Source organism: Balaenoptera physalus (genome assembly GCF_965194825.1).
Source record: "Balaenoptera physalus genome assembly, chromosome: 20".
Lineage (NCBI taxonomy): Eukaryota > Metazoa > Chordata > Mammalia > Artiodactyla > Balaenopteridae > Balaenoptera > Balaenoptera physalus.
Window position 1 is genome coordinate 37,848 of NC_138901.1, and position 72,089 is coordinate 109,936.

Here is a 72,089-nt window from a genome sequence, read left to right on the forward strand (position 1 = left end):
CGCTTTCTTTTCTCTTCCCCGTCCTAGGCCGGGTTCCTCCGCTTAGCATAGGCTTCATGCCCAGGTCCCTTGCGTTCAGGGGGCTAGAGCGGTCAGGGCCTTGGTGGCTCCCGGAGAGCACGCGGAGGGACTCCAGCCGTGGGAAGGGAGAGAACATGGGGGTGGGGGGGGCGGGGTCCGCCCGATTCCCAGCTGCTGTGCTCGGGGGCGGGGCTGCCTTCCAACGCGCTCGCGCTGGGCCAGAGGCCCTCGTCCGGGAACTGGGGAAGGGGGTCCTGGGTGTGCTTCTCCGGGACAGTCGGCCTTCCATCGGCCTCGGAGCCCCATTCTTTGTTTCATGCAGATCCGCTCTCACTTAATTCTCCTTCGTTCCCCGCCCCTCCCCTCCCCCAGGAATGAGGACGCAGCGGGATTTCTACGTTCGCCTCATTTACTCCCTGACAAAACAAGTAAGTTTCTTAAATTCGCGCCGCGGGGAAGTTGGGAGAGTCAAGAAGCCGGCTACTCCTTAGCGGGAGGGCTGGGGCTCGAACTCTCAACGCCAGGGCGGCCCGCGCGCTCAGCGCAGCCTTGCAAGCGCCCCGAAGCACGTGGACGCGCCGCGCGGGGGAGGCGGCTCGGCGGCTCCTTCTTTACAAGGGAACTTCAGACCTTGCGATTTGAGACTACGGGGTGCTGCGCGGGCAGAGTACGGGCTGAACTTCCTTTGACCCGGCCGGGGGGCCCCAGGGGGCGCAAAGGTGCCCAGAGACCCTGGTGCAGACCGGGCTGAACTGTGAAACCCAAACCTTCAGGGCCTCGCCCTGGGGGCAAAGGTAGAGGAAGCGGGTGAGGGGCAAACGCAGCTTCCCCAGGAACGGTGCGGTGGTCTGAGAGCGCTCTTGCCCCACTCTACACATTTTTTAAAGAAGAGATGGTGGTGGTGGTAGTGCTGGAAGACGGAGCGACAATTGTTAGAAGCTATCTTGCAAAAATCCCCCTGCTTTTGCCTCCAAGTTTGGCAAGAAGCCAGGCAGCGTGAGCGAGCTTGTGGTCTTAAAGGTACATAGACGGCATTTTCTTAAGCTCCCAGCACGCGGGTGCCGAGCAGTATACATTAAGGTTGAATTATGGTTTAAAAGACACAATTATGAGGCGAGTCAGAAAAGAGGTCTGACATTGTTACGAGGCGCAGGAACATTTTTTAATTTTAAGAAAAAGTTTAGGAATTAAATATCTGGTTAGGTAGTTGGAGGATTTAGTTACAAAAAAGAAGACAGTTTTATTGAGTGGGGGACAGAAATCAGAACAAAGAGAAAAGTTACCCATTGTGTACTAACCACCAATTCAGTGAGAGGGTTAAGACTGGTTCGCTTGGTGGCGGTTCTAAAACATTCCCTTTAAAATAAGGGAGGTAGTTTTCATAGATACTGGCTTGGAAGGTTTCAAATTAGAGTACACATGCATATTTAAAAATTGTTTTTAGTTACCCATGGCTTAAATATGTTGTACAAAATGCACGTTAATAACCTGTTGGGAGTTTTAAAATCTACTCAGCAAGAACCAATTTAATAACAGCTAATTGTAATTATTACCTTCATATTTCATTGTGAACCAAGTGAAAAACATGAGGGTATGACATGTATTTTTTAAAATAATAAATACATATCTCTTGAAATCTATTTCAAGTTGTTAGCCTAAAATATTTGACTTTCTTGAAGATCTGTTTTATTCCTTAGTTGATTGTTCAGAGTAAACGTACATTTATACTTTTACTCTTGGTATTATTATTGTTTTTTATTATTATTACTATACTGGTTTTGATCATCACATAGGATAATTCCTTTTGATTTGGACGCTCTGTATTTTGTTAAATTTTTTTCCTGCCAAGCAAAAAAATGCAAAAGCCTGATTTCAGTAACTTTTAAAACAAATGATAGCAAAACAAAAATGTCTTAAGTGGAGTTTTGTTTTTAAAAAGTTGTCTTTGATACCCTGGATATCTTTTCCTGCCATTCCCATCAGAGGAAAGAAAAGATGGGAGGGGGAGAGGGAAAGTATGATTTCTAATACATATTCCTTATGTGCTTATTAGAGTTTATTTTTTAAAGAATAAAAACTCCCCACAAACCAGTATGTAAGACCTGTCTGCTTGTGAAACATTGGCCACTTAAATATTAAATTATCGGCAACTCTATGAAGTGAACAGTTGTAAGGTGCACAAAATTAGGACACGTTTGAAGTGATAACTTCTCTCAAAACTTTATTTTAGGCCCCGTAAACAAAAAGCGCCGCAAGAATTGATCTTCCCATTATGAAATGAACTGACTTTACACACCCTTCTAAGGAGGAAGAATAATCTTGATTTTTATAAAGCAATACATCTAATATCATTTTACTAACAAGGTCATAGAGCTTAAGAAAAACTATAGCTTAAGGCATTCTTTGACTGCTTGGTTTCATAAATTCTATCGTGGTGGGGATGGGACCAGAATAAGATACAGTGTAGTAATAGCAGGTATAAGAGAGTTACTTGCCATACTGTGACATCTCACTGAAAGTTAAAATTATAAATGTAGGCAATTATATATTTTGGTGGGGAGTGACCTGAACAAAAGGCTTAGTAATTATCTGAATTTAGTCTAAAAATATCAAGAAAAAAGATTTTTCCAGGCATACCTGTTTGCTTTCATAATAGTTGTCTAATGCCTTCTCTGTAGCTTTTACTTTGAAAGGCAATCCCTGCCTGTTATCCGGTTGCTTGTTCCTTGATTATGTGCTGTAAGAGTTTGGGAAGTAGGTTAGCTTCTTGTGTACACAGCTAATACAATAGTCTTCAAAAAGCAGGTCAGCGTGAAGAGCGTGACTTTCCTTAGCTGTGACATAATTATTATGTTTTAGCTTTGATGAGTAAAACAGTGGATTCTCATCTAGCTTGAAATTATTCTGTGATAATTAAATGCCAAGTCTGATTTTTAAATTTCTTAAATTTTTTATTTTAGTTAAGTGTGCAGTGACCCCTTCAATCAGAAGTCTTGACATAAGGTGACCGATTAAATGGTTACTTTTTTTTTTTTCCCTGTGAAATTCTTCCAGGTAGATTGACTCAGGACTTTGAATTTAGAGTGCAGAATGGAATAATTTCAGTGATGTGATGAGTTCTAATAACATCATAAATTTCAGTGGGAATATCTAAGCATAGTTCAAGTGTCTTCTCTTAGCTGCTTATTTATCATAACATTTTTCACATCAGAGATGCAGCTTTATGTATGTGATGTCATATCTTTGACTCACAAGTTGGGGTTAAAACTTGAAGGGAATCTTTGGCAAGCAAAATTCAAAACTAACTGTGCACTTTATATTTTCATAGAATGTTTGTGATCTTGGGTGGAGTTAGCAGCATTGAGATCAAACAGAAATGTACTCAATCAACCAAGATGTATTGGTAGGGCACAGTATTTCCCACCTTTTCAAAGTGTCTCTTTACACTATTTGGGGTAATGACTCTTAATTTTGGACTCTACCAGGAAAGGGAAAGCTTTATTAGAAGTGAATGTGTAAGGATCTGAGCCCTCTTATCCCTATGCTTTTCTTATAAAACACTAAGGATATAATTATATTTAAAATATTTGTCCACCAACTAGAAAATAAGAAGCTTGCTTTTGGGAAGGGTTTTTCAAAACCAAGTTTAGCTGGACTGAAAACAGGGGTTTTTTGGTGTTTGTCATTGCTGTTTTTGGTCTTCCATTAGTGAGCATGCAGAACGGCCTGTAGGGTCCAGAAGTTTATGGCTGTTGCATCCGGAAACAGTATCTGCTGCAGAAACTCAAATGAACTCAGTGGGAGAGCTCTGAGTTTTAATGTGCCTCAGTTCAGATTTTCCTGAATATAATTACATTCTGTGATTGCTTCAGTGAGTTATCTTTAAATAGTTTTTTTTTTTTTAAAAAACCTTTAACTTATCTGCCCTCTTACCATCTTGCTTTGAAAAAAGGGACATTTTTACAATTCAACGAGAGTACCAAATTCCATAAAGTTATCAAAAACAAAACATTCCCTGCCCCCAAACCAAAGCTCTTTTTTGGAAAGGGAAAAATTGTAAGTCACATAATCCTTGTGTGTATGGATTTGAAGGTAGGTGATATTGTGAGGGGACCCCTAAAAAGTCCCAGCACAGTGGGAGGTCTAAGGTACAATAATCAGAACTGCTGTCATAGTTCTCTTTCCAGCTAATCTTTATATATTTGTTTTGATGTTCCTGGTACTTTAAGTTATTGATGCAAGTGCATTTTTTCCTATTGATTGTTTCATCATATCCTGCCACAGCTACATAGATTTGATTAACAGCCCTTTCTGTTCATGGTTCTTCATTGGTAGATAAGCACATTTTTAGTTTATCAATAAGTTCCTAAGGAATTCAACTAGGCCAGCAGAGAGGTTCTTTCATATATTTGGAGAAACAAACAAACAAAAAATGACACGGCAAGTTTATAGTTAGGAGCCATATTTTAGCAGCTGTCTCTCTTCTTTGGTAACATGTCAAAAATGCAGGTGATTTGAATTTCCTTGCACATAGAGGAATGAAGAAGTTTGGAATTTTTATGCATGATCAGGACCTGTGTTTGGGAAAATGTAAACTCATAACAGTGGAAAATGTGTTGTTTGGAGTCTGGGGGTGAAAACAAAGCTGATGGTTTTGGAGAGATTGCTGGAGCCAGATGGCCTAGTACTTTCCCAGTCTGGCGGTCCAACTGCTGCCTCCTGGATAATATACAGCCATTTGTTTGGGGATATTTACACTAGAGTTGCTTCCATGTGAATGTTTGAACAGCATTTAAAACGAACGTATTAGTAGTGATGCATTTATCGAATTTGTATGACTACACGGATAGTCTGTTCTTGTGTCTTATATTGCTGAGAGGAATGAAGGAGTATCTGGATGTTGGTGAATTGTTTATATAGTTGTTGAGCAAGAATGATTTGGTCTTAGTTATTAAAATATGTAAGCATTTGGAAACTAACTGAAGTAATGGCAGCACCTACCTGGAAGCTCAGTTGTGAAAATTAAATGAATTCATACATGGAAAATGCTTAGAACAGTGACTAGCATACATTAAGTGCTTAATAAATTAGCTGCTTTTATTATTTTATTATTATTACTATTATTACCCCATTGAGTTGAGAAAGCCAGTTGTATCTACTAATATAAATGTAAATGTAGTTATCATATGAGTGAAATATCTTTTATTACTGCTAGAAAGAGAAATATTGCATGATATTGTTAGAATGATTCAGTTTTTATCTTGGTGTTTGAATAATATGAGAGATTTTATTTCTTTGAGACACAAAAGATGCATTCTGAAGCTAACTGCTTTCGGTACACATTCTCTTTTTATTCAGGGCTGTGATGTAACTGAACAGCATACTGAATATGATGTCATTCCTTTGCAACTTTCCTAATTCAGTTCTGCAAACAGGCCTGCTTAGCTGCTGAGCTTAAATTACATCTTTGTAATTTGTTCACCAGTAGCCAAGCTGCTAATTGAAGCAAAATAATTTTTTATTTTATTTCACTATTAATTTTGGATCGCTGTTTGACACAGTTGTTTATGAAACGTCAAATTTGTAGTGTTTTCTTTGGCACAGGTTAATTTTTAACTAAGGCTCCCTCACCTACTGGAAATTTCTCGAACTGCATTAGCTAACACTTTTTTTTTTTTTTAATGACGAGCAGTGGAACTTGGTGGTTGAAAGTAATGATTAATATTACAGCATGTTGATAATGTAGGTGTTCATATTTTTTTTATTAGTTTTGATTCTTGGTAATTTGCTGCCAAAGTCGTGTTGACAGTCTGTATTTAGAGGACACTTTACTTCTGGTTGAAGGAGATACTTTGTACATTCATGAATGTATTCTTTAAGGTGACAAATTGGGTTTGGCGTTTTATTTTGTATTTGGAAAAAAGAGTGATGTATTTTCAAGGTTACTGTTTTGATTTAAATGGAAAATTAGGAGTTTTTGTTAATTATAGGTAACCTATCTACCCGTTCCTTCCTCCCTTCCTTCCTTCCGTCCTTCTTCCCTCCCTCCCTTTCTTCCTTCCTTTCTTTCTTTCCTTTCATTCTCTCTTTCTGTCTTTCTAAATTAATGAGGACAAGTCTCCGATTGTTGGTTTGTAAACCAAGAAAGACTCCTAATGAAAACATTTTGTTCCTAAAAACCTTTCAGATTTTAATGAACCAAAGTCAAAAGTATTCTCTTTGCCCACTTTATTTTTGCATGGAACACGAAGAGTTAAAATTATTTGAAAAGTAAACAAAGAAAACTGTGCTCAATTCTCTGTATTTCTTTTGGCATGCCATTGAAGTGTGATCCCTGTGTAAGTTCACCCTGTATTTTTTGTTTTACTGTGTGGTCTTTATCCATAGTAAGTTTCAATTAACTTTTAAGACCCAGTGATATTTTAGAAAGGTGGAGATGAACCACAATTCACAAGATGCCTTCTAAAACAGTGGTAACAGAGGCAGATTTTTTCTTTTGATTTCTTTTCAAAGATGGTATAGGTTAATGTGTAATTGGGCATTTGAAACTGATGGCATTTCATCCTCTCACAGCAAACCTTCTGGCACTATTGTTGTGTAAGAATGTGAAAGTTTAACAATTCCTATTTTTGCTTCATTTTTGTTAATTATAAAAAATTATTCTTGAAAAAACCCTCAATCAGAAAGTCAACAGAGTATTAAAAATAATTGTGATATTTTCATTATGCTCATTAGAGAAGAACATTAAGGGAGGCTGGTATATCAGAAGAATAAATCTGCTCCAAATATGTCAAGTTTTGACAACTTGTTTATCAATTTCACTAGGTTTTTAAAGTTGACATGAAGTTCGTGCTGTTTATTCTTTTACTTTTTTCCTGTACAAGCATTCCTGCCACCTTAAGGGATTTATTTGCATTGGCAGGATTAATGTAAACATCGTTTTCTATTTGATATTGTATTTTGTTGTTGTTGTTGTTTCTTAGGTTAAAACCTCAACTTGCTTCACCATCAATTCATTTATTTAAATAATATATTTGATATGCTTTCTCTCCCCCTCCCGCCCATCTCTGTAACAGGCCTCCCATCCTTACTCCTGATGAACACACTGATTTCGTTAAACCACTGTTGTCTTTGTCGCTCTCACAGCAGACCTACCTTCCTCCCAGTGAGCAGACGCGTGGCTTACTATGGAGGACGAAGATAAGCCTTCTTCTTGGTGTTCCATTGTCTGGGTCCTGAACCAGCTGTCTGTTAAAATGGTTTCACTTAAAGTAGTCAATGCTGTTTATATGCTTCTGTGATCTCCCAACTGACCCCGCCTCAACAAGCTTCACTCACACCCCACAGAGGCACATATTAAATTGGGAAAACAAGCAGAAACTTCTCCCTAAGCTGGTGTTAGAGGACCCCTTTCCTTTTAGGCTCGAAGTCTGTGTTTGCTGAACTGTGAACCAGTCTTGACGTGTATACTAAATGTACATGGTAGAGATTTGATGTGTGTGAAAGCTGGAGGGAGAACTTGTTGACATTTTTTTTTTTTAATTTTATTTATTTATTTTTGGCTGTGTTGGGTCTTCGTTTCTGTGCGAGGGCTTTCTCCAGTTGCGGCGAGCGGGGGCCACTCTTCATCGCGGTGCACGGGCCTCTCACTATCACGGCCTTTCTTGTTGCGGAGCACAGGCTCCAGATGCGCAGGCTCAGTAGTTGTGGCTCACGGGCCCAGTTGCTCCGCTGCATGTGGGATCTTCCCAGACCAGGGCTTGAACCCGTGTCCCCTGCATTGGCAGGCAGATTCTCAACCACTGCGCCACCAGGGAAGCCCTTGTTGACATTTTTTAAAAGTCTGTTTTATTGTTGACACTCTACATCGGAGACATTCATCAAAATAGATTTATCCTGTTTTCATATGTTGGATCTCATCAGAATGTCGATTTTTTGGACCATACTTTTATATGATAGTGTGGTATGTGTGTGTGGGGGTGTGTGTGTTTTTATAAATTTATTTATTTATTTATTTATTTTTGGCCGTGTTGGGTCTTCGTTTCTGTGCGAGGGCTTTCTCTAGATGCGGCGAGCGGGGGCCACTCTTCATCGCGGTGCGCGTTCCTCTCGCTATCGCGGCCTCTTTTGTTGCGGAGCACAGGCTCCAGACGCGCAGACTCAGTAGTTGTGGCTCACGGGCCCAGCTATCGCGGCCTCTTTTGTTGCGGAGCACAGGCTCCAGACGCGCAGACTCAGTAGTTGTGGCTCACGGGCCCAGTTGCTCCGCGGCATGTGGGATCCTCCCAGACCAGGGCTCGAACCCGTGTCCCCTGCATTGGCAAGCAGATTCTCAACCACTGCGCCACCAGGGAAGCCCGGGTGTGTGTGTTTTAACAAGCGTTTTCAGTAACAAAAACTCCTTAGGCGAGGTTGGAGGTGGAGCTGCCTTTGACAGAGTTTCACTGTATAGCTAACTCTATTACACTGAGGTTCTAGATTATTACTCTATTTTCCAGGATTTTAGTTCTACTCCTTCGGAGAGAGGAAAGACTCTCTGTTTCACTTGTTTTTATTTCAGAAGTCACAGAAGCAGCAAGCACTTCTTTGTCTGTGTTTATGTGCTGAAAAGTATTGTTCTGCTGAGGCCCCAAGGAAAGGGACAGAAGAAACTTCATGCTTCCTCCATCCCCAGAGTTTAACTATTTCTGAGCAAATCCAAACTCATGCTTTCACTTTTCTATGATTGATGTAGAGAAAGATTCTCCATTTTGACTCCGCTGCCAGAAGCGAAGTGGCAGGTTGACATTTGGTAGAGATGTATTACGGAGGCCCTGGGCCTTCAACGAATGATGTTCAGTCACCAAAGACAAAAACATGGAATACCGGGGAGACCATGGATCTACTGTCTGGGGGGGTCGTCAACATATTTTCACTGCAGCGTATCTTTAACTGAGTATCATCACAGGCCCACTGATATCAGTGGAACCAGCAGCCTCAGTAAAAAATAATATTGGTATTATCTAGAAAGACTCAAAATGAGGTCTGATGTAATTGATACTCCTTTCTCCTCCCAAAACCAATTTTTTTTTAAACAGGAAGGAAAACCCCATTAATACCTGTGAATTTTATTTACCAAGTTACTTGTATTAGTTTAGCACAACAGAAAACTAAAGTTGAACTAGAGGTTTTCAGGGGTATTAAGAGAACATAGAAAACATGTAGTGATAATAGGATTTCGCAGAAATGCATGATAGAATTTTTTAGCACCATGTATGAGATCTAATCAGTTATTTACAGTGTTTCTTTGATTTTTTAAAGCAGTGATTGCAGTAAATAAAGCAGGCAGATGTAAGTTTTGGTTTTTAAAACATTTTCAGTTTATTTAATGCATTTTCTTGAGTAAAGCAAATTCTTGGGTATTTAAAAGGTCTTTTAAGATTGCAGGAATGCATCATCAGTGCATACTAAAACTAATGGGTGAAAATTTAACTCATAACATGATGTTAACATAATCTAGATGATTTCCCCAGAAGATAGTTATGAATTACTTAAAGTGAAGTAGTAACTTTACAGTACACAAATCTGGCTGTGCTCTCTGATGGGTGGCAGGCACCCCCTTAACCAAATGGTCAGAGTTTACTGGCATTAGTGGAACGAGTTGACAGTGTGATGTGATACAGGGAGAAGAACTCAGCAGCATGTCTGTGGTATTCCGGCCCTGAATTACAGAACTTTAGTCTAAGCCTGAGGAAACATTAGACAAACCCAAATTGAGGATGTTCTACAAAATGGCCTGTGTTCTTCAAAAATGTCAGTGTCATGAAATACAAAGACTCAGGAATATTCCTTTTTAAAGGAGATATGACAACTGAATGCTGTGATTGGTATTGGTTTTGTTGTTTGCTATAAAGGACATTATTGGGTATTTGGTGAATCTCAGGTGTTGATTAGATTATTGTATTGTATCAATGTTAATTTTCTGATTCAGATAAGTGTGCTATGGTTATGTAAGAGAATTCCTTGTTTTAAGGAAATACATTCTAAAGTATTTAGGGCATGTCTGCAGTTAACTAATAAATGGTTCAGGAAAAGAAAATAGAGAAAGAAAGAAGAATAAAGCCAATTTACTAAAATGTAAACACTTGAGGCATCTGGGTAAAGAGTATCTTGGGGGCTTCCCTGGTGGCGCAGTGGTTGAGAATCTGCCTGCTAATGCAGGGGACACGGGTTCGAGCCCTGGTCTGGGAAGATCCCACATGCTGCGGAGCAACTAGGCCCGTGAGCCACAACTACTGAGCCTGCGCGTCTGGAGCCTGTGCTCCGCAACAAGAGAGGCCATGATAGTGAGAGGCCCGCACACTGCAATGAAGAGTGGCCCCCGCTTGCCACAACTAGAGAAAGCCCTCGCACAGAAACAAAGACCCAACATAGCCAAAAACTAATTAATTAATTTTTTTTAAAAAGTAACAGATATTCAAGTACAATTGGTGTCTTTAAAAAAAAAGAGTATCTTGGAATTCTTTATATATCCTTACAACTTTTCTATACATCTAAAATTATGGCAAAATAAAACATTAAAAAATATAGGGTTATAACAGGCTAACCATAAAAAATGCTTTTGATGGGCCAATGGTAGAGAAATGTTTTCTCCTTATACAGGTACTTTTTGTCATTTTTTAATTTGTTGCAATTTTTGTTTTGTAATGGAGTTAGGTAACAAAGCCAGAGCCTGCTCTGAGGGTCTGCACACATAGTGTCATAAGCTGTCCTCCATCATTTACAGTTCTAAAAGTCTCAGGTTCATAAACAAGCACATTCCAGATAACTATAAGTTAGTTACTGCAGTTTTTGTGTGTCCTAAAAAAAGGATGGTCTCTGGTTAATTTAAGTAGTTTCGTCACCAAGAAATTGGGAGTTATCTGAATGTGTGAAAGTAATTTTATTAACAATTTGAAGCTGTGTTATATTAGTATTACGCAGTACTACATTGTTAGTTAAAATGTATCCCCATGCAGAGCACTGCTCTACCCATAGCTGTGAGCTTTTCCTTGGCCCAGGTATTAACATGTAGATCTTCCAGTAAGCAGAGGTCTCAAGGAAACTTCCGGTGACCTTAAGTAACATGTTTGTACACATATTACTAAAAACAGACAAAAAACATCTTGGCTGGGGAGGTGGTTTGGGACTCCAAATATTAAAAGTCAGATATAATTCTTCTTAGTTGAGGGAGATAATTATGGCTTAACTCCCCGCCCAACCCTGCCCTTCCCCCAGCATATGCGGGCGAGTATTACTGTTTGGGTGGTTATACACCCCAGAGAGCACGTTTTCAACCTGTAGGCAGGAAGGATTTCCCAACTGATGGATCATCTCAAGTCAGTGAGTGGACTCATTAACCACACCCTCACTTGTTTTCTACTACTTACCTCTAGAATATTACATGTTGGAGTTGGAAGTAGTAAAATGAGGCGACAAATACGAATCATTTAAAAATAAAATCCATGTGCTTTTCTATATTTTAAATCACTAGTATCTCAGTCTGCTAAGCCTTCTGGGTTTTTCCTTCCCCATTGGTTAGATTTATTTTTATTCTGAATTGAAGAGAGAATTGCGGTTGTCTTGATGGCAGAAGCCCATCTCATACAAGGATCCAAAGATGTGCGTTATAATAAGGTGGTTGATGGGACAAAGAGGAACATATCCCCTTCCACTCAATTTGGGTTGATCCTTAACAACTGTCTTAAAACAATCAGCCCAGTGAGGCCTTTGGCTCTGAAAGCCAGTTGGCCTTGCAGCAGTGGTGAATGGTCAAGAACTCGATTGTGGTAGTTTGTCCTCTGCTACTTGGTTCCATTCTTAGCTCAAATCGTGCCTTTGTTTACAGGCCATAGTATATTGAAGGCCAAGACAAGAATCCAGAAATGTGCCAAGTCTTGCTCACACACGAAATCATGTGCAGGTAAGAAATACCTTGTTCTTTCCCTTTAATTAGCAAAGAGAGAAGAAGAATTTGTATCTCAAATCTAGGTGAATTCAGGTCTATTTTTGGGTATATGTTTATCTTCTGTTAGACAGTCTAAAAACTGTTAGATGTGAGTATTTGGTAGTCAAGTGTCAGGCATCACAGTGGTTCTCAATTATTTATTAGACTTCATCCTAAAAGACGTGTTTCCATTTTGATATCACATTGTTAACGGGTGCGAAGCAGTGCTGTCCCCTTTTTCCTTTCAATCGAGTAAAATACAATATAATCCTTTTTGTGTTAGTATATGTGCTCAACTGCATTGCTGGTAAAATAAGGGTTCTATTGATGTCAGCAGAAACCTCTGTTTGGATAAGACGTGAAAGTTACAGTTCCCCTTTTTAATTCTTCCACTTAAAAATGTGACCATCCGTACATAGGCATCATTCCTCCCCACACCAACTCTGCATCTGATCTCTTAATCTTAGTTACCTTTTACATAACTATGACAATGTAGCTAACATTTCTTAAATGTAGCAAGCTTTTGGAAGGATGGCAAAGATGAGTCACTGAAAGGTATAAACATTCATGTTGTCCACAAATGAGTATCTTTATTTTTGTCTGAACTGTCCCTAACTAAGGCCCTGATGCTACTCCTAACTCAGGCCCTGCCTAGTCCTAACTAAGGCCCTGACACTGTCTCTAACTAAGCCTGGAAGCTATCCCTAATATAGGCCCTGCTGCCGGCAATAACTAAATTCCTGACACTATCCTGAGCTAATATCCTGACCCATCTCTAACCAAGATCCTGATATTGTCCCTAAGCCCTGATGCTGTCCCTAACAGGCCCTGAAGCTATCCCTAACTGAGGCCCTGACACTGTGCCTAACTCAGGCCCTGATAATGTCTTTAACTAAGACCCTAATGCTGATCCTATGAAAGCCCTGATGCTGCTCCTAAGTCATGCCCTGATACTGTCCCTAACTAAGGCCTTGATGCTACTCCTAACTCAGGCCCTGACACTGTCCCTAACTAAGGCCCTGAAGCTGTCACTAACAAAAGACCTGCTGCCATCATAACTAAAGTCCTGACACTATCCTGGGCGTATATCCTGACCCATCTCTTACCAAGGTCCTGACACTGTCCCTAAGTAAGCCCTCACGCTGTCCCTAGGTACGGCCCTGAGGAGGTTCCTAATAGAGGTCCTGACTCTGTACCTAACACAGGCCCTTAAGCTGTCCCTAACTGAGGCCCTGATAATGTCTTTACCTAAGACCCTGATGCTGATCCTAAAAAAGGCCCTGATGCTGCTCCTATGACATGCCCTGACACTGTCCCTAACGAAGGCCTTGATGCTAGTTTTAACTCAGGCCCTGACACTCGGCTTCACTCAGGTTCTGACATGGTCCCTAACCCAGGCTCTGACGAAGTCCCTAAATCAGGCCCTGTTGCTCTCCCTAAGTCAGGCGCTGACACTGTCCCTACATCAGCCCTGTCGCTGGTCCTAATTAAGGCCCTGATGCTCTCAATAACTAAGGTCTTGACACTATCCCTAGCTCATTTCCTGACACTATCCCTAGCCCTTAACCTGATGCTGTCCCTAGCTAATGTCCTGCTTCTTATCCTAACTAAAGCCCTGATGCTGTCCCTAAATATGGCCCTTATGCTAGTCCTAACTCAGGCCCTGACACTGTCCCTAAAGCCTTGATGCTAGTCCTAACTCAGGCCCTGACACTAGTCCTAACTCATGCCCTGACACTGTCCCTATAAGGTCCTGAGACTGTCCCTAACATAGGCCCTGCTGTTGTCACAAAGTCCCGACACTATCGTTAGCTAATGTCCTGATGCATCTTTTACCAAGGTCCTGACACTGTCCCTAATAAAGTCCTGATGCCGTCCCAAAGTGAGGCCCTGATGCTGTACCTAACACAGGCCCTGAAGCTGTCCCTAACTGAGGCCCTGACGCTCTGCCTAACTCAGGCCCTGATAATGTCTTTAACTAAGACCCTGATGCTGATCCTAGCTAAGGCCCTGACGCTAGGCCTCACTGAGGCCCTGACATTGTCCCTAACTCAGGTCCTGACTCTGTCCCTAACTAAGGCCCTGAAGCTGTCCCTAACACAGGCCCTGAGGCTGTCCCTAACTCAGGCTCTGACTCTGTCCCTACCTCAAGCCCTGATGCTGGTCCTAACTCAGGCCCTGATGCTCTCAATAACTAACATCTTGACACTATTCCTAGCTCACTTCCTGACACTATCCCTAGCTCTTTCCCAGACTCTGTCCCTAGCTAATGTCATGACTCTGATCCTAACAAAAGCCCTGATGCTTTCCCTAACAAAGGCCCTGAAGCTACTCCTAACTCAGGCCCTGCCTGTCCCTACCTAAGGCCTTAATGCTAGTCCTAATGCAAACCCTGATGCTAGGCCTAACTCAGGCTCTGATACTGGTCCTAACTAAGGCCCTGAAGCTGTCCCTAACATTGGCCCTGATGCTGTCAATAACTAAAGTCCTGACACTATCCTCACCTAATATCCTGATGCATCTCTTACCAAGGTCCTGACACTGTCCCTATGTAAGCCCTGACACTGTCCCTGAGGCTTTGAAGCTGTCCATGACTCAAGCCCTGACAGTCCCTAATTCAGGCCCTGACCCTGTCCCTAACTCAGGCCCTGACAATGTCTTTAATTAAGACCCTGCTGCTGTCCCTAACTAAGGCCCTGACACTAGTCCTAACTAGGCCCTGACATTGTCCCTAAGTAAGGCCCCGACGCTGTGCTTTAAGCCCTGTTGATGTTCTGAACTAAGGTCCTGACACTGTCCCTAAGTAAGGCCCTGAAGCTGGTCCTAACATAGGCCCTGGGGCCTTCAATAACTAAGGTCCTGACACTATCCTTAGCTAATGTCCTGACACATCTCTTACCAATGTCCTGTCAATGTCCCTACGTAAGCCCTCACACTGTGCCTAACTCAGACCCTGACAATGTCTTTAACTAAGACCCTGACACTGGTCCTAACTAAGGCCCTGAAGCTGTTTCTAACATAGGCCCTGGTACCATCAGTAACTAAGGTCCTGACACTATCCTTAGCTAATGCCGGGACGCATCTCTTACCAAGGTCCTGTCACTGTTCCAAAGTAAACCCTCACACTGTGCCTAACTCAGGACCTGACAATGTCTTTAACTAAGACCCTGATGCTGTCCCTAACAGAGGCCATGATGCTGTCCCTAACTCAGGCCATGATGCTGTCCCTAACTCAGGCCCTGATGTTGTCCCTGACTCAAGCCCTGATGTTGTCCCTAACTCAAGCCCTGACACTGGTCCTAACTAAGGCCCTGAAGCTGTCCCTAACATAGGCCCTGATGCCGTCAATAACTAAAGTCCTGACACTACCCTTAGGTAATGTCATGAGGCAACTCTCACCAAAGTCCGAACACTGTCCCTAAGTAAGCCCTGAGGCCATCGCTAACTCAGGCCCTGAGGCTGTCCCTAACTCAAGCACTGACCCTGTCCCTAATGGAGGCCCTGATGCTGTGCCTAACTCAGGTCCTGGCAATGTCTTTAACTTAAAGACCCTGATGCTGATCCTAACTACGGTCCTGATGCTGGTCCTACGTCATGCCCTGACACTCTCCCTAACTAAGGCTCTGACGCTGTCCATAATATCTTGGTCTGTCCCTCCCTAATTCCCTGAGGCTTTCCATAACTAAAGACCTGACACTGTTTCTAACAAACTGCCTGACTCTGTACCTAACTGATACTGAATAAGCAGCCTCTCTGCACCGGTTTTGAACCGAATCTCAAGAACAGTGTTTTGGAAGAAATAGAAAAGATTAGTTTTATCACTCTGCCAGCCAATGGAGGACATAGCAGGCTTGTGCCCTCAACAACTGTGAGTCCCAATGCAGGAGGATTTGGTGAGGTGTTTTACAGCAATGGTTCAAGGGTGTGGTTGCTGATAAGGATCAGGGTGTATACAGGGCCTGCACTCCTTTAATCTGGCCTCAGATAGTCTCTTGATGAGCTTCTCTGGAATGAAGAATGCTAACATCTTCCATTTGTTGGGGGTTTTAGTTCCTTAAGGAGCTCAAAAATATTGTTATGTGTATCCCTTGAGGCAGAACCAGGACCCTGCCTCAAGGCTGCACTATTGTTTCTTGACTGTTCCTCCCTGTCTCTGCATCCCCTCCCTTCCCTGATTAGCAACTGTTCGAATCTGCCCTTTGGAACTCAGGGAAGGTCCTGGAGTGTCTAGTCTATTCCCTACAAACAACTTCGGAGGCACGCAGAAAGGCTTCTGTGCCCAGGAGACCCACAAGGTCCCGCTCAGTTTAACTCCTCCTCTTCTAGACACTCCTCAATCTTTAGGACAACAGATTTTTGACAAGAAAAGGAATAATCATTTCAGATTGAGACATTAATCATAAACTTGGCACAGGAACTCGGTTTTAAGGGGACCCAGTTTTAATCCCCACTTCAGTTTTATCTTTCCCCACATCTTTCAGGCAACGGGGCAACGACTGCTCTGGCTACTTCCTGCTGAAATTGGGGGCAGGGGGTCGTCCTGCCTAAATCTGGGGGAATGGATACCAAATTACAAATATTTGAGTTCCAAGTCCTGGATCTGAGACTCGTATGATTAAGATCTCAATCCCTTGGTCTGCCATTTTGGTGCAACCAACCCAGTTAAAATAGGAGGGGTAACAACTGAAACTTTAATAGTAAAAGTAGATCTCATTTCCTTAGGAATTCAGGAGAATAAGTCTGAAACCCAGTCTGGAACTGGCACTTCGGAGAGACTTTGTAGCCAGTTGTCTAATTTTACCTAAGTAGGTTTTAACTTCTGATGTAGTATTAACATATCCATAACAGGAGCTATTGACCACTACACATATGTCTCATCTTTCTGTTAGTATCTGATCTAACGTCATTGTTTAAAATTTAATAGTTAAGAGAGGAGTCCTTGAAAACGTACAGTTGCAGCTACCAGCAGACATTGTTTTGAGAATGGCTAGTGGCATCCCGAGTCTGACATAGCTCAGAAATTCAAGTTCAGCAATACAGGAATGTGGGGACTTCCCTGGCAGTCCAGTGGTTAAGACTTTGTCTTCCAATGCAGAGGATGCCAGTTTGATCCCTGGGCAGGGAGCTAAGATCCCACATGCCTCGTGGCCTAAAAACCAAAACATGAAACAGAAACAATATCGTAACAAATTCAATAAAGACTTAAAAAATGGTCCACATCAAAAAAAAATCTTAAAAAACAAAAAAACAACACAGGAATGCATCTAAAATCACATCTACAATGGTCACTTAGCTTTACCTTGGATGTCTGAAGCATAGTTACTCCTTTTTGACTGTCAAATGCATTCCCCTCCTCGATGCCAAAGCAGATGTACAATGCATGTCCGAAAGGCTACAAAACAGGCCACTTTGGTCAGTAAAATTTAAGTTAAACCATGTATAAGCCAGAGTGACTTCCTCACACCTCACTACGTGAAGTTTTTTTCCCTTTTGATTACAAGTCTTTCAATAGAGAGCATTCATGATCAAAATATCAATCCCTCAATGCCAGAGTGATTCAGCTGTTTGGCACAGGTGTAGATCATGTCCTTCAGTGCTAGGCCTCCTTTATATTTGCCTAGTTAATCCACATTGGGGGAATACTGATCAGGTATCATGAACATGCTCAGAGGTAATGTTAATGAGAAAATGCTTTATATAGGCCATACATTTTATTATTCATACCCAATTGTCACACAAGCATTGTACATGTGCTTTTAGCAGTAGACCTAAAGCAAACAGTGATACATCATGAGTAATTACATTCTGATAACTTCACTAGGTAATTTTCCTTTTCTCCTAAACATCAGGGCAAAAGTGAAGCCAACACAGTAACTTTCATAAATACAGACTTCAATACAGAGGTGTCATTTACCCAACTGCTCAAAGTCCTAAGTAGCTTGAGGGGAAGGACTTCCCTGTGACTGGAAAACACAGGTCAAAGCCAGTAACAAAAAAACAAAAACACTGTAACTATATTCACCAGTTCACCCAGTAACCAATCCTTTTGTTAACTTTTTATGAAGCCATCCGATTCTCCATTAAGATTTTTCATTTCTTACCCAGTTTGGCATTATGATACGAAATTTATCAGAGACCTGTGTTTGCCAAAAGGTCCTTCACATAAATCTTCTTGAAGATGGAGCACTTTTGCAAAGTGTTAGAGCACAACAATAACTATCTATAAATCACATAAAGACTTAAAAGGTCACTGTTAAACATTTGATCACAATGTAAATGACAAAAGAAACAATTATTGCTGTTACATGAAACATTTAAAAATAACTAGAATTATGACTGATAACATTTTACCAGGACATACTAGATTTTTAGGAATTCCATGTAATTTAACATACTAATCAAACATTTCTCTCTGAGATGGCTCAGGGGCCTTCTAAAGCATCTCAAAGTTAGCTGGAGATCAAAAGAACTGTTAGAATTGACCAAACAACACTTATTCACTTAACCAAAGTAAGGAGATTTCAAACAAAAATACAGATCACAGACACAGGCAAAGGAACTCACAAGCTGTTATCAAAAGCAGCTTCCAAGAAGACTTTGGAGGGAGAAACCAAATCCAGTCTTGCCCTAACCCACTTCCAACAAAATCCATTTACCCAACTAAATTTAATCCAATCTTTGAAAATCCTGATCATGCACAACTTGTTTCCTCAGTGTTCCCTTTTCACAAATTTTCATCATCTTCTGTATCCATCTTATTTTGCCCCTTATTTTCTTCCACATTCAGAAACAACCAGCTCTAGTACAAAGTGACTTTCTTTTCTCTTTGTACCATCAGCCTGTTACCTAGCTGCTCACTTCATTACGTAGCTTCATAAACACTTGAACATATGGAACTTCTTTTGTCTTTCTCTTCCTGTGACAAAATAACTCTACCTGAAGGATAGTATAGTCATTTAGGCTACCATTCAAAGACCATCTTTCCTCATTTTCAAGAATGTATCCATACGTTGGCCAGACAAAATTACAATAGAATTTCATTCTTTTCTTAGTCTTAGGTTTACAACTACAGGTTGACCAGTCTGCCAGGATTTTGCCCATTGGCTATCAGATGGAATTGAAGAAGAAGCACTTCCTATGTTTGAACCATAGAACACTCATACACGGACTAAGAACAAAACAAAATCCTCACCACTAATGGAAGCCTCAGACCAAAGGAACCAAAAATCAAACAGAAACCAAAAACCAAACAGCACAAGACTCAAATCAGCTTCCAAGTCTCAACTTAGCCTGTGACCTCTGTCCAAGTGGTGCACCTTCCAAATGAGATTTCCTGGAATGAAAAGCCATCCAAATGGGAACCAAAGTTCCCCCAAATGTACAGGGCTAAAAGGACCTCAGAGTGCATGCCAGGGGAGTTACCACATGCTGGCTGTTGTATCGCAACACCCCAAATGCTACTTTTCTGCTTCCCCAAAATAATCCCTTGGAGTAGGACATTCGGGGCAGTCCAGTCAAGAGGAAGAGAGGCACATCCTCAAGGCAAAGACGGCCTTGGCAGTTGCTAGGGTGGTCCCTCTTCCGCCATCTACTCCTGCCCCAGAGTTCCAACTGCTGGGATGGCAGATGGGGTATGACTGAGGCTTGGCCTTTCCAGGCAAGGGTCCCAGGCAGTCTGGCCTCTAAAGGAATTCTCCAACCCTACACTCTCTCAAAACAGGCTGGCATGGAGAAAATCATAGAGTGTCCAATCAAGTCAGGGGACCCACAGGGGCCATCCCCAAGTCAGCCCCATACTGGGTACTAAATTTGATGCCAAAAACTTGACCTCTGTGCACCAGTGCCGAATCGAATCTCAGAGACAGAGGTTTGGAAGAAGTAGAAAAGAATAGCTTTACTGCTTTGCCAGCCAAAGGGGGACATAGAAAACTCGTGCCCTCAACAACTGTGTGTCCCAATGCAGGAGGATGTGGTGAGGAGTTTTACGGCAATGGTTTAAGGACACAGTTGCTCCTAAGGATTAGTGTGTGTACAGGTCCTTAACTCTCTTTAATCTGGCCTCAGATGGTCTCTTGATGAGCTTCTCTGGAATGAAGAATGCTAAAATCTTCTATTTTGTGGGGGTTTTAGTTTGGTAAAGAGCCCAAAGATACTCTTACGTACATCCCTTTAAGGCCCTGTCCTTAACAAAGGCCCTCAACTTATCTTTAACTGAGGCCCTGACACTCTCCCTAACTAAAGACTGAGGCTGTCTCTAACTAAGGCCCTGAGTCTGTCTTTAACTAATGGCCTCACAATTTCCCTAACTAAGGCCCTGACACAGTCCCTGACACGGCCCCTAATAACATGAGCTGTCCCTCATTAATGCCCTGATGCGGCCCATAACTGATGTACTGAAGATGGCACTAAGGTCCTGACCATGTCACTAATGACCCAAAATGTCTCTTACTAAGGCCCTCAAGTGACCTCTAACTGAGGCCCTAAAGATGTCCATAACTAAGTCCCTGACACTATCTCTAACTAAGACCCTCAAGTTATCTTTAACTGAGGCCATGACAATGTCCCTAACAAAGGACTTGATGCTGTCTCTAACTAAGGCCCTGAGTCTGTCTTTACCTAATGGCCTCACTCTTTCCCTAACTACGCCCTGACGCTGCCCCTAACCAAGGCCCTGATGGTGTGCCTAATTGCCTGAGCTGTCTTTCACTAATACCCTGACCCTGTCCATAACTAACGCCCTGATGATGTCCCTAATGAACAGCCTGAAGTGTCTCTTACTGAGGTCCTCAAGTTTTCTCTGAGGCCCTGACACTCTCCCTCATTAAGGCCTTGACACTGTCTTTAAGTAATGGCCTGATGCAGTTCTTACCTGAGATGCTGATGCTCTCACTAAGACCCTGAAGTCTCTACCTGAGAAGCTGGCACTGTCTGTAACTGATTTCCTGACTCTTTCCTTAACTAACATCCTAATTTTGCCCCTAAATAACACCCTGACACTGGTCCTAACTACGGCCCTGATGCTGAACCTATCTAAGGCCCTGACGATGTCCCTAATAGACTTGGATGTCCCTCACTGTGGTCCTGATCCTGTCCAATACTAAGGCCCTGAATATGTGCCTAAGTAAGTCTCTGACCCTGTCCTAAGGCCCTGACGCTCTTCCTAACTAAGGGCCTTGATGCTGTCTCTACAGAAGGTCCTGACACTGCCCCTAAATAACGGCCTGACACTGGTCCTAAGTATGGACCTGATCCTGTAAGGCCCTGAAGCTGTCCCTCATTAAGTCTCTGACACTGCCCTTAATAAGTCCACGACACTGTCCCTAGCTAACAGCCTAAGCTATAACTTACAAAGTCCCTAACACTATCCCCAAGACCCTGACACCCTCCCTAACTTAGGCTTTGATGCTGTCCCTTAGTACCTAAGCGGTCACAAAATAACACCCTGATTCTATTACTAAGGCCCTGAATATATCCCTAAGAAAGTCTCTGAAGTGTCCCTAACTAACAGCCTGAAATGTCTCTTACTAAGGCCCCTAAGTTATCTCTGAGGTCCTGACAACACTGTCCCCAACTAAGGCCCTGTTGCTGGCCCTAACTAACGTCCTGATGCTGAACCTAAGGAGGCCCTGATGCTCTTCCTAACTAAGGCCTTGATGCCGATTCTACCTGAGGCCCTAAAACTGTCTGTAACTAATGACCTACTCTTTCCCTAACTAACACCCTAATTTTGTCCCTCATTAATGCCCTGACACTGGTCAACACTACAGCCCCGATGCTGGCCCAATCTAAGGTCTTGACAATGTCCCTAACAGCCTTACATGTCCCTCACTGTTGGCCTGACCCTGTCCCTCACCAAGGCCCTGACCCTCTTCCTAACTAAGGCTGTGATGAGGTCTCTACCTGAGGCACTGACACTGTCTATAATAAAGGCCGACTCTTTCCCCAACACCCCAACGCTGTCCCTAATAGCCTCATGTATCTCTCAATAACGCCCTAATCCTGTCCATAACTAAGGCCATGAATATGTCCCTAAGTATGTCTCTGACGCTGTCCTTAACTAAGGCCCTGATGCTCTCTCTACCTAAGGCACTGACACCATCTATAATAATGGCCTGACTCCTTCCCTAACTAACACCCTGATGCTATCCCTAATTGAGGCCCTGAAGATGTCCCTAATACCCTTAGGCGTTCCTCAGTATCACCCTGATTCTGTCCATAATTAAGGCCCTGAATAGGTCCCTAGGTAAGTCTCTGACGCTATCCCTAATTAAGGCCCTGATGCTGCCTCTACCTCAGAATCTGACATTCTAATGTCCTGACTCTCCCTAACTAACATCTTGACGCTGCCCCTAAGTGAGGCCCTGACACTCTTCTTAACTAAGGACTTGCCACTGTCCCTACCTAAAACCCTGACACTGTCTGTAACTAATGACCTGACTCCTTCCCTAACTAACACCCTAGTTTTGGCCCTGACTAACACCCTGACACTGATTCTAATTATGACCATGATGCTGGCTCTAAGGCCCTGAATATATCCCTAAGTAACAGCCTGAATTTTGTCTAACTAAGGCTCTCACGTTATCTCTTAGGCCCTGACGCTGTCCCTTATAGTCTAAGCTGTCACTAAATAATGCCCTGATCCTATCCACAACTAAAGCCCTGAAATATGTCCCTAAGTACATCTCTGACGATGTCCCTAACAGCCTGAACTGTCTCTTCAAGTTATCTCTGAGGCTCTGACACTGGCCCTTCCTAAGGCCTCACCCCGGGGTTGTCCCAGGCTGCTGGGCAGTTTTCTCTTGTCCGCATCTCTAGCCAGCTGCCTGCCATTGGCCACTCTAAGATTCTGCGATGCAGTGGTCCCACGTGGGATGTGCCTGTGTAGGCTCACCTGCGGGAGGAGAGTCATGGCCACTCCGCCCTCCAGGAGACTGCAGCTCAGGGTAGGAATCTCTCAGCCAGTGTCTGGACACAGGGTTCTGTGTCCTTGTTTGTTGTAAATCCCTTGGAGTTACCTCTAACATTTTTTAAATGGATCTCCCCCTCAGCATATTTATGATTTAAATTATTTACCACATTAAAATTCAGGAATGACGTTATTAGAATGAGCAGGAAGACACCAGATGCCCCCCCCACCATGATCTATTACTTGGAGGATTTAAAATTCTAATGAGAAAACACTCACTCTCCTCACCCTCTTGGGCGTCAGCACAAGGCGGGAATCAGCTGCATTCTTTATTTATCCCTCTGATCTTCCAGAACCTTTCCTTCAAGGAGAAATCTCCGGGCTCTGTGGGAACTGTAAGTGGTGACCATCAGGTAAATCTGAGACTGAAAAGCAACAGGAAAAGAGAGAGGGGAGGAGATGAGGATCGGTGATGGGGAGAAGCAGGGACATCCACGTTCAATCTCAGGCTGAGAGTCTGGGTTAGTCTCCAATGAAGCTAAGGACCACCAGGATCTGGCCCCACCGGCCTTGTCACCTGGTGTGGCGACTGGGGACAGCCAAACCACCATGGACACTCTCAGAGAAATAAAGAAGGTGGGAGGGCACCCCTGAGAGCCAGACTGAAAACGGTCATGCTGTGAAATAATAAGATGCCCTTTTCAGAAAAGTGAAGACGGTTCTCTTGGTTCTCAAAGACTTGAAAATACTCTGTGTCCTTCTGGAGGCACGCTGAAGCCGTCAGCCTTTGAGGGCAGTAATGGGAGTGCATCTGGGCTCAAGACCATCCAGCGCTCACTCCTTGAGGGTGCAGAAGATGACCAGTGTCCACCCCTCGGGTGCTGTGGGGCCTGAGAGCCCCTGATCACCGAGGACGGGAGGGGCCACACAGACACTCCGCTGGACCACCGGGGGCTTGGCTGGTGGGCTACAGTCCTTTATCAGATACATGGTTTGCAAACATCTTGTGCCATTTTGGATGGTGGATTATCTTATTCCTTGCTCCTTTTATACACAACTGTTTTTCATTTTGAGGAAGTCCAATTCATCTATTTTGTCTTTTGTTGCTTGTGCTTTTGGTAGCAGATCTAAGAAATCATGACCAAATCGAAGCTCATGAAGATTTACTCTCATGTTTTCTTCTGTGAGTTTTATAATTTTGGTTCTTACATCTAGGCCTTTGGTCCATTTTGTGTTGATGTATACGGGGTAGGGGGGAGGTAAGGGTCCAACTTTATTCTTCTGCATGTGGGTATCCAGTTGTTCCAGCACCTGTGCTAACTGTTTGGGAGAAAATACCTGCAAATGATGTGACCAAAAAGGGCCTAATTTCTAAAGTATACAAACAGCTCATACAACTCAAAAAAGAAAAAAAATCAAAAAATAAGCAGAAGGTCTAAATAGACATTTCTCCAAAGAAGACATACAGATGGCCAATAGGCACATGAAAAGATGCTCCACATCGCTAATTATTAGAGAATGCAAATCAAAACTACAGTGAGTTATCACCCCATAGTGGTCAGAATGGCCATCATTAAACTGTCTATAAATAAATGCTGGAGGGGGTGTGGAGAAAAGGAAACCCTCCTACACTGTTGGTGGGGATGTAAATTGATGCGGCCACTATGGAAAACAGTATGGAGGTTCCTCAAAAAACTAAAAATAGAATTACCATATGAACCAGCAATCCCACTCCTGGGCATATATCCAGACAAAAGTATAATTCAAAGAGATATGTGCACCCTAGCGTTCACAGCAGCACTATTCACAATAGCCAAGACATGGAAGCAAGCTGAATGTCCCTCAAAAGATGAATGGCTATAGAAGATCTGGTACATATATGCAATGGAATATTACTCAGCCATAAAACAGAATGAAATAATGCCATTTGCAGCTACATGGATGGACCTAGAGATTATCACACTAAGTGAAGTAAGTCATAGAGAGAACGACAAATACCATATGATATCACTTACATGTGGAATCTAAAATGAGACCCAAATGAACCTATATACAAAACAAAAACAGACAGATATAGAAAACAGACTTGTGATTGCCAAGGGGAAGACAGCGGGGAGGGATGGATTGGGAGTTTGGGATTAGTAGATGCAAACTATTATATATAGGGTGGATAAACAACAAGGTCTTACTGTACAGCACAGCGAACTATATTCAATACCCGGTAATAAACCATAATGGAAAAGAATATGAAAAACAGTATGTATATATGTATGTGTGTATGTGTGTGTGTGTATATATATCTGAATCACTTTGTTGTACAGCAGAAATTAACAACTTTGTAGGTCAACTATACTTCAATAAAATAAATTTTTTAAAAATAAGGTTGAGATTATACCATCAATTAACTTAAAGGCACTTTTATAAAGTAGGCCTTATTTCTCTTGTCCTTTCATCCTGGGACAAATGTGTAACAGATAGAAACTAACCTGGATTACTCCAGGCTGAACTCATATCACACAGAACCTTAATTGTTGAACAAACCATGAATACCAGTTACACCATGGGATGTCCTGATCCAATATGAAGTTTGTAAACCTTGTATCAAGCCTGCAGAATCCACTAAATTTGGAAATTCAAAGTGAAATGAAGCCACCTATCCCATGACTTCTCTAAAACTAGTTATACAACAATCAATTGGAAACCATATGCAATCAAATGAATGTAGACAGAAACAACTATACCCTTCCCTTTTTTTCATTTTAGATGAAGACGGTATTTAAGGTGATGTCTTGGGCCATTCCAAGGTGTTACTCAATTTCCTGGGTATCTCCCATGCACACAGGATGTACACGTGTTAGTTAACTTGTTTGTGCAACTACATGAAGGTAGTTAATACCACAAAACTGGATACGTAAAATGAATTAAATGCTAAAGTCATGTTTTGTATTTGTAATGACAATGAAAAAAAAAGTGTAGTGCTGATATTTGTTACAAAAACGAACATTAAAAACATCCTTAGTGAAAAAAGCCATACAGAAAAGGCCACCCAGATCCCATACTCATCTTGTCTGCTTTAAATCCATCAAGGTTGTCCAAATGAGGGGAAAACTCAGCAATGGTTCCAGAAAAAGAAAACTGGATCAGGATGGAAAAAGACATTTTCATACAGTTGGGAGAGCAGATGAAAGTTGAAGTGGGCCTGTGTATTAAATTATAATGTGGACATCATGATTTCATCATTTAGGGATTATGTGCTGGGTCCTTGGGTAAAACACACTAAGCATTTTGTGTGAAGTGGCAAATGTGACTACTTTTGGCCATTATTGAAACTTTTCTGTACATTTTAAGTTACTGAAAAGTAAATTACTTTTCTAAACAACCATGTCAGTACCATGCCAGAAAATCAGATAAGACAGCCATCAAACTTAGTTATAGAGGCCAAGACTCACCCAGACCAAGTTCAACCAAAGTTGTGATACTTATTTCCCTTGTAGGAGTCCGCATGGTATTAAGAGGCACCGTGGGAAGAGTATATTAGTAGCTACCATGTCGTGGGTCCTGTGGATCACCTGGGGTGCAGTAGAAACAGTGAGATTTTAGTATTACAATTTTTCACATTACTTCAAAAAATATGTTAAAAAATAAATTCAGTAAAGTTGCAAAATATGGAATCAATATACACAAATCAGTTTTATTTCTGCACACTAATAATGAACCACCAGCAAGAAAAATCAAGAAAACAATCCCATGTACAATTCCATCAAAAAGAACAAACTATTTAGGAATAAATTTAACCAAGGACATGAAAGACCTATACTCAGAAAACTGTAAAGCATTGATAAAGAAACTGAAGACACAATAGAAAACAATATTCCATGCTCATGCATCAGAAAAATTACTATTATTAAAATGTTTATTCTACCCAAAGCCATCAGCAAACAGTGCCAGGAAAACTAGACACCAGACTCCGAAGAACGACACTGGTCACCATCTACACGGCACATAAAACTAACTAAAAGCGCACAGTATTCCACATTAAATCCTTTCTCTCCTGAGGCCCCTGAAGATGCGCCCCACCCACCCAGCAGTCAGCTGCACAGGAAGATTCTCCACACTTGCTCATTTTTTCCTCTCATGGCATCTCCTCACCAGTGGCTCCTGAGAAAACCCAGCTGCTGTCAGTGTGGACACTGCCTCACGGTCCAGAAGCCTCAGCCCTGACAGGAGACAAAGCTCCTGTCTGCTTGTCACAGAGCAAAGTCTGTGGGCAGGGTGCACCTGTGCCCCCAGGGTCAGACAGATGGGTTCAGCGCCCCCTGTGGGACGTCAGAGAAGAGCCGGGAGCGCCGCACTCACAAACCCAGAGACCTCATCCGGAAGGCAGTTCTGCTGTATACACTAAGTTTGGAAATCCAAACTGAAATGGAGCCAAGTATCTCACTGTATCTTCTCAAAAGATGCTTAAGGAGCAATTAATTACAAACCATATATAATGAAATGAATGTAGACACAAACTTTACAACTTAAACCAAAATTCACTCAAAATTGCCCATAGACAAATTTAAATTACCAAACTATAAAAATCCTAGAAAAAAAAAAGAAAATCTACATGACCTTGTGTCTGGTGACCTTATTCAGAAAACCGAAAGACAAACCACAAACTCCAAGAAACTATTTCCAAAACACGTTATCTGATAAAGGATCTGTACTCAAATTATGCCAACAACACCATTAAAATTTGGTAAATATTGAAACACACACCAGGCCCAAGAAGATAAACAGGCAGTAAATAAGCATACAAGAATATACTCAAGATGCTGGTGGAATGCATGTACAACCAACTTTGGAAGACAGTTTGGCAGTTTTTTCCAAATCTAAACAGTCTCACCTTAGGATCCAAGAAATGTACCTCCTGTATTTAGACAACTGCTTTGAAAAACTGTGTTCAAACCCAAACTAGCATCAAGTACTGCACAGCAGCTCTATTCATAATGGCTAAAAACTTAAAGGTATCAGGATGTCCTTCTGTAGATGAATTCATAAGCAAATTAGGGCACATACATGTCAAGGGGAGCAGAATACACCACCCCAAAATATGCCCATTTGACAAAAGGATTATTTTGCACTGATTAATTTAAGAAACAGAAGACCCAGGAGAATCTTTCAAAACCAAGTAGAAAATGCCCTTTTATGAGGTAAATTTACAATTATTAAGGATATCTCCATTTGTAAGGGTATGTCCCTCTCTGGACGAGGAATTGAATGATGACTAAATATCAAGAAAAGCTTGTTGGGACTTCCCTGCTGGTCCAGTGGCTAAGGCTCCATGCTCCCCATGCAGGGAACCAGGGTTCAATCTCCGGTCAGGGAACTAGATCCCGCATGCTGCAACTAAGAGCCCGCATGCCGCAACTAAAGATTCCACAGGCCTCAACTAAGACCCAGCGCAGCTAAATAAATAAATGTTTAAAAAAAAAAAAAAAAAAGCTTGTCAATGAAACAGGCCTGGATATAAATCTGTGTAACAACCATACCCTGTTTACTGCGCTTTGCCTAATAACCTCCCTTAAATGGCTTCTTCCATTCCCTAACATCCTTTTTTGTTCTCAGCAGAAGATAGCATTTAAGGTAATGGCTTGGGCCATTTCAGGGAGTGACTCAGTTTTCCTGGGCATCTTACAACTATACAGGAGGTAAGCATGGTATATATTAAACTTCTGATTGTTTTCTCCAGTTCATCTCCTTTTCATTACAAGGGAGATCTCAATGAAGAACACAGAAGAGTAGAGGGAAAACTATTTTTCCTCTCATATACATGCAATGCAATAGTATTCAGCAATAGAAAGGAATGGACCATCAACCCGGGCAAAAAAAAAAAAAAATAGATGCATCTAACACTTACATTGCTAAGTGAAAGAATCCAGTCTGAAGTGCTACACACTGTATGACCTCATTTATATGACATTCTAGAAAAGGCAAAACTGACATGGTAAACAGTTTATGGAATATGTGGTTGAAACAGTCCATATAATACTTTAGTGGTGAATAGCTGTCACTATGTATTAGTCTACACCCACAGATTTTTACAACCCAACAAGTAATTTACAATCTATTCAAATTTAGCTACTTAGGATATGGGAATGTCAAAGACTGGCATACAGAATATAACAAAGAATCTAACTGATTTATAAATGTATGAAAAAACTCACTGTTGGTGGTGGGACAAAATGGGCTGACCTAAGTTAACTTTGGAAATGAGCAGACTCTGTAGGCCAAAGGCAAAATATGCCATACATACACAGTGGACTCTAAGTTCTTTCCCATGAGGGGCAGCAGCTAACAGTACTGAAACTACTATATCAGAAATTGAATAGAACAAGCAGTGAATTTAATAAATGACAAATGGTAGAAGCCAGGTTTCTGACCACTGCAGTGGGAAGTCACAGACAAACAAAGAGAGAAGGTTACAATATCCATGTCATAACAGATCAGGTTGGAGATATCAGTATAAACTATCTTTAGCCTAATAGAGATACACATAGTTCCACATGGAAATCTTTATAATTATGTGTATATGCATAGGCTGGGATACATGCATATATTTCCATGCACTGTCAGCTGAGCATATTTAGCTCCCACGTGTAAGTTTTTAATACCATTCTCTAATAAAAGGAACAAGGGCTCTTTGAAGAAAGGGTGGATGCTAGGACTGAGACAGTAAATATATAAAGCAGGATAATCTTAAAATATCAGAAAGTAAAGAAGTACCAAAAATTTTAGAAACCCACAAAAGAAAAATTATGTAAAATAAAAACAGGAGCAAATGGAAAAAGCTCTCAACAGCCAAAGCAAGAATGAACTAAGCAGTCTAATAATGTAGTGCTGGATTATAACCAAAAGTTAAAAGTTAAAGTTTCATGTGTCCAAACTGGTAAAAATAAATTACATAGTTTTTGATGAATGGTGTTAAATAGAAATCTCCTATGCAGAAAGCTTCTAAACAATGTATATAGCCACTCAGCTGTCCATCAAGGATGTGAAGCTAACCCCTCTCTCCTCAAGTGTGGGTTCTGCATTATGACTTCCTCCTAAATAAGACACACAGGATGGACATGGGGAAAAAATTAACCTCACTGTGGGAAAACTTGACAAACATTACCTCAGCTGGGTGACCAAAATTAAGAATATAAGTGAGAAGTTCCCTTAAGAGCCTATCCTCTTGATATATAGTGAAGAGGAAGCACTTCACCTCTGTGGTCTGCTTTTTCAAAGCCAAGTCTAACCACGACAAAACCACCAAGCAAATCCCAGTGCCCGGCAGTCTATAAAATACCTGACCAGTCCTCCTCCACACTGTCAAGGTCATGGAAACAAGGAGAGTCTGAGCAACTGTCAAAGCCCAGAAGACACTAAACAGACATGATGACTCCATGTCCTTTGAGATCCTGGAACAAGGAAAGGTATAACAAAGGGAACGTGAATAGGGTCTTCAGTTAATAATAAAGTATCAATATTTCGTCATTATTTGTGATGATTCTGTAGAAAATTAAACAGGAAAAATTAAAAGTCAAATAAGAGAAAACTACTGTAACTGGAAATCTAGAGGAAACGGGGGATTTCTTTGTAAAAACACATTACCAAAATGCACCCTAAATTAAAGAAAACACAAAAAGACCAATTAATCACTGAGGAACCTCTTCCCCTACTGGTTATCCTATCACTGTTGCAGGGTTTCCCTCTCCCGGGACAGGGAAGGAACAGGGGCAGAGCTGTTTGGCAGCTCCCCTAGTATCTGACCCCACCCAGTGTCTTCATCTCCCCCAGCCACGCCTACCCAGTAAGGACACCTGAGGAAGGATCAGGGAGTATTGATTCAGATGTGTCAACTAGGACTTTTTTTTATTCCCAGCAACTAGACACACTTACTGAAGTAAAATAAATTAGTATTTATTGTAAGGGTAGAAATACATTAATACTTGCAAGTGGCAAGTTGAAGAATGGGTTTGGACCTGGCAGGTCCAGTGGCTCACACTGTCTCAGTGTGACCTTGCTTCTCTCCAAATCTTTGTCCTGTTCAGTGCCTTTAGGGGACCCCATTCACAGGCACAGGCTCTCTCACTGCCCTTGGGCCAACAGCTATTCTAAGCTGACAACCACTCACCATCCATTTTCCGAGAAAGAGTTTCTCCTTTTCCTGGATTCCAAGAAAGTCATGGTTTTAAATGCCTTTGGTCTGGCTTGGGTTACAGTCTCATACTTCACCATCACCAGAAGATGGAAAATGGGACTGGCTAGATGTGGGTTGTAAACCCATCTTCGAGCTGGGTGCAACATGGGCTCATCCTTCTGCAACTGTTTGGACTGGAAGCAGGTGAGATGTAATTCCCAAAGGAAAACTGAGGCACTTGGGCCTGAGAACAGATGCTGGCTGGGAGAAAGCAGCAGATTCTAAGTCAACGACAGCTCACTGCACAGCATAGAATCTGACACAAAAGGAAGAAAGGGGTTCACTCAGGGTCAGGGGCTGCAGCTGCTCATCCAGTGCTTTTACTGTCCTCCCAAGACTGCAAGAAGTTCTTTCACTTGCTGAAAAGGTAGGATTATTCTTGACGGTAAACTCAAATCTCCTGCCTTGGGCATCAGGTCCTCACATCTCAGAGGGTGGCCCAGAACAGCCCATGTGCCCTCAGAAGACACACAGACCTCATTCCTGCCCCTGAGAGGCGGGAGCCCTTGAGTTATGCCATCTCCCTGGCCATATTAATTGCCCATCCCTGAAAAACAATACTGCTCCTTTTACAGTTTCTTCTCTCTCCTTTACTAAGAGGAAGAAACCAAATGCTAGGGTGGTAAGGAAACTCTTGTGCAATGATGTAATGGGAGGCTCAAGAATTATTCCAAGCCCTGGAACCCATAATTGGCAGGCTTTCCAGAGGCCACGTGGATGCATATGGCTCTCCAAGACAATGCAGTCTCAGTGTGAACCTCCCATTGGGAGGTCCAGTTGCCTCCATATCTTTGATTCTTAATGACTATGAATGTCAAAAGTTTCTAACGACTGACAGGACAAAGGATTTCAGGGCCGTGGTCTGCTGTATGGTTGTTGTGTCAGGGACACACTCCAATGTTTAGAGGATTATTACCTCTCTTGGCAAGCTACAAGGCTGTGAAGGGGAGGGAGGCCTTTTTCTCAACCACATGGATGTTGGTAGTTGAAACTTCTCAGAGGAATGTCTACACTGACCAGGTAGCTGTTCAATTGCCCGGAAGCATGGTCAGCTCAGTAACTATACATGAGGGCCTGACAATGCCCAGGCTGGACTGAGCTAGAGGACCACAGATGCCTGCCTGGCTAGTCAGAGGTCAAGGGCTGTCCTGCCTGAGACTTGATCGTCTATTCATGCCCACTCAGATGGGACAAAGGGTGCCTCCAGTGCCAGGAGGGCCCCACCAGCCCTTAAGAAGGCAGCATCTGGGGGCTGGCAGGTCACTGCACCCAGTCCTGTATAAACCCACACATGCCCACTGAGTGCCCTCCTGTCTGGGCTGTGCTGGAACCTGGGGCTGCCCAGGCAGAGTAGGGCCAGCATCACCCTTCCCAGGTGGGAGGGCAGAAGGAAACCATGCATGACTTCTGACACCCTCCCCAATCCTTGACAGAGGTTGAGGTGGATGAGAAACAGTCCGAGACAAGAACAGACATTTCATTCTTCTCTCAGAGCCCAGGACTGGGGGAAGGGAGGCCAGAAAAACAGTTACTGACCTCAGCTCCCTGACTCCTGTTTGACCCTGGGCAAATCCTATCCATTCTGGAGGCTTAAGAGAGAAGAACAGGGGAGGGCAATGAGGGCCAATTGTGCTTAAACCTAACTCTAACCTTTACCTTAAGAACCCTAACCTCTAACTGTAACCCCCTAACAACCCTAGCCCCAGACCCCTAGACCCTCGTCCCTGACCCCCAAACTCTAATCCTTGACCATGACCTTTAACCACAACCCTCTACCATGACTCTCCAACAATGACCCATAACCCTAAACCGTGACCCCTGAACCCTCACACTGACTCAACCCCAGGCCTAAAGCCTGGCCTAGTGGGTACCGAGAAAGGACTCTATGAACTCTCAAATAAACCAAGGAATTAAATCTTCCTGACCACGAATTTAGCAATGGTTTCTTAGATTTGACAGTAAAGCATAAGAAATGAAAGAAAAAAATAGATAAATTGGATTTCCTCAAAATTACAAACCCTTGTGCATCAAAAGAGGCTATCCAGAAAGTAAAAAGACAGCCCACAGAATGGAAAAAAATATTGGCACATTATATATCTCATAAGACTCTTTATCTAGGATATACCCAGGACTTTTACAACTCATCAACAAAAAGACAAACAATAAAATTTTTGAAACGGACAAATGGCTTGCATGGACTGCTCTCCAGGCAAGACATACAAATGGTCAACAAGGACATGAAAAGATGTCAAACATCAGTAGTCATGATGGAAATGCAAATTAAAGCCACAATGTGATGCCCCTTCACACACACTAGAATAAATAAAAATAATAAAAATAATTTTAAAAATAAATTTAAAAATAAATAGAAGTAACAAATGTTGGCAACAATGTAGAGAAAATGGAACCCTTAAAAGTCACTTGTGGAGATGTACAATGGTGCAGTCTATGTGTACAAAACTTTAGCATTTATTCAAAAATATAAAATATAATTACCATGTGGTTCAACAACTCTACTCCTACATATATACCTAAACAATGGAAAACAGGCATTCAAACAAAAACTTGTACACCAACTATTCATAGCAGCACTATTCACAATAGCCCAAGGTAGAAAAGATTAAACGTCCATCAGCAGGTAAATGGATAAGCAAAATAAGGAAGATATCAATAAGCTGCATTATTCTGTCATATAAAGGAATAAAATAAAATTATACAGCTGCTGTGGAAAACAGTGTGGTAGCTCCCCAAAAACATAAACATGGAATTAATGTATGATCCCTTGATTCCACTCCAGGATGTACACCCAAAATATTAGAAAGCAAGGACTGGAACAGACATTTGTATCCCATATTCATAGCAACATTATTCACAATAGCCAAAAGGTGGAAGTAACACAACACATCCTTCAACAGATGAATGGATAAGTACAGTGTAGTATATACGCAATGAAATATGATTCAACCTTTAAAACTAAGGTAATTCTCACACCTGCTACAATGTGGATGAACCTTGAAGTCATTATGCTAAGTGAAACAAGCCAGACACAAAAGGACAAACGTTCTATGATTCCACTAGTACGAGGTATCCAGATAAGTCAAATTCAAAGACAAAGTAGAATACGGTTGCCAGGGGCTGAGGTGAGTTAGTGTTTAATGGCTACGGTTTCACATGGGGAAAATAAAAAAAGCTCTGGAGATGGATGGTGAGGATATTTTTACAACAATGTGAATGTAGTTAATGCCATAGAACTGTATACTTAAAAATGGTTTAAATGGGGCTTCCCTGGTGGTGCAGTGGTTAAGAATCCACCTGCCAATGCAGGGGACACGGGTTCAAGCACTGGTCCTGGAAGATCCCACATGCTGTGGAGCAGCTAAGCCCGTGCGCCACAACTACTGAAGCCAGCGTGCCTAGAGCCCTTGCTCTGCAACAAGAGAAGCCACCGCAATGAGAAGCTTGCACACCACAACGAAGAGTAGTAGCCCCTGCTCACCGCAAGTAGAGAAAGCCCGTGCACAGCAATGAAGACCCAACACAGCCAAAAAATTAAAAATAAAATAAATTTTATTTAAAAAAGGCTTTAAAAAATGGTTTAAATGGTAAATGTTATGTGTTTTTAATCACGATGGAAAAAATGAATGAAATAATGATCAATGTTACAATGTGGATAAACACTGAAAACATCCTAAGTGAAAGAAGCCACACAGAAAAACCACCCAGATCATGCTCATCTTGTACACTTTAAATCCAGCAAGGTTTTTAAAGTGAGGAAAAGCCCCAGTGATGGTTCCAGGAAAAGAAAACTGTATTCGAATGGAAAATACATTTCCACAAAGCTGGAGCAGCTGGTGAAAGTTGAAGCAGGTCTGGGGATAGGATTATAACGTGGAAACCATAATTATTCCTCATTTTGGGGTTATGTGCTGGGTTCCCTGGGAGAGTGGCCCTCCCACGCTCACAGGGTAAAAACAAACTGGAGTATTTTGTGAATGTGGAAAACTTGATACTGCTATTTAAAGTTTTTTTGTTTTGTTTTTTTAATAAATTTATTTATTTTTATTTTTGGCTGCATTGGGTCTTTGTTGCTGCGCGCAGGCTTTCTCTAGTTGCGCTGAGCGGGGGCTACTCTTCATTGTGGTGCGCAGGCTTCTCATAGCAGTGGCTTCTCTTGTTGCAGAGCATGGGCTCTAGGCGCACGGGCTTCAGTAGTTGTGGCACGCGGGCTCAGTAGTTGTGGCTCGCGGGCTCTAGAGCGCAGGCTCGGTAGTTGTGGTGCACGGACTTAGTTGCTCCGCAGCATGTGGGATCCTCCCAGACCAGGGCTCGAACCCTGTCTCCTGCGTTGGCAGGCGGATTCTTAACCACTGCGCCACCAGGGAAGCCCCTTAAAGTTTTTTATACACTTGAAATTTACTAGAAAATAAAGTACTCATCAAAACAACCATGTCATACCACGCCAGAAATACAGACATCAAACTCTGTTATAGAGGCCAAGCCCTACCCAGATCCAGCTCACCCGCAGTGGGGATGCCAATCACCCTCGTAGGAGTCCACATACTACGAGAGGCACTGTGGGAAGATTATATTGGGAGCCACTATGTCCTGGGTGCTGTGGATGACCTGGATGTAGTTGAAACAGTGGGATTTCTGAATTCTAGTTTTCCACATTCAACCACCAAAAAACTGTTACAACTAAAAAATGAATTCAGTAAAGCTGCAAGATACAAAAAAAAAGAAAAATCAATGCACAAAAATCATTTGTGATTCTATACACTGATAATGAACCATCAGAAAAAGAATTTAAAAAAAAAATCTCACTTACAATTGCATCCAAAAAGAAAACTAGGAGTAAATTTAACCAAGGACGTGAAGGACCTGCACACTGAAAACTGGAAGACACTGATAAAGGAAACTGAACAAAAATAAATGGAAAGATACCCCGTGCTCCTGGGTAAAAAGAATAGTGTGAAAATATGCATTCTAAGGTGGGACTTCCCTGGCCGTCCAGGGGTTGGGACTCTGTGCTCCCACTGCAGGGGGCACAGGTTCGATCCCTGGTTGGGGAACTAAGATCCCGCATCCTGCAGGCCACATGGTGTGGCCCAAAATTTTTTTTTAATTTAAAAAAAATATGCATTCTAGCCAAATTACTGTACACATTCAACGCAATCCCTACCAAAAGTGCAATGACATTTTCCATAGAAACAGAGCAAACCATCTTAAGATGTGTGTGGAGCCACAAAGGACCCAGAAGAGCTAAAGCGACCCTGAGGAAGGAGAACGGGCTGGAGGCATCTCTCTCCCTGACTTCACACTACATTACGAAGCTACAGTCCCAAAAAAGTGTGGAATCGGCACAAAAACAGGCACATAGACCAGAGGAACAGAGCAGAGAGCCCAGGAATCAACCTACAGGTACGTGGTCGTTAATTCACAAGAAAGGAGCCAAGAACACACACCAGGGAAAGGACAGTCCCCTCAATAAACGGTGCTGGGAAAACCGGATGCCACTCGCCAAAGAACAACACTGAACTCTGTCTACACCGCACACAAAAGGGGCCAAAAACCCAGTTTTCCACATCAAGCCCCTCCTCTCCTGGCTCCTCTGAAGACAGACACCCACAGCGGTCAGCCACGCACAGGAACCTTCTCCCCACACTTCCTCACCTTTTCCCCCATTGGCATCACCTCCCGGCAGGTCCTGAGGAGACCAGGCTCCTGTCAGCATGAACTGGACCCCACAGTGTCCCACAGCTGAAGCCCCAGAGGGTCCTGAGGAGACCCGGCTTCTGTTAGTGTGGACTCGACCCCAGCTTGTCCCGAAGCCCGGCCGTCAGCATGGACTCGGCCCCGCGTGTCCCAAAAGCCGAAGCCCCAGCGGGTCCTGAGGAGGCGGGGCTCCCGTCAGCTGCGCGAGGGCGCCAAGTCCGCAGGCAGAATGCTTGATCCCGGGGAGGGTCAGGGAGGCGGGCTCGCGTTCCCTGCCAGCCAATGGGAACGTGCAGACCAAGCCACCTCCCAGTTCACCTCCCGCCCCCTGAGGGCACTTCCACTGCCTCCATTAAACTGCAGAAATTCAAACTGAAATACAGTCAAGTATCCCATGACTTCTCCGAAATAGTTAAGAAACAATTAACTGGAAACTGTATGAAATGAAATGACTAGACACAAACTTTAAACTTACACCAAACTCACTCAAACTTATTAACAGACATTTAAAATGTGAAACTATCAAAATTACAGAGATAAACACAGAAATACATGACCTTGGGTTTAGTCTCTAGATCACGAGCTTTGAGTTTTAACACACAACGCAAAAAGCTAATCCACAAAAGAAAAAAGTAATATTATGGACTTTATAAAATTAAAGATTTCTACTCTCAAAGACGTTATTCAGAAAATCAAAAGACAAGACACAAACTGGGAGAAAAATATTTGCAAAACTTGTATCTGATAAAGGATCTGGACTCAAAATAGACAAAGACCTCTAAAACAACCCCATAAAAAAAATGGGTGAGGATCTGAACAGACACCCAGCCAAAAAAAGATATACAGATAGTAAAAATCATACAAAAACAAGCTCAACATCATATACCATTAGGGAATTACAAATTAAAATCATGAGATATCACAGCACACCTATTAGCACTGCTAAACTCCAAAAATATGACAATACCAATTGCTAGAAGATGAGGAACAACAGAACTCTCCCTCATTGCCAGTGGGATGCATGTACAGCCACTTTGTAAGACAATTTGGCAGTTTTTTCTAAAGCTAAACAAGTCTCACCTTGGGATCCAACAATTGTGCTTCCGGTATTTAGGCAACTGCTTTGAAAATCTATGTCCAAATGCAAACAAGGATGCAATTATGCACAGCAGCACTTTCATAATGGCTAAAAACTTGAAGAAATCAGGATATCCTTCAAAAGATGAATGCATAAGCATCCATGTCAAGGCGAGTAGAATATGCCACCCCAGAATATCTCTCTCTGGCATGAGGATTATTTCAGTCTGATTTTTAAAAAAAAGAAAAAAAAGGAATCTCAGAAAACTGAGTAGAGATTGCCCTTTTGCGAAGGACATTTACAATAGAGAAATCTCCATTTATAAGGGTCTGTCCTGCTTTGCACCAGAAATAGAAGGATAATGAAATCTCAAGTAACACTTATCAATGGAGATGTCCTGACTTAAATGTGCAAACAATCACATTGTTTACTGTGCTTTGCACGATAACCTGACATAACTGGCCTTCCCCCCCTTCCCCAACATCTTTCTTCTGTTTTTAGCTGAAGACAGTATTTAAGAGGATCATTTCAGGGAGTGACTCAGTTTTCCTTGCTATCCCCCCTGTATTCAGAAGGTATACATGTTATTAAACTTCTGCTTTTCTCCTGGTAATCTGTCTTTTATTTCAGGGGCAGGGGGGCCTCAACCAAGAACCTAGAAAAGTAGAGGGGAAATTGTCTTTCCGCCCATACACGTGCAGTGGAATACTACTCAGCAGAAAGGAATGCACCATCAGCCTATGGAAAGACATGGATAAATCCTCAGTATATACTGCTACGTGAAAGCATCTAGGCTGAGGAGGCTGCACACAGTATGACCCCATTGGTGACACTCTGGGAAAGGCAAAGCTACACAGATGATAAGCAGATCATGCGGTGGGGGGTTTGAAGTGTTCCATGTGACACTCTAGGATGGATACCTGTCACTATGCATTTGTCTAAACCCACAGATGTGTATAGCCCAAGGGGTCAATCATAATCTATTCAAATTTAGTTATTTAGAATGTAGGAGTGTGGCAGGATGGAATACATAATGTGACAGAATCTAACTGTATTAGAAATATATGGAAACAACTCACCGTAGGGGATGGGATCAAAGGTGCTGACCTAAGTTACCTTTGGAAATGAATGGAATCTGTAGACTAAAGGCAAACTGGACCGTACATATACAGTGGGCTTCATTTTACGAAGTTCTTTCCAGGGTGTAGTAGCTAACAATTCTGAAACCTCTGCACGTGTAACCTGGAAAGGAGCAATGCATACATAACTGGCAGATGGTGGGAGCCAGGCTCCTCGCTGTGGGAGTGGGAAGTTACAGATAAGCAAGGGGAGAGCCTCTGCCCTCATAATCCTGGATCTGGGCTTCCTGGGAGGATGCTGACTGGCCGGGGAAACACACAGATCTTCACGCTGGGAAGACCCTGCAGACATAGGAACTCCACGCCCCATCTTTCCACCCATACCTGCTGGAAACACTCAGCCCTCCATCATCAGTCAACTGCAGCGTTTAAGACATTCTCGCCCCCAGGCAGATAAAGGAACATGAGGGTCTTGCTTACCCCTAAACTGTCCCAGAATCCAGGCCCTGGGGGTGGAGCCAGGTTGGGGCTTCCTGGGCCTCTGACCAGCAGGTGAGAGGAAGGAGGAGGACCAGTCCTGAGGACAGAGGTTCCCTCAAGTCTGTGAGCCCAGGAGCCCCGATGGGATTCATTCCCAGTGCGGACATGGGCGGGGTCTGCAGTGGTTCTGTGCTCCCCCTGGACCCCTTTGATGAAGCCATGGCAGCACTGGCCCCAGACGTCTCCTGGCAGTGTCTCAAACTCTGACACAGCGGTTTTACAAAGGAACAAGAGAATGAAGGTCAGCCCCTGATGGCCACTCCTTTCTGGCTCTGAGTTGCTTCCAACAGGACCGCAGTCACCTGCACGTAGTCTGCTGTGACCTACCTGCCCCCATTGGCCTTTCCTCTCCCTCCCTGCGATGAGTCCCGTGACATTTCCAGCCTGGACCCCTCTCGCAGGCCAGACGCCTCTGTCCACTCACTGCACCCCCATCTCACCTTGGGGGCTAACAGGGCCCTCAGGGGACCGGGATCCTGCAGCTCCCCACACCCAGGAGCAGCCCCACCTTCCCAGGTTGCCGAGCCCAGGCACCTGGTGTAACCGAGCAGGACCCTACGGGGCCTTCCCAGGACAGACCCCTCCCCCACATCCTCTGCTGGAGCTCCTCTCTGAAGTACCTGGATAACAGTATCTGATGCACGCTTCCTGAGTTGTTTTACAGATGCTAAAACCACCACCAAAGGGAACAGCGAACAGGCTAGAGAAGAAACATAACCTGGCCTGAAAGAGTTCATCACGCCTTGTTTTACTTTGTCACTAATTTGTAGTAACTAGATGTGTACTTTACACAGCGAACCTCACTCCCTGACACTACGTAATTTACCTCTGGCACCCATCACCCCTAACTCTGTGTGAGTTACATCCCCTGCCTCTCACTCCCTAACCTTATTATGTCCAGCACGTACATTCTATATGCCCCTCATAACAAATCACCCCCTATAGTCTTTGCATTTCAGAAACAAGGTCACCGGCCGATAAACCAGAGGCAAACGGACACAATTACCAGACTGCTGGACCCCAATTACCGGGCGGCCTGATGCCAACTATGACTGTTTTGAAATAATGCAAAGGAAAGGAGGAATGCAAGACCTTCACTACTTCGATCCTCATCCTATACCCCGGACTGCGAGAGCCCCACGTATAAAACCTTCCCTGATTCTCAAGGAGGGCGGGCCCAGTTCTTGAGGCGCTAGCCGGCTGTGTCTTCCCTTCTGCCTGGCAGAAAAATAAAGCCATCTCTCTCTTCCTCCAAAATCCCTGGCTCCATATTTCCATTCGGCCTCGGTGCACAGGGAAGCCGAGATTTCGACAACAGTCTGTGGCCAGTTCCCACACTAATTCACCTCTACGCCCACAGCCCTGGCCCAAGCCCGATCTTGTGCCTGGTTCCTCCATCAGGCCCTGACAAAACTCCCTGCCCGCACGGTGCACCTCACATCCCACCCCAACGTGGTCTTTCTGAAGCATAAACGAGACTGTGACTCTCTCCCACGTGTAATCCCCCAAATGTTTCCCCACCTTCGCTAGGGTATCTGCTGGGAGAGACATCTGCCAAGGCCCTGAGAGTCCCCGGCATCCCCACGAGGTTGCTGGCTCCTGAGTTCCCTGACAAGGAGCACCTCAGCAGGCCAGGAGACACGGCAGGAAACCCCAGAACCGCTCACCTCAGGAGGGGACTGGCATGGCCACGGCCTGATCAGAGAGAGCAGAGAAGGGCTCCCCAGCTGGGACACAGACTCTGCACAAGTGGCCTCTCCGTGAGCCACTACATCACCTTGTGTGACTTGAGGGAAGGAAGGACCAAGGCACAGTTGGCTCCTAAGGAGGATGGGATAGGCTCAGCCATGTCCCCCCAAATTCACATGCTGAATCCCTAACCCCCAGGACCCCAGGATGTGGCTGTATTTGGAGATGGGATTTTTAAAGAGGCGATCAAGGTAAAAATGAGGTCACTAGGGTGGATCCTAATTCAATAGGATTGATGTCCTACAAGAAGAGATTAGGACACAGATAGGCACAGGGGGAGACCACGTGAGGACCTGGGGAGAAGACGGCTGTCTAAGCACCAAGGAGAGAGGCCTCAGAAGAAGCCAGCCTGCACACACCTTGATCTCAGACAGCATCCAGGACTGGGAGATGATAGGTCTGTTATTCAAGCGGCCCAGTCTGTGGTATTTGTTACGGCGGTCCTGAGCAGACTCACACGCAGGGTAACTCAGGGCTCAGACTGGACAGAGCCCACTCTCCATCCCCCTGTACGGTAGTTACAGGATCCTCAGGAACTGAGGAGGGGGTCCCTGAGGAGAGGCACAAGATAGAAGGTGCTAGGCGTTAACACGACTGCATTCACGTTAAACGTGCCTGAAGTCCATTCACACGAGATGGTCTTGTCCTGTATGTACGTCGGCACCTTCAGTCTGAACTGAGATCTCTGGCTTCACCACCTCCACTGAGAGCATTAGCTTCACCTGCTGTGGACCGTCTCCTATAGGATATCCAGAACCACAACGCATCAAAGCTTCACAGGACCCAGAGTCTGTGCGCTAGCGTCCGGGTGACCCTCACAGCAGAGCCGCGCAGCTGCCCACCAGATCCCATTTCCCTTTTTCCTGTTCACAGCTACCCTGCCCCTCCCAGCCTTCCCACCCCTTACAGCTGGGACCCAGTGTTTCGTGATACCAAGGGGAAATGGTGGAGGTGGTGAGGGCCTTAGCCAGCCTGCATCCTAGGACAGAGGGCATGATGCCCACCTGGTCACCCCACCCTGCTGGTTGGAGCCCTCACCTAGAAGCAGGGAGAAGAAACAAGGGGGACAGAGCCTGGGCCCTGCCACCCACCTGCCCTGGACTCTCACAAGAAGGGGACAGAGACAGCTTGAGCTTCAGCCCAGTTTTGGGAGACACTTTGTTCCAGCAACAAACATTTGCCTTAAAAGCCAAGGTGCCTTACAAACCCCTCCCCAGCTGTCACAGAAAGGCTTAATCTCATCACACTTTTCTCAAACCCCAGCTCACGGTGAGACCACCTCTCAGGTGATGGTGCTTCAGAGAAGCCCCTTTACAAGATCCCTGGAGTTCAACTCTCCCAGCCCTGCCTTCAGTTTAAGGAGGAAGTTTCCTTGACAACCTTGACAAACCTGCTCAGTTTCCTTGACAACCAAGCTTTTCAATCTCCCAAACTCTTCTCCTTCAAACATTCCTATTCTAGGCTTGATGAGCCTAAAGTGACAGTGTTGTCATCATGTGCCAGAAGGCGATTCCTCCAAGCCCGTAGTTATTGGTTACATGATGCTATTGATGATGAAATCCCAGAAGAGCCAGCTTTGCAAGGTAACCACTTCTGGACTCGGTGCTGGGTCCCTTTCCATGGACAGAGTGGAGTGGCTGTTTCCACAGACCCCGTGGTGGAAGAGCTCACCTAATGCAGCCAGGACTTCATCCCTTCCAGGTGATTCCAGGGTCCTCATTCTCCCCAGACCCTCACCCACATGGCTGCTGTCTGTGCCAGTCTATACGGAACCTTGGTAATCTCCTAAAATGAGGGTTATTTTATACACAGGTAATGGGTTGAACGCTGGCCCCAAAAGATGTGTCCCCCCAGAACACGTGAACAGGACCATGTCCGGGAAAAGGGTCTTTGTATATGCAGTTAAGGATCTCGAGGTGAGGTCATCTTGGGTTAGGGTGGCCCCCAATCCAATTGAGAGGGTCCTTATGAGAGACAAAAGAGGAGAGGCACAGACACAGAGGAGAAGCCATGTGACGACGAAGGCAGAGATGGGAGGGATGCAGCCACAAGCCTGGGGACGCCTGGAGCCCCCAGAAGCTGGAAAAGGCAGGAAGAACCCTATCCTGGAGCCTTTGGAGAGACTTCCGCCCTGCAACACCTTGATCTCAGATGTCTGGTCTCCAGGACTGGAGGAGGATCAATTCCTGTTGTTTTAAACCACCCACCTTGTGGTCATTTGTTACAGAAGCCACAGAACGGTCACACAAACCCTGCTCTGTAGGATGCTAGAAGTGGGGGTCTCACTAAAGGCCGACAGAGGCTGGATTGCAGAACCCTTAGAGTCAGCATTGGGCCCCAGAAATCCTAAAGCAGTGGCTGGACACCAGAACGTTGAGGGGTCAGTTGGAAGCCCATCCCTAAGGGTGCCGGCTGCACACGGTCTCCCCAGGTTTTTACGCCTGTACCTGTTGGGGATAAGTATGTCCATCCTGATTCAGGACTTCTGATGTCACCCTTCACATTGCTAATTAAGGACCCACTAGTTACACCGATGAAAACCCTATCAGGACACTTGCTCCAGTGGTAAACAATTCTGAAGTTGGTCAGAGGTGGGGAATCATCTCCCATGCAGCCAGCAGCCCTCCCGCAAGGAGCGTCCTCATTGCAAAGCTGGGGGCCCGTGCCCAGGCGTCTCTGAGTAAACGTGAGCTGAGCCTCAGGCCAGCTGCTGCTGAACTTTTCCCACCCTTCCCAGGTAAAACACCTGAATATGTACAAAGACTTTAAAGCCTAGAGGAAAGGACTTGGAGTCACACCAGCGACAGCACGCAGGCCGAGTTGGTGCCTGCAGGCCAGCCAGGATGGTCCTGGCCCCGGGCGCTCTTCTGGAAGCTTTCCATTTCCCTACCTGAGTTACCCCTCCTGTCCTGGCCCCCACTGCTTTTTTCTTTCCTCACCTCTACCAGGGAGAAATTCCAACGGCAGGTACTGGTGACACATCCTCTTCTTTAGCAGGTGGCAGCCCGGCAACTCCTGCAGAAAGTCCAGCAGAGCCCCACTCAGACCAGGCCACTAACAGAGCCGTGACCCCTCACTCCCTCCCACCAGCCCAGCCCCGAGACTGCTGACGGGGCAGAGCATATGGCGTCAGGCACAGCTGCAGGCGCTCTTGCTGCCTGGAGGGGGTGTTTATATTGACCTCAACCCAGGCACACCTGGGGAGGGCTGGCCGGCAGGGTCAGGCTTCCCAGCTCAGCCAATCCGTGCCCATCAGGGACTCAGAGGTGCAGAACATGGGCCTTGCTGCACCCGCCAGGTCCAAGGAACAGGTGTGGGGTCCTGAGGGTCAGGATAGACACGGGGCTGCAGCTCTGGCTTGTTTTCTAATCATTTTGTCTGGTCCATGAGTGGGAGACAATTTCAAAAAGACCCTCTCCTCACAAGAGGAATCCAGGAGTCAGGGAGATGAGGGGTGTTGGGTGGAGAGAGAGGCCTGGTGCCCCGGCTGCAGTGGAAACCTCTGGAAGACCCAGTGGAGGGAGGCCGCACAGAGTGAAGCCCAGGGTCACAGACCTGTCGGAGCTGCTGTTCGTTAGTTCAGGTCCTGCTCTGAGGTGCTCTGTGTCAGCTCTGAGCGACAGGCGGGCTGGGGTGCTCTGCAACGAGGGCCACGTGCACGGTTCCTGTGTGCCCAGCGCTTCCGGGTGCCTGCCCAGGGGAGCTCCATACCCGGGGAGGGGCCTGCCCACGAGAGCCCCGTGGGCTGCTGGGTACCTGTTCAGGTGAGCTCCATATCCTGGGAGGGGCCTGACCACGAGAGCCCCGGGGGCTGCTGGGTGCCTGTTCAGGTGAGCTCCATACCCGGGGAGGGGCCTGACCACGAGAGCCCCCGGGGCTGCTGGGTGCCTGCCCAGGTGAGCTCCGTATCCTGGGAGGGGTCTGCCCACGAGAGCCCCGGGGGCTGCCGGGTGCCTGCCCAGGTGAGCTCCATATCCTGGGAGGGGCCTGACCACGAGAGCCCCGTGGGCTGCTGGGTACCTGCTCAGGTGAGCCCCATATCCTGGGAGGGGCCTGACCACGATAGCCCCGTGGGCTGCTGGCTACCTGTTCAGGTGAGCTCCATATCCTGGGAAGGACCTGACCACGAGAGCCCCGTGGGCTGCTGGGTGCCTGCCCAGGTGAGCTCCATACCCGGGAGGGGCCTGCCCACGTGAGCCCTGCATCACCCTTCCCAGGAGGGAGGGTGGAGGGAAACCCTGCATGACCTCTGAGGCCCTAAGAACCCTTGACTAAGGCTGAGCTCAATTTGAAACAGTGGGTGACCAGAGCAGACATTTCATTCGTCTATCAATGAGAATCCAGCACTGGAGGAGCAGAAAACAACGGCCTCGCTCAACCTCGACGCTAATCCTGACATGGACCCTAACCCTAAACTCTGATCCTGACCCTAAGCCCTGACCTAACCTTAGCCTAACCCGCACCCTAAACCTGTACCTTACCCTAACCCATGCTCTACCCGCATCCTACCTGTACCCCAATTCTCACCCATACCCTAACACCCACTCTAACACAGGACCCTAACACCCTGAGACCAAAACCATAAACCTTAAGCAATAAACAAAACCACAACCATAACCAAAACCATAAACCATAAAAGGTATTCATTAACCACAGGCATAAATAAGTCATAACTGTAAACATAACCATAAGACGTAAACCATAACAGTAGCCATAAGCCATAACACAGCCCCAGCCCTAATGCTAACCCTCCAAACCACTTACACCAAGCCAAGTCTAATCAGATTATACAAATACATCTTGACAAAGAAAACTACCCCAGGATACCTTATAAAGATGAATGTAAACATCTATCACACAATAATAGCAACATGAAACCAGAAAAACATTAAATGGATAATGCCATAAGCAAGTATCTCTACACCAGAAATTTCAGGTTGTTCAACATATTAAAAGTAAGCAATGTAATAAACCACAATAAAAGTGTGAAGTAAAACACATGATCATATCAATTAATGCAGAAAAAGCTACAATCAAAAACCAGTGTTAGGGGCCTCCCTGGTGGCGCAGTGGTTAAGAATCCGCCTGCCAATGCAGGGGACACGGGTTCGAGCCCTGGTCTGGGAAGATCCCACATGCCGCGGAGCAACTAAGCCTGCGCACCACAACTGCTGAAGCCCGTGTGCCACAACTGCTGAAGCCTGCGTGCCTAGGGCCCGTGCTCCGCAACAAGAGAGGCCACCACAGTGAGAAGCGCGCGCACCGCAACGAAGAGTGGCCCCCTGCTCGCCGCAACTAGACAAAGCCCGTGCTTAGCAACGAAGACCCAACACAGCCAAAAATAAATAAATTAAAAAAATTAGAAAAATAAAAAACCAGTGTTATTTCATGATACAAACACTCAAGAAAGCAGGAGTAAAAGGAAATTTGTTCAATATGGAAAAGAGTAGTACAAAAAGCCACAGCAAACATCATGCTCAATGTTAAAGACTGGAAGATTTACTCCTGAAATCAGGAACGAGGCCAGGAAGCTGGTCTTCATCATTGTTACTCAATAGGATGCCGGAAGTCCTACCCAGAATCTTGAGGAAAGAAATAAGAGGCATCCACGTGTGAATGGAAAAATTCAAACTGTCTCTTCACAGAACACAGATCACATCATTTTATATATAAAACTACCTATAATGAACAAAAAATTATTTGAGCTAGTCAACTAATGCAGCAAAGTTATAGAACAAAATATCAATTCACAAAAATCTATCTTATATGTATACACTAGCAATAAATAACCTGAAAAAGCATTTATGGTAACAATTCCACTGTAAATAATGTCAACGTCAATATTTAGGAATATATTTAGTCAAGATACAAGACTTGTTTTATGTGTGTAAATTTGTCTGTTTGAAATTACTGGAAAGTAAATTACTTTTCAAAACACCATGTCGATAGCATGTCCGAAAAGCAGAGAAAACATCAAGCTTCCATAGAGCAGCCAAGCTTTACCCAGATCCAGTTCACCCAAAGTCCACATGTCACTTAGAGGCACCGTGGGAAGGTTACATCAGGAGCCGCTGTCCTCCGTGTTGTGGACGACCTGGATATGGTAGAAACAGTGGGATTTTGGAATTCCAATTTTCCACTTCATTCCACCAAAAAACTATTCGAACTAATAAATGAATTCAGTAAAGTTGCAAAATCAATACACAGAAATCAGTTGCATTTCTAAACACTAATAATGAACCATCAGAAAGAGAAAGAAAGCAACCCTATTTACAACTGCATCAAAAAGAACAAAATACCTGGGAATAGAGTTAACCAAGGAGGTGAAAGACCTGCACACTGAAAACTTTAAGACATTGATGCAGAAATTGAACAAGACACACGAATAAATGGAAAGATACCCTGTTCTCAGGGAACGGAAGAATGAACGTTGTTAGAATACGCCTTCTACCCGAAGCGGTGCGCGGTGAGCTCAGGCCCTCCCGAAACGCCATGGTATTTTCCACAGAATCAGAGCAAATCCTCCTAAGGCGCGTGTGGAGCCACAAAGGACCCCGAAGAGCCAAGGCGACCCTGAGGAAGGAGAACGGGCCGGAGGCACCTCCCTCCCTGACTTCACACTTCATCGCGAAGCTACAGCCACCAAAACAGTGCGGAATGGGCTCAAAACAGGCGCACAGACCAGAGGGACGGGACGCAGAGCCCAGAACCCACCCCGCACGGGGGCGCCGTTAATTCACGACGAGGGGGCCACGGACACACCGAGCGGAAGGGCAGCCCCACGGTAAACGGTGCGGGGAAGACTGCACACCCCACAACCCACGCGGCTCCACCGCGCACCAGCCTGACCGAAAACCCAGCTTTGCACGCCAAGCCCTTCCGGGTCGCACGAAGACGGGCCCCCTCAGCCGTCAGTCGCCCCCACGAAGCTTCTCCCCACTTTTCCTCACCGTCTCCTCACCTTATCCGCCGGCGTCGCCTGCGTCCTCAGGAAACCCAGCTCCCGTCAGCGTGGACGCAGCCCCACGTTGTCCTGAAGCCGAAACCCCAGCGAGTCCTGAGGAGACCGAGCTCCTGTCAGCAGAGACGCTGAGCCCAGCGTCCCAGCCGCAGCCCCGGCGGTACCCGAGGAGACACAACTCCCCTCAGCTGCGCTCGTAGACGAGTCGGCGGGGAACGCGCGTGCGCTGTGGGTCAGAGAGGCGGGCTCGGCGCCACCCTGTGGTCGGTGCGGGAAGTGGTCGGTCACTGGAGACAGCGCCCCCTGCTGGCGGAACTGCTGAATCTGTTAAACCGTGGAAATTCAAACTGAAATGGAGACAAATATCCCAAAAGTTTTCGGAAAACAGGGAACAATTAACTGAGAAAGGAGGAGAGGCTGGAGGCATCTCCCTACTTGACTTCACACACTGTTGAAAAGCTACAGTCGCCGAAACAGTGTGGAATTGGAACAGAAACAGGCGCAGGGACCAGAGGAACCGGACAGAGAGCCCAGAATTCAACACGCACGGATGCGGTCAGTTAATTTATGACAAAGGGGCCAAGGACACACCGAGGGGAAGGACGGTCCCCACCGTAAGCAGTGCTGGGAAAACTGGACATCCCAAAACTCCAACAAGTTGGAAACCATTTGGAATGCAATGAACATAGATGCAAACTTTACAACTTACACCAAATTCACTCAAAGTTATTCACAGACAAAATTTAAATACAAAACTATTCAAAATTATGGAAGCAAACGTAGAAGACAATTGACATGAGCTTGAGTTTGGTCATGTAGATCATGAGCTTTGGAGTTTTAACACACAACACAAAAAGGCAATCTACAAAGAAAAACAAGGAGTACTCTGGACTTTATAAAATTAAAGATATCTACTCCATGAAAGACCTTGTTCAGAAAATCAAAAGACAAGTCACAAACTGGGAGAAAAATATTTGCAAACACACATCCAATGAAGGATTCGTCTCAAAACATACAAAGAACGCTAACACAAACAACCCCATGAAAAATAGGGAAAGATCTGACTGGACACCTGGCCAAAGAAGATACACAGACAGTACACAAAACTATGCCAGGACTAGGGGGCAGAAAAACAATGGTCCAGCTCAACTTTCTGAGCCATTTGTGACGGTGGACTACTCCTGTCCTACCTGGAGGCCTCGGAGGGATGGAGAAGGAGGAAGAGGAAGAGGGCCAGTTATGCTTAAACCTAACTCTAACCCTGCCCATTCTCACCACTTTCATTCAACATGGTCTAAGAAGTCCTAGCCATAGTAATTAGATTTTAAAAAGAAATAAAAGGAATCTCATGGCAGAGGAAAAAGTAAAACCGTCACTGTTTGCAGATGACATGATACTCTATACAGAAAATCTTGAAGATGACACCCGAAACCAAATAGAACTCATCAGAAAGTTCATTTAAGTTGCAGGATACAAAATTAATCTACAGAAATTGGTTGCATTTCTATACACTCACAACAAACTGTCAGAATGAGAAATTAAGGAAACAACTCCATGGGCAGTGACATTAACAAAGATAAAATACCTAGGAATACACCTAACCCAGGAGGTAAAAGACCTATACTCAGAAAACTGGAAGACATTGATGAAAGAAATGAAGATGACACAAACAAATGGAAATATATACCGTGCTCATGGACTAAAAGAATTCTTATTGTTAAAATGATTCCACACCCCAAAGCAATCTAGAGATTGGATGCCATTTCTATCAAAATACCAATGGAATTTTTTTGGAGAACTAGAACAAAGCATTCTAAAATGTGTATAGAAACACGAAAGAACCTGAATAGTCAATACAATCTTAAGAAAGAAGCACAAACCTGGACATATCATGCTCCCTGATTTCAAACTATACTACACATCTAGAATCATTAAGACAGTATGGTATTGGCACAAAAGAAATACGCAGAGAGCCATGGAACAGAATTGAGAGCCCAGAAATAAACCCACACTTATACAGTCAATTTATCTATGACAAAGGAGGTGAGAATATACAATGGGGAAAATATAGCCTCTTCGATAAATAGTGTTGAGAAAACTGGACAGCTACATGCACAAGAATCAAACTGGAATCTTTTCTTATACCATCTACAAAATAACCTCAAAATGAATCAAATACGTCAGTGTAAGACCTGAAGCCATAAAACTCCTAGAAGAAAACATAGGCAGTACACTCTTTGACATCAGTCTTAGCAATACTTTTTGGATCTGCCTCCTCAAGCAAAATAAACCAATGGGACTCCATCCAACTGAAAGGCTTTCCAGCAGCAGAGGAAACCATCCACAAAAGAAAAGGCAGGGCTTCCCTGGTGGCACAGTGGTTGAGAATCTGCCTGCCAATGCAGGGGACACGGGTTCGAGCCCTGGTCTGGGAAGATCCCACATGCCGCGGAGCAACTAGGCCCGTGAGCCACAACTACTGAGCCTGCGCGTCTGGAGCCTGTGCTCCGCAGCAAGAGAGGCCGCGATAGTGAGAGGCCCGCGCAGCGCGATGAAGAGTGGCCCCTGCTTGCCGCAACTGGAGAAAGCCCTCGCACAGAAACAAAGACCCAACACAGCCAAAAATAATAAAAAATAAATTAATTAATAAACGCTTGACATATTTAAAAAAAAATAAATAAAAAAAAGAAAAGGCAGCCTACTGAATGTGAGAAATATTTGCAAACAATATATCTGGTAAGTGGTTCATACACAAAATAGACCAAGAACTCATTCACACAAGTCAACCTCCAAAAAAACAAAAACCCAATTAAAAATTGGCAGAAGACGGAACATGTTTCCAAAGAATATATACAGATGGCCAAAAGACACATGAAAAGATGGTCAACATCACTCATCATCAGGGAAATGCACGTTCAAACCACAATGAGAGTATCACCTCACACCTGAAAGAATGGCTATCATCCAAAAGACAACACATAACAAGTATTGCCGAGGATGTGGAGAAAAGGGAACTCTCATTCACTTTTGTTGGGAATGTTCATTGGTACAGCCACTATGGAAAACAGTATGGAGGCTCCTCAAGAAATTAAAAATAGAACTACCACATGATGCAGGAATTATACCTGGGGGTATCTTTCTGAAGGAAACAAAAACACGACTTCAAAAATATATACGTACCCTTATGTCCATGAAGCCTTTATTGACAATAGTCAAGTTATGGAAGCCACCAAACTATCCATCAATAGGCAAATGGATAAAGAAGATTTCATATATATATATATATATATATATATATATATATATATATATATATGAAATCTGGACACACACACATACACACACTGGAATATGACTCAGCCATAAGAAAAGAATGAAATCTTGGGCTTCTCTGGTGGCGCAGTGGTTAAGTATCCACCTGCCAATGCAGGGGACACAGTTCGATCCCTGGCACGGGGAGATACCACATGCCACGGAGCAACAAAGCCCGTGTGCCACAACTACTGAGCCTGCACTCTAGAGCCTGCGAGCCATAACTACTGAGCCCACGTGCCACAACTACTGAAGCCCGTGTGCCTATAGCCCGTGCTCCACAACAGGAGAAGCCACCGCAATGAGAAGCCCACCCACTGCAACGAAGAGTAGCCCCTGCTCGCCACAACTAGAGAAAGCCTGCGCGCAACAACAAAGACCCAACACAGCCAAAAATAAAAACAAACAAATTTTTTTAAAAAAAGATGAAATCTTGCAAGAACATGAATGGACCTAGAGGGCATTATGCTAAATGAGATATAGCAGACAGAGAAAGAGAATTACCTTATGATGTCACTTATATGTAGAATCTATAAAACAAAACAAACGAAGAAACACAACAAAACAGAAATGGACTCATAGATGCCAAGAACATGCTGGTGGTTGCCAGATGGGAGGTGGGTGGAGAGATGAGTGCAATAGGTGAGAAAGATTGAAAGGTTCCAAATTCCAGTTATAAAACAAACGTCATGGGCTGTGATGTACAGCATAGGGAACAGAGTCCATAATACTGTAAGAACACAGTATGGTGACAAACGGTAGCTAGACTTGGTGATTATTTTGTAGTATATAAAAATATCAAGTCACTATGTTGTATACCAGAAGACTAATATATAATAATTGCCATCAAGTATACATCAATTTTTAAAAAGAAGAAAAGGTACTATCTTAAAAAAAAAAAAACAGAGTGTTGGGGAATTCCCCAGTGGTCCAGTGGTTAGGACTCTGCGCTTTCACTGACGAGGGAGCAGATTCAATCCCTGGACAGGGAACTAAGATCCCGCAAGCTGTGCGGCTCGGCCAAAAAAAAAAAAGGAGTGTAGTGAGATAAAGAGGGGACGTCAGATGAAACTATGAAAGGATGCAGGTTGAAGGGCCATCTGTGAAAGTGTCTGCTGAAGTTTGAGTCTCAAGTGGCCCAGACAAACAGGACTTGAAGAGAAGCAGCCATGTGATGCTACTGGAATGTTCATTTGTTTCTTTGTTTAAATAGGGTTTATTTTTTTTTAAAGATGTTTTGAGTTCACAGCAAAATTGGGCAGAGTACAGAGAGGTGCCACGTGCCCCCTGCTCTGCTGTTACTGCTCTCTCCATGCGCCCCCTCCCTCCCACCCACACAGGTGTTCAGAGTTTCCCTCTCCCCAACTATCCTATCAACATTCTGGGTGTTGGTCACTATCGATGAATCTACATGGACACATCATGATCACCAGAGTCCAGAGTTTACACTAGGGTTCACTCCTGGTGTTGCACAGTCTATGGGTTTTGACAAATGTATCTCACCGTGAATGTATCACACTGAATAATTTCACTGCCTTAAAAATCCTCTGTGCTTGACCTATTTATCATACCCCACCCCTTAACCCCGCCACAAACCCCTAGCAACCCACCCTCTCCGTGGTTTGCCTTTTCCCAAATGCCATATGTAGTTGGTACCCTAAGCTATGCCACCTTTCCAGACTGGCTTCTTTCAGTGACTGATATGCACTTAAGGTGCCCCTCCCATCTCCCATGGCTCTTTCTCTCTCTCATTTCTTTTCAGTGCAAAGAACATTCTGTTGCATGGATGGAGCCCAGTCTATGTGTCCAATCACCTCTTGAAGGACATCTTGGTTGCTTCCAAGTTCTGGCAGTTATGAATAAAGCTGCCGTAAACGTCCGGGTGCAGGCTTCTGTGTAGATGTAAGCATTCGACTCATTTGGGTCCATTGATACCAAGGAGTTTGAGGACTGGATCGTATGGTAAGAATGTGTTTCATTTTGAAAGACACAGCCCATGTTCACAGAGTTTCTGAAGATGGTCGCTGAGAGCATGTCAGCATGCTGAGGAATCAAGCCAACGAAGGAGGTAGAATTCAAAGATGCCGGCAAGGAAGATGTGGCCGAGACAAAACCAGACCTCCACCCTCTTAGAGCTGAAGGCTGGTCCTGAGAATTAGATGGACACGAGACAGATTCACAGGAGGGAACCATACACATTTATTTCCCACAAGTTTTACCTGACCCAGGGCGCCCTCCTAAGGAAATGAAGAAAGACCCAGAGAAGTGGCAAAACCTAAATTCTTTTCTGTTGGGTTGAACAGAGAGAGGCGATTGTGGAAAAGGAACTACACTATGTGGGGAGGCTAAGGAGGGTGAGAATTCTGCTGCACAGTTCTGTTTGTACAGAATTCTCTCATTCTCCACTCTCTGCCCCTGACGATCACAATGTCGCTCTCCTTCCAGCAGAGGGAGGACGTCTTCCTGGGGGGAGGGGGGGGCAGTGGCGGGGGGGGGACATGTTACCTGCTGCTTCCAGGAAGAAGAAGGGGAAGGCTCAGCACGCCCTTCTTGGACCTGCTTTACTGGGGGGCGGGGGGGTGTTTATTTGTTTGTTTTGGTTTTGCTTTGTTTTTTGAAGTGTCCGTAGCTCAAGACAATATTCTGGTTTCCTTTACCTCTAAGTCCTTTACCTGGGGTTAGGCTTCTGACAGGAGGAGGGACACATGTTTCTGACATGACGGGCTGGGCAGGCAAGGAGGGATAAGATGGGTGCGGGCCCGTGCCTGTTCTCCTCTCATGTGTTGGGAAGATGATTCTGCTCTTGCCAGATGGGATCTAATTTTTCCATGAACGATCTAGCAAGATATCAGCTAAAAAGAGGAAGAGCAAAGGTCAGAAGAACATGGAGAAGATGGAATATAGATGCTGGGGTCTCCTGAGCAACGATTTCATCAGAGGCGCATGCACATCCCTGGTCTCTGGACCACCATGTTTAAGGCCGATTTGGTGTGTAGGTCATTTTCAATGTACGGTGGTACCATCAGGCCACTTTGGGGTACTGTCTCCAGCTCACCTGAGTGGTGCCGTCGTGCCCACATAAGACGGAGCTCACCCAGGGATGGCATGGTGCCAGAGAAAGGGAGATGGCGGTATGTCATTGAACTTAAGGTATTTCCAAGAGAGTGACTCTCTGAAGTGGCTGAGGCAGAAGGAGAGCAGCCCGATATCCGTCTGCTTGTTTGTTGGGTATGGGGGGGGCGGGTGCGGGTGGGTGTTGTTTATTTTCTGGACGAGGTGAAAGAACTCTTAAAGTGAAGGCATTTGTACAAGGGGTCTGGCAGGATGGGAGGGAGGGGGTCCATGTGCCATGAAATCTAGAGAATCTAGAGTGGTTCAGACTCAGGCCTTTTCTCGTAAACAAGCAGAGACAGGAGTTGGCTTTGGTCATGGCAAAGCTAGCTGGCACCTCAGTAGTCACAACAGAGGGTTCCCAGAATGAACTGATTTGAAGGGGCCAGCACACCTGCAGCCCTCCCCCCTCAGACCTCAGGCCTCAGCCCCCAGGTGGTGTACCTTTCACAGGAGAGATTTATTTCCTCCTTGCAGGGAGACAGAGAGGAGATCTTTTGCATGGGTCTTTTCTTAAGTAACATTAATTCAAAATAATCAATATGTCATTAAGGCCTATTTAGAAGTGACCTGCCCTGGACCCTAACAATATATACATACATACATACAAGAAAGAGAGAGAGAGAAGAGACAGAGAGAGAAGGGACAGAGAAATAGAGACATCAGAAACATAAAGAGGCAGAGAGAAATAGACAGAGAGACAATGAACACAGGAGACAGGGAATGAGTAGAGGTCATACAATTTTCATCAATCAGTCCGCACGTTAGAACCCAGGCGCAAGGTCCACCCACCCTGGAGGGGCGGGGATGGCACAAGGACGGGTGAGCAGGAGGCATGAATGCCGGGAGCCATGGTGGGGGCGGCCCACCCCAGGGCCAAGATGAGACTCGGGGACCCGAGTCTAAACGCAGCAGGAGGCCCTGGAAGGTTATTGCCGGAGGCGGCGATGTCTGAATTTTATTTACTTTCAATCCTCCCACTGGCGGGACTCAGAAACAGGCAGGAAGGGGAGTGACTCTCCCTAGATCCCAGAGCAGAGCCAGGCCTGGTCAGTTGTGTTCTGTGCTACGCCAGCCCTTCATGGAATCCTTCCTTTGCTAAGCCTGTGCGTGAGCTCCACGTGATACCAGCCCACGGGTTTTACAGGCACTGTGGGTGTTTCTGGGTCTGTACACCTGATGGCCTCCCTGGGAAGTAGATGCCAGAATGAGCCCACTGTGCAGATGGGGGACTGGGGAGACCCTGAGAGGCACATGGCTTGTCCAGGGCCGCATCACTGGGGAGGAGGAGGAGCCAGGTCTGAGACCAGCTGTGTCCTCAGAGCTGGGGCCCTGGCGGCACCCAAGCCTCCCCAGGCTGTGGAGTGGGCTGTGTTGGTGTCACAGTGCCTAGACATGGCACGGGGTGGGGGTGAGCGGTCAGCAGCCCAGAGGTGCCCTTGGGGAGCTGTGTGTAAGGAGGAAGCCCGGGTAAGGGGACCCCAGGAAGGGACCTCACTTCCCTGGCCATAGAGCCAAGCAGAATTGGAACCTGGGTGACCAGGTGCCCACTTCTAGAGGAGCTCCCTACCCAGCTCACTTGGTTGGCAATGCTCGAATGGACATGTTGTGCTGTGTCCTGATATCCCGAGGCCGTGGCCTCAGGAACGGCCCCAGAAAGAGCATTTTCCGATGCTGCAGGCCTTGTGTCAGGTCTCACCCCAGACGCCTTTGGCCATCTGCCCAGAGGGACCCAAAGGTAACACTGGGAGGCCCAGGGCAGGCCAGCCCAGGCCAGGCCACCGCTCTGATCCCATCCAAGTAGCCCTATGTCCCCCTCCCTGGACGTGTGGAGGTCGGGGCTTCTGTGGGCTGGGTCTGCCTGCCGCTAGAGCAGGCTGATGAGGGGTCAGAGGCCAGGGGCGCCGGTCATGTCCACACCTCCAGTCAAAGCTGGCTGGGCGGGATGTGGAAAGCCAGGGCAGCGCCCTTCTGCCCGAGGTCCACCCCAAGCCGTCTAGGAGGATCTCTCTCCTCCCGGGTGGGGGGAGAGCAGACACAGGTCTGTGCCTGACCCGGGAGCAGGAGGTCGAGGGGGCGGCGGCGGCGGCGGCGGCGGCGATCACGGCCGGGCGGGGCTCTGGTACCTCCGGGCCGGGCCGGCCGCTGGTCCCTGTCATGGCAGAGCCTCACGTTGGAGATCGGTGACGAGCTCATCCAGGGGGACACCCGACCCACCATCTCCCCGAGTGAGGGGCTGGGGCGCCACGCTGCCCGCGAGGGCCGGCGCAGCCTCTGGCTGAGTGTGGCCATGGAGGGTTCCGCGGAACCGGGGCCCAGAGGTAAGCGGGGAAGGCCTCCTGCCCAGACGCCCCCCAGGCCACTCTCCAGGCTCCAGCCCCGGGCTTCCACGGCGCTCAGCACACCCGGCTCTGACCTGGAGCACCACGTGCACCTTCCCCCGACTCAGCTGCAGGACCAGGAGCCCACCCAGGCAGAGCACAAGGGTGAGAAGGCCGGGAGTGTGTGCATGTGAGGGCGTGGGGAGGGGTGAATGCTGGGCCACACGGAGGGGGGGGGGAGTCCCCAGAGGCTGGGGTTGGGCCCGGAGCCAAGGCTGGCCTGAGGCTGCCCATCTCATGGACTTCCGTCAGAGAGGACATCCTGCTGTGAGTTCCTGGACTGGGAATTCTCTGGGAAGCTCTGGGAAGAGTTCTGTCCTTGGAAGGGCACATGGAAAGGCAGGTGTGTGGGTCATCTTTTCTCCTCTCACAGCTTCAGCACTTCCCCGGACCTTAAACCTGGCTCCAACTCCCAGACCTGTCTATCCGGAGGCATTAGCGGCAGGTGCAGGACCAGGGACCAACGAAAGGGAAATCCCAGCCTAAGGAATAGCCTGCCAAAGACCCCGCGCCGGGGGAGGGTTTACCAGCCCAGCAGGAAGAGCCGGCACGTGCGCCTGCAGGAGACCCAGAGCCATTTCTGGAAACACCACCCCCAGGGGCGGAGCTGGCTCTGCAGCCATCATCACCCGATGGTGATGGTCTGCTCCCGATGTACACCACCAATATGCTCCCCAACCCGAAATTTACTTCCCTTGCCCTGTTGTTATTTTTATTTTTTATTTTTTGTAGTTTTGTTGTTTTTTTCACATGGTTTATGGCATTTTGCACTTCGCTTTTTAAGTTTAAAATAATAAAATTCATGTTCTTTCCATTTTAAATTGTGCAATTCAGGAGCATTAAGTACATTCACAATGCTGTGCAACCATCACCACTGTCTAGTTTCGGACCCTTTCATTCCCCCTCCCCCCAGTAAAACCCTGTATTGAAATCATGCCCTCCCCGTTCCTCTCTTCCCCAGTCCCTGACAACCCTTAATCCTCTTTCTTTCTCTGTTTCTTTACCTATTTTGGGTGTTTCCTATCAATGAAATCATACAAAAGGTGGCTTTTTGTTTCTGCCCACATATTTTAAGAGGGGACTGGTGAATTCTTGTATTTTTTTTTTTCATCTGAAATAGCATTTTGGTATTTGAAAGGGAAATCCAGGTGGATTAAAGATGTCACGTACAAAACGAAGCCCGTTTAGTAAATATGTGCATAGTCTCAGGGTCCACACTGCTGTTCTAAGTGTGACACCCCAGCCAGAAGACAGAAGGGAAGCACCGAGCTCTTCCTGTGGCCCAAAAATAACTAACAAAACGAAACCAAGAAAGACGGCTGGAAAGACAAACCCCAACACAGACTGGAAAAGCATTCCTCGTAACCCAGAGCCAGAGAAAGACCTAACATCCCTGTGGCCCCAAAACCCTCTCGAAAATCAAATGTTCTGAAAAGAAACAGAAAAACACATGCAGTTGCAATGAGAGGCTATGCACGTGGCCAGTGCAGCTTAGAGACTGCTTGACCTCTCAGACGAGGACACACGCAAATGTAAACACTGGGGAAATGGCACTGGTCATCATCACCGAGGTAGGTGTTTAGTCTGGTGACCACCAGCCCTGGGGACCACAGGCCCCAGCAGATCCCCCAAAGGGAAGAGTGAACGGACACTCCTCCCCGGGGGAACAGTGTGCAGGACCCATCACAGTGCCGCAGGTGCATCCCTTTACTAGCAGTGCGGATCCTTACTCCAATTCTTGCACAATTTTTCCTGTCAGCTTAGACGCCAACCCTCAGCGTCCCAAAGCTGCAGCGCTGGTGGTACCTGAGGAGACAGAACTCCTTTCAGATGTGCACACGGCCAAGTCCACCACGGAGGGCGGACGTGCCGAGAGTCAGAGAGGTGGGCTCAGCGCCCCCTGTGTTCACTGCGGGAAGTGCAGGCCACACCTCATTTCCAGTTCACTGGACACAGTGCCCCCTGCTGGCAGAACTGCTGAATCCATTAAACTGTGGAAATTCAGTCTGAAATGGAACCCAGTATCCCATATGGTCGCCAAAACAGTTAAGGAACAATGAATTGGAAACTCTACAGGGTGAAATGAATGTAGATGCAAACTTTGCAACTTACACCAGATCACTCAAAATTATTCAGAGACACATTTTAAATGCAAACTTCTCAATATTATAGAAGAAAATATAGCAGAAAATTGACATGAGCTTTGAGTCTTAACACACAATACAAATAGGCAATCCACAAAGAAAAAACAAGGAATACTGTGGATTGATAAAATTAAAGATTTCTACTCTGTGAAAGACCTTATTCAGAAAAGCAAAAGACAAGTCAAGAACTAGGAGACAAATATTTGCAAACACACGTAATAAAGGATTTGCCTCCAAATAGACAAAGAATGCTAACAAAAACAATCCCTTTAAAAATAGGAAAAGATCTGAAGGGACACCTGGCCAAAGTTACCAAGATAGCATGCAAAATTATGCGCAGGACTGAGGGGCAGAAAAACAATGGTCCAGCTCAACTCCCTGAATAATGTGTGACCCTGGACTAGTCCTGTTCTTCCTGGAGGCGTCAGAGAGATAGAGAGGGAGGAAGGGGAAGAGGGCCAATATGCTGACACATAACTCAAACCCTGACCACACTCCCCACTTTCATTCAACATAATTAAATAAAAAGAAATAAGAGAAATCTGATGGTAGAGGAAAAAGTAAAACTGTCACTCTTTGTAGATGACATGACACTCTATGTAGAAAATGCTGAAGGCAATACCCAAAACCAAATAGAACTCATCAGGAAACACAGTTAAGTTGCAGGATACAAGATTAATCTACAGAAACTGGTTGCATTTCTATACACTCACAACAAACTATCAGAATGAGAAATTAAGAAAACAATCCCACGGACAAAGACATTAACAAAAGTAAAATACCTAGGGGTACATCTAAACCAGGAGGTAAAAGACCTATACTCAGAAAACTGGAAGGCACTGATGAAAGAAAATGAAGATAATGCAAACAAATGGAATGATATGCTGTGCTCATGGAACGAAAGAATTCGTTAAAATGCTTCCACACCACCAAGGCAATCAAGAGATATGATGCCATTCCTCTCAAAATATCAGTGGATTTTCTCAGAAAACTACAACAAAAAATTTCAAAATGTGTATGGAAACACAAAAGAACCTAAAGAGTCAATAAAATCTTAAGAAGAAGCACAAATTTGGACATATCATACTGCCTGATTTCAAACTATACTGCAAACCTAGAATCATCAGGACAGCATGGTATTGGCACAAAAGAAATAAACATAGATACAAGGAACAGAACTGAAAACACAGAAATAAACCCACGCTTATATGAACAATTCATCTATGACAAAAGAGGTGAGAATATACTGTGGGGAAAAGACAGCCTCTTCAATAAACGGTGTTGGGAAAACTGGAGAGCTACATACACAAGAATCACCATTGGATTCCTTTCTCATACCATCTACAAAAACAACCTCAAAATAAATCCAACACTGCAAATACTTCAATCCTGAAGCCATAAAACTTCTATTAGAAAACATAGGAAGTACACTCTTTGACATCAATCTTAGCAATATATTTTTGGATTGGTCGTCTCAAGCAAGGGAAACAAAAGCAAACTAAACCAAAAGGACTCCATCCAACCGAAAAGGTTTTCAACAGCAAAGCCAACCATGCACAAAACCAAAAGAAAGCATACTGAATGTGCAAAAATATTTGCAAATAGTGTATCTGATAAGGGGTTCATATCAAAAACAGACCAAGAACTCACACAACTCAACTTCCAAAAAAACCCCTAACCCTAACCTGTATAATTCTTCCTTTTAGGGGGAAACATTGTAGAAGGCAGACCAAGTTGCTGTTAGCAACAGGTTCTTGTCCTTTACCCACAGTACTAAGTTTGTGGGGAGATTCAAACTGATCCTTGACTCTGAGTGTACTCATTTTAATCATTCCCTAGACTCACAATAAAATAAGTACATTAATGCAGGAAATCAGCCCTTTCTAACATTAATAATGAATTTTAGCCTTGCGTATTCTTGAATAAACAGTTTAGAAAATGCTTTTCTAAAATTTTATTGTCTAAAATTATCTTGTCTTAATTTGTTTTTCTTGCAGGATTCAGAGGCTTTTCTCTCAAATCTAGTAGTTAGCAAGACCATCTTTGCTAAAGTAGACAGGTTAGCAGAAATCATCAATTTCCAGGGACCCAAGGGTTTAAATAATTTTTTAAATGACTGGTCTCAACGAACTTATGGTTACCAGGGGGGAAGTGAGGAGGGAAGGGATAGTTAGGGAGTTTGGGATTGACATGTACACACTGCTATATTCAAAACGGATAACCAACAAGGAGCTACTGTACAGCACAGGGAACCCTGCTCAATGTTATGTGGCAGCCTGGATGGGAGGGCACTCTGGGGGAGAATGGATGCATGTATATGGATGGCTGAGTCGCTTTGCTGTGCACCTGAAACTATCACAACATTGTTAATCGGCTCTACTCCAATATAAAACAAAAAGTTTTTAAAAAAAAATAAAATGATCAAATAAATAAATAAATAAAAATTAAAATAAACGAATGGTCTCAGAAACTGAACTCACTGATGTCTCTAGTTAGCAAAACTACACACCTCATTGCCAAAGAGGAGATGATACATAATCTACAATAAGGGTCTCCACGCCCTTAATGCTTTTAGAAAAGATTTAAAATCAGAAGTCATATATTAAAAAAGGCTTTTATGATGTATATGTTGGGGTTGTTTTTTTTCTATTCTCAGCTCTTTTGTCTGAAATTTAAAAGATAGTCAATATATTTGAGGCCCCTTTCAATCTTTCTATTCCTCGATTTCATTGTTAACTTTGCATTTGCAGTTGGTGCAAAAATATATAATACATTTCTATTGTCTGAGGACTCAAAAAATTGTCAAACCTTACCTAAATATGTTTTTCTATCATTTGAAACCTTTTTTTTACCTATTATTTGTTTTCATTCAGCTAACAACCCAAATTATAATAATAAAAGCAGTATGTGAGCATGACTGCCTTGAGAAGGGGTCACCACGTTGTCGTCCTTGCAGTTCTCTATTTGTTGTGAATTGTACAAATTTCTCCTTTCAGAGCAGTCATCTTGTTTTTGCCAGGAATATATTAGGGGGCATGGTCCCTCTCATGTCTACTTATTCAGTGAGTGTGAGATGATTTGTATCACTTTCATTGGTTTATTTTGACTGTAATGTATTTTTTTCTGCATTAAAGTTTGAATTACTTAACAGAAAAAAAAAGCAGTATATGCATATTTACTTTCTAGGGTTACCTGTGTTTCTAAACATTTTGTGGGATAGTGATTTAAGTGTTTTTTAAGTAAATAAATTTTGTTTAAAGCTATTGATTATTTAGTAGAATTTAAAAAGCAACGCAGAATCTATAAGAACATTTGGGATAAAGCTGTGATTTGTGAAGAATTTGTATTTTAGTATCGTGTCAGAAAGTCTCTAGACTTTCTGTGTACAGAGCTATCAAGTAGGCTATAGACTTTTTTTTTTTTTGAGTCAAACTAGTTTCAATCACAGTAGCTTATTTTTACCCCCTTTCCTTGACTTGACCAGTCGTTAAACTAAATCAACTGACATTGTGTTGACACAGTTTAATACACCAAGTCATTTTGATAAGACTCCATTGTGGCTTTAACTTCCATGTCGAATTACATCATTAACGCTCCAAATTCATTTCCTCCCTATAGGAACTTTAGTTCCATTATAATGCGTGCTAGATAACAACCTAAGATGCATTAAAAATGACCAAAAAAAGAGACTTCAGGCCACCCTCTCCGTAAATGGTATAGTGTTGACATTTTTTTCAAACAGAATTAAACAAAAGTAGTTTCTCTGTCAAAAGAAACATCTGAGATCACTTACTATGAGCAAATTTTAGAAATTTTAAATTTTGATTTCAAAGAAAATAGAAAAGGAACCAATGTTAGGATATTTTTAATATGTTTAAATAAAGAAAGTGTAAGGTCTACTTTTTTAAAAATACAAATAAGGAGAGGCGGGGAAGGCATTCTGGAAACAACAGTTCTCATAATTCATTTTCCATTTAATGGTCACTAAATTGCCATATTTCATGATCCCAGGGGCTGGAGACAATTGTGGAACCTCTATTTTTTTTTTTTTTTTTTTCTGAGTCATTGTGAATAATAACACCATACTGATCTAATTTTATTCTTTGGAAATGTAATGTCTTGGTCACATTAATAACAACATCTACTATCACTATCTTTAAAAACTAACCAAAAATATGGCAAGTTCAGAAACATCAGACATTCACACTAGCAGTGAGAATATGATTTTAATTTTCTTTTGAATGAAAAGGATAGAAAATAAAATCCTTTGCATTGTTAATTTGTAAATTGAGTTGGAATTAATTTGAATCTAGCTTCTCCTTAACTTCATCTTTCTAGGGACTCATTCACCTTGTAGTTGCCAAACCTAGACTATTTGGCCAAATATGTTGCTGTAAAGATCTCAAATGCTCCTTTTCTTTGTTTTTTATTTAACATGCTCACCCTCAAACTAAGCTTTTTGTGTGTTCTGATTTGGTGCCATTTGTAACTGTGTCCCAGGGGCCACATCCCCCTTGACTTAATTAACTGCTTATCCATTTTTTTGTTTTTTCTGTCCAAGCAAACTGAAGACTTATTACCAATTTCTTAGTGTTACAAAGAAGACTCCATTATCCTAAGGCAGTGAAATGTATGATATGTTCAGAACCTAAAATCCTGGCTCCCATTTCAGACCTAAAGCTGGCATGCATGAAAAGGATAGAGCCACTTTGTTTTAATATGGAGAAGAGAATACTTGACTTATTGTTTTCATTAGGTTACTAACCAGCAGGAGAGGTGATGGGCCACTGTTTTTGTTTTTGCTTTTTTAACGAAACACCTTTTACCCCTTTATTTCTATATAATTTATGTTTTTAGAGTTCAATTGTTATTTCTGTAATTATCTTCAATTTCCATATGCTTATTATTGAATCACTGAAAAACTCGTCTTTAAAATTCATATCATTCCATTCTATCTCTTATAAGTGTTAAATGTATGATAAAAGTACATATTTTAACTTATCATCAGCTCCTGGATATAACTGCAAGAAAAGTACTAATTTGTGGGTATTTAAGAAAAGCTGGAGAATGAACTCATACTTTAAAATATCACATCTCTTTTCAATTCTTTTACTGTTTATAACAAAAAGCCGTAGATAATTTTCATTTTTCTTTCAAAATCATGTTATCTCTCTAAACCTGTTTTTAAGCAGTGGGAAAACATTTTGTTCTTTGCAACTGGTTGGCTTTTTCCCCTGGATTCTTTCTGATTCGGGGTTGGTGAAAGGCTCTGCCTTGTTGTGTTTGACCAATGGTTCTCTAACTTAGCACGCTTGGGAATCACCTGCTGGGCTTGTTCCAACACGGATTACTGGACCCACCCCCAGAGTTCCTGATCCAGTAGGTGAGGCCCAAGAATTTTAATTCCTAACAAGCTCTCAGGTGATGCAGATGTTGCTGATCTATGCACTACACTTTGAGAACCTCTCCTTGATGATACTTGCACTAAATGCTAGAAAAGAACCATGTTGAGTTTTTGAAAGATATTTTTGTGAGAAAAAAATACTGAGTGAACAGGGACATCAGTGAAGTTAGGATTGTGCTGCAGGGTGATGCTTATCCAGTGTCAATTGTTTCTGAATCTAGTTTTATCCTGCCCCCTGAGATGCAGAGAAATGTCACTTTTTGAGTGGACATAAAACAATGTCCCTAACTTGGAGTTTAGCATTTCCTGTGTTGAAAGAATTGAATGACATCTCTTTGAAGACTGCAGAAGCTTTATCATCTCGCTGTTTCCTCTATATAAGATTGGGAACGATGTTCTTATCTTTGTATCCATCATTTTGTTACATAGTAGAAACCTAGATAATTGTTGAGTTAAATTGTTTTAACCAATTAATTTTTTTAACCCTTCATTAGCATACCTTACTGCAATTTTTTAAAATAAATTTATTTATTTATTTGTTTATTTATTTATTTATTGGCTGCTTTGGGTCTTTGTTGCTGCACGCAGGCTTTCTCTAGTTGCAACGAGCGGGGCTACTCTTCGTTGCGGTGCGCGGGCTTCTCATTGCGGTGGCTTCTCTTGTTGCGGAGCACGGACTCTAGGTGTGCGGGCTTCAGTAGTTGTGGCACTGAAGTTGTGGCTCAGTAGTTGTGGCTCGCGGGCTCTAGAGCACAGACTCAGTAGTTGCAGCACATGGGCTCAGTAGTTGTGGCTTGCGGGCTCTAGAGCGCAGGCTCAGTAGTTGTGGTGCACGGGCGTAGTTGCTCCGCGGCATGTGGGATCTTCCCGGACCAGGGCTCGAACCCGTGTCCCCTGCATTGGCAGGTGGATTCTTAACCACTGTGCCACCAGAGAAGCCCTGCAATTTTGTTTTGATCCTCAACTTCCAACTTTTAATTACCCTGTAAGCATGCAGCTCAGTGGTATTAGTTATATGCACGGTATTGTACAACCATCACCACTATTTCCAAAATTTCATCATCCTAAAAGGAGGCTCTGTAACCATGAGCAGTAGTTCCCCACCCGCCTCCTTCCCCAGCCCCTGGTAACTTCTGATCTCCTTTCTGTTTCTGTGAATTTGCCCACTCTAGATATTTCATATAAGTGGAGTCATACAATATTTGTCCATTTTGTGCTGGGTTATTTCACTTAGCATGTTTTCAAGGCTCATCCATGTTGTAGCCTGCATCAGAACTTCATTCCTTTTATGGCTGAATAGCATTTCATTGTGTGGATATACCACATTTTGTGTCTTCATTCATCTGTTGATATTCACTTGAATTTTTCCTACCTTTCGACTATTGTGATTAGTGCTGCTGTGAACACGGGTGTACAACTGTCTGTTTGAAGTCCTGTTTTCAGTTCTTTTAGGTATATTGGCTTAAAAACAGCAACAACAAAAAGATTCAGAGGAAGTTGTAAAGATTGTGCAGAGAGGTCCTTTGTACCCTTCACTCAATTTGCACACTGGCTTTTAAAACCGAAAGGAAGTTTAGGCACAGAGGAATAATGTGGTAGACCAGAGAGAGATCAGTTCCTGATAAAGCTGTTACTATTTAAATCTTATCTCACTAACCATAAAGACAAATTCCAAAAGAACTCCTGTTCTCTTGGAGCTACTGTCGGGGGGATCCAGAGTCAATGGAATAGGAACCACTTGTGATCAGAGCGATAAGACAAAATGTCAGCCACGTTGAACATGTATCAGGTGCATAAGTCCCAGTAGTGCAATCAGCGTTAAGTAAAGCACTCCTATCTTCAGAACAGGTGGTCTTATATCTGAAAGGCACTAAGGATGTTTTAGGGTTTTAGAACCCTAAAAAATCTAAAGCACATTTGGCATCACTGGGACAAATAAAAAGAGTATTATTTAGATCTTGGGCCTACTTGGTTCTAACCAGTTTATGTCATATCCTGAATGGCTATGTCATTCTTTTAAAGGTTGTGCCGTGCCTCCTTCTCTCCTTTCTCACAAGTATTTTTTCAAGATTGAGTGTTGACTCCCTCAGGATTGGCTGTGGAGGGAGAATCTTGATGCATAGTGAAAGCACGGAAGTTAGGCTACATATAAGGTGAATCTTGGACAAAAAAAAAATCTTGGTCAGCTCTACTGAATGTGGGTGGAGACTACCCAAGGCCATGAATACCAGGAGAATCTGAAGAGATGCCTTTCTGCCTACAACAAAAGCTACTGCCATTATTTGGCCAAAAGTGGTGCCCCTGGGCCACAGGGCCACAGGCATCTCCATTTCAGAAGAATATCTCTGCTCTGCATTTGCATAACTAAAAGTCCCCTTAAGGGGTTTCCCTAGAATGAAAATGGATTAACGTCAGCTTTGAAATGACAATTTTTCATTTCCTATCCGTGGCAAGGAGAGCTCAGCCCCAGGAAGCCGCTGTCCGTTCATTCAGCCAGGCTTCTCCCTGACGGAGTCAGGCCCAGGGCAAGAGTGCAGACGGACACCCATAGACCATATGTCTAATATTTAAAAATTATAAACCAGCACACGGGACTATACTCAGCATCTTGTAACAACCTCTAATGGAAAAGAATCTGAAAAACAGCATATATATATGAATGACTTTGCTGTACACTTGAAACTAACACATTGTAAATTAACTGTACTTCAATTTTAAAAAGAGCATTAAAAATAAATAAATAAGTCTTAAAAATAAATAAAAATTAAAAAGCATTATTTTGTACGAATAATAAAAGTTGCTAAATAAACATTATTTATACATCACACACACAGAATAATCTGGGCCAACTTTTCAGAAACTTTAGGATGTAGAAATAACGTTCTCAACATGAGAAGCTTTATCTGCAAGGAAGAAAGCAGGTGTCACAGAGACATCTTTTCTTAATTTTTCTGTATTGCCATACATACAGCCTTGTTATTTAATACATGACGAGTACCAGCCCTGCAGTAAAAATCCTCTTTGTCTTTAAGTCTAATATTTCTGAATTTAGTGCCCTGTTTAATTTCACATCTTAATTTGAACTTTGGACATTTTCCTTGAACTGTGAAAGAAAACTTTCTGGTTGCATAATGCCTTTTAAAAAAATGCTTAAACGTCACTTGAAAGTACAGAACGTTTAAAGGTTAAAGCAATATGATGTAAACTAATTTTACTTGACCAAGACTTTAGTATTGTATTCATTTAAAATTTTTGAGGATTTGAAGGATTAGATAAGTTTAAAAGAGCTAACTAATCTTCAAGAAAGAGCAAAGATAATGCTGGGAAAGAATAGACGTTTCTTAAAATGCATATCATGTCTGCCACTGCTGAATGCACAGTGTAATGCCTCACTACAGAATACTAAACAGCTGGTTTCCTGGTGTGTCCACATTGATTTCCATTGTGTGTAGAATGCAGGGCAGGTATTTTATTCAAAGTGTTCCCACTTAATGAAAACGCTATATAAGACCACATCCCCTTCACTTTTTGAATGCAAATCTTGAAAGAGAAGGCTAATGTAATTTCCTTCTGCTGTCAGTACTTAGGGATTATGGTAAAAGTTTGGAAATAAATTCTTCCTCTAAGATTTAGATTGCAGTAGCAATATATTCTGGACCAAAGCAGATAAGCAGATACATAATGACTCCCTGGCTGACAAAAATCTGACTATAAGAAGGTAAGCTGGGCTTCCCTGGTGGCGCAGTGGTTGGGAGTCTGCCTGTCAATGCAGGGGACGCGGGTTCGAGCCCTGGTCTGGGAAGATCCCACATGCCGCGGAGCAACTAAGCCCGTAAGCCACAACTACTGAGCCTGCGCGTCTGGAGCCTGTGCTCCGCAACAAGAGAGGCCGCGATAGTGAGAGGCCCGCGCACCGCGATGAAGAGTGGCCCCCGCTCGCCGCAACTAGAGAAAGCCCTCGCATGGAAACGAAGACCCAACACAGCCATAAATAAATAAAATTAAAAAAAAAAAAAAAAGAAGGTAAGCTTCTAGAGGCCCAGTTTCACAACTAGTTGACAACTAAATTCTCAACATCTGGAAGGCAGCTATGCTCACCACTATACCACCAACGCTAAATTCTCAACATCTGTAACTAGTTTGCTTAATTTTATGTTATGGAAATTTCACCTTAGGTGTTTTTTAAGATAAGATCACAACTCATGTAAATATAAAATACACATATCAAGAATTTTATTCAACTTACAATTAATAAGGGAACCAGTAAGATGTAAAAAGATGTTCAAAGGGATCTTTATATAAGAATAAAACTGCTAGTTAGATACAAAATTGGTTAATGTCCAACAAGGCCATGCATTGTAATATCCTGAGGTTATCTATTTTGCCAGACAGGATTTATTTGAATCACTAGTGGACAGAAATCTGTATTCATCTCTGCTCCTACAGAATTTTATTTATTTATTTTTTATAAATTTTATTTATTTTATCGATTTTATTTTTGGCTGCGTTGGGTCATCGTTGCTGTGCGCAAGCTTTTCTCTGGTTGCGGTGAGCAAGGACTACTCTTTGTTGTGGTGTGCGGGCTTCTCATTGCGGTGGCTTCTCTTGTTGCGGAGCACGGGCTCTAGGCACGTGGGCTTCAGTAGTTGTGGCTCGCGGGCTCTAGAGCGCAGGCTCAGTAGTTGTGGAACACGGGCTTAGTTGCTCCACGGCATGTGGGATCTTCCCAGACCAGGGCTCGAACCCGTGTCCCCTGCATTGGCAGGCGGATTCTTATCCACTGCGCCACCAGGGAAGCCCCAGAATTTTAAAATAGCCCAGAAAGTGTCAAGATCAGCACTGCACTGAAAGAAAACCCAGCAATCTCTTTTACCTATTTCCAAGTTTTAAATACTTTTTCTATACTTAAAAGTGGTTTAGAGACTGTCATACAGAGTGAAGTAAGTCAGAAAGAGAAAAACAAATATCGTATATTAACGCATATATGTGGAACCTAGAAAAATGGTACAGATGAACCGGTTTGCAGGGCAGAAATTGAGACACAGATGTAGAGAACAAACGTATGGACACCAAGGGGGGAAAGTGGCGGGGGGTGGTGGTGGTGTGATGAATTGGGCGATTGGGATTGACATGTATACACTGATGTGTGTAAAATGGATGACTAATAAGGACCTGCTGTATAAAAAAATAAATAAAATAAAATTTTTTTAAAAAGTGGTTTAAATGGTACATTTTATGTTATTACATTTTACTATAATAAGAAATCAAATGAGAAATATACATACATACATACATACATGTTTTTTCTGATATTGTGTATGTCTGCCTCCCAGGAGAGGAAGGGTTACTCATGTGGATGACAGTTAAATTCTCATCAGTGATGAACAAATGGTCATTCTGGTGTTATACACCAGCATTGCAATGGATAGATAGTGCATATTCATCCCTGAAAGATGGATCTACTCTTTGAGCTGGAGACACTGGGTTTCCGTGCCTACAAGGCCAGAGGTCAGGCTTGGTAGAAAATTCACCAAGGTAACACATGTGAACTGGTGCAGCCTTTCTTGATAGACGGCTCTTTGTACTCTCCCTGATCAAAGAGAGAAGAGAGTCCTTTTCTTATTTTGAACTTTAACAACTTCATGTTGGCCCTGAAGCATTTTTTTTTTCAGATCTTGAAATCAAATGTTTAACCATTTATCTACTTCTCTGACTTTTGAGATATACCATACGGTTGAAATAAGTTTAGTAAACTCCAATTACTGTGGAATGTTTGCTGAGATATTCAGGCAAATTACTCACTACTTGAAGTCATTCGAAGTATACTCAATTGTGAGGTAAAAGTTGGATGGGATACAAGCGCCTATAGAACACTTGTGCCTTTGTAAGGAAGTTCTGTTCCTTCCCATGAGATAGCTATCACTCATTTCCTTCCTGGTTTTTCAATTCCCATGCTCTTTGTGAACGTTTACGGCAGGGTTTTATGTTGAGGAGAACATTGGCCGATATTACATTCAAGTGCTCTTTCTGTCAAAAGCGTTTTCAAGCTCTTTATTGGTTATAGTAGTTACGCTACAGCTTGGTAGAGTTGCATTAGATGCTACTTCTTTGGAGATGGTATCATCATGACGTGTATGTTTATGAACTATCTGCTTCTCCGATATATGGTAAACTGACTGTCAAAACAGTTTCCTTGGGATCCCGGGGTTTGGATCAAAATCATCCAGTTCTGCTCCTCAAAGTGAATTAAACTAGGAGAACTGCTGAGAGCTGTTTCCATTTCCTTCTTTCAGATGCACCTGGAAGCACTGAGTCACAGGGTTGTTTTCAAAGTTTATGTCCTATAGTATTTCCCATCACTTTGGGCAAGAAAACTCTCGGTGTCCTACACGGGCTAAGTGAACTGAGAGGAGGTGATGGTGCATTGATCTACCCAGGAGAGAACCGGGCAGACAGCCAGGACTCTGGGAGTCTCCCTGCCAGTTACCGATATGGAGATAATTTATCAAGACTTTTCTGCTGTGTTCCCACTGCCATGGAAGACTCAACAACAAACAAGCAAGGTATTTTCTCTCTTTCATTCCAAGAAGCCTTTGTGTTTCATGGCCCATCTCCCTTTCCCAAAGGGCTGCGTCATATGGGCTGAGAAAAGAAGTTATGGGGATGCTCTCCCCTCCACCTCTGGGTTCATTTGAGGAATAAGCAGTTTATTCAGGGAGCCAGATGTTGTCGGGGGATGGGGAGAAAACAGGCGTAACTCCCCTGGGGAGGTGAGAATTGGTTACACCTGGAATAATTACACCTTGAAACCCACTCCACTTTTGGTTTTATAAATTATGAGATATAAGAAAATTTTATTGTTTAAGCCATTTCGAGTCTTAGTTTTCTGTTATTTTGCAGCCCCAAATATTGTAACATACTTACATATATAAAATCTGTCCAAAAATGTACACAAGTGAGACCATTCGGACACACTGCTCGGTACTTTGCTTTGTTCATTAAATATGTCTTGTGGCTGTTTCCATATCTCCTTGTACAGATCTACCCCTCCTCTTTTTAATGGGTGTATGGATTTTCAATGTATTAAATATCATCATTTATCAACCAGTCCCCAGTGATTGAATGGTTGTTTCCAGGATTTTTAATTTTTAATTTAAATATTATTTTAATTATTTTTTCCATTTTCCCCCAGCTTTAATGAGGTATGACTGACAAATAAAAACTATATATATTTGGCACTTCCCTAGTGGCGCAGTGGTTAAGAATCCGCCTGCCAATGCAGGGGACGTGGGTTCGAGCCCTGGTCCTGGAAGATCCCACATGCCACGGAGCATCTAAGCCCGTGCGCCACAACTACTGAGCCTGCGCTCTAGAGCCCGCGAGTTACAACTACTGAGCCCGCGTGCCTAGAGCCCACGCACCGCAACGAAGAGTAGCCCCCGCTAGCCGCAACTAGAGAAAGCCCAGGCACAGCAGCAAAGACCCAACGTAAGCAAAAA

At 43.9% G+C, this 72,089-nt stretch overlaps 1 long non-coding RNA gene across 2 annotated transcripts; it reads right to left on the bottom strand.

Annotated features, from left to right (window-relative positions):
• Positions 1 to 12,129: 12,129 nt before the first annotated feature.
• On the bottom strand, positions 12,130 to 48,446 carry LOC309650342. 2 transcript variants are annotated; one of them, XR_014257533.1, is made up of 4 exons: positions 48,239 to 48,446; positions 26,342 to 26,461; positions 23,181 to 23,317; positions 12,130 to 17,378 (listed from the first exon to the last, which is right to left on the bottom strand). It is a non-coding gene; the product is annotated as an uncharacterized lncRNA (long non-coding RNA). The 2 variants fall into 2 exon arrangements; XR_014257534.1 differs by having other exon boundaries at positions 12,130 to 17,135; positions 23,172 to 23,317; positions 48,239 to 48,443.
• Between the last annotated feature and the right edge of the window lie 23,643 nt (positions 48,447 to 72,089).